Below are 72,089 nucleotides of genomic sequence, written 5' to 3'. Positions count from 1 at the left end.
TCCGTCCCAATTTAATAGCCTGTTTGGCCAAACTTATTTTTCCCCAAAAGTACTTATTTTTTTAATAAGTGCTTATTTTTAAAAAAAATGAGGTGTTTGACAGCTTTTGAGGAAAAATAAATGTTTTTGGGGGTATAAATGATTTTTTAGAATCTAAAAAAAAATAGCTTTTGCTCCAAAAGCACTTTTTTTTGAAAAATACTTTTGAAAAAATACACATAACATTTTTAAAGTTTTGGCCAAACACTAATTCTTCTTCAAAATCTTTTTTAAATTAATTGATCAAAATAACTTTTTAGCGAAAAGTATTTTTTCAGTAAAAATACTTTTTTGAAAAATACTTTTGAAAAAAAATTTTTTAAAATAAACTGTTTTGAAAATGTAGTAGAACAAAAATTTATAAATTAATAATTAGTTTGTGGAATGAGATTAGAGCTTCAGCAATAATTAAGTGATCTACGTCAAAACTCGATACTGTTGGTTGTTCAAAATCCAGAACACGTTCGTGTTCAGCTCTCCTCCATTCAACCACCCACCCCACGTCTCCCAAAAGAAGTACAAAGCAAGAACTGAAATCAGAAAAGTGTTGCTTATGAGGAAAGAACGCAGATGTAGCATAATAGTAAGAGAAATACAATTAAGACGTAAAAAATTGATGACTAACATGAGAGATTAACCAAAAAGAAAATGACTACAAACTTAAAGATTGTTCAGTAGAGGAAAATATTTTTTGATATTTCATGTTCTGTAGTTGAAAATTTTTTGAAAACATTCTCTCTAAAAAAAACAAGTTTCTTAAAAATGAGGAAAATAATTTCCCTAATAGAAGTAAGTAAAATAAGTTTCACAATGCGTAACTATTACTCAGCCAGTGAGACTCAATGCCTAACTATCCACAATCATCAAATGAAATATCATCATCATCATCAGATGCACTTAGCATTAGGTAACAAAAGTAGAACACTTGCATCATAGAGAAAGGATCTAAAACATAAAGCTGAATCTAAAACAAATGTTTCTTGTTAACAAAATATGGATCCTTAACTATTTCGCACTATGTAAGGTTGGATGAGGCTCTTAACGTAGGATTGGTCCCACTCCAATGTTTCCCACCATTTTTCTTCAACTTTGATTTGGAGGGCTGGGAGAGGATGCCCATTTGTAGTGGGAGTATAGAAAGGCAACCGCCTCAGCTCGCGGCAGCGATCTAAACTAATTGATTCAAGGAAATCACAGATCAGTTTTCCCTCACAGATTCTGTTCAATTTAGGCAGGGTGGACAGTGTGAGCTCTTTTAGCTTTGGAAGAATGAGAATGTCACTACTCACTGAAGAACCACTGGGATTGCTGCTTGTACCTAATTGGCTACTTCCCTCTTGGTCAGTTGCTTCCTCTGCTATTATCTCTTCCATCTCATCACAACAATATACATTGAGCTTCTGAAGGTTTTTGAGATCCTGCAAGATAGCCCGTGGAAACAACTTCTTCATCTTATGGCACTTGGTGATACTCAATTCTGTTAGACCCGAGAAGATGGGAGAGGCAATTTTTCCCTTACAAAGCCCAACAAGATTTGGCAAAGAATAAACGAGCAGACTATGGAAATGTATGCAGTGTGGGTCTGTAGTAGTATTCCTACCAGAGGGCACGTCTAAAATCCATTCTATGTCATCACAAGCAACGATGTCAGAGCTCAAGCCTGTTAAAGTAGTACGTGACAGAAAATTTTCCACCAAGCAGCTACTCAGTCCATGGCAGTTTGTAATCTCTAGAATGTCAATGCAATGTGGAAGAATTATTGATGTTGGCGCATCTCCTCCACCTGCTTCAATGGTGCAATCTTCTACAATCACTCTTCTTTGTTTCGATATACCATCTCCAAAGTCATCATTATGAGAAGGAAACATCTTTTGCCCTACAAATATGTCATACCTCCAATCTCTCTCATAGTAAGGGCGACTTCTCATGAACTAGTTGAAGTTATGCAAATCGCAGAACTGGCCTTTCAATTCTTCGAGCAGTGCTAAGCTGGCCAAGTCTCCACCTCGTGCATTCACAAATTGAGGAAGTTTGAGGTATTGAAGCTGGGAAAGTTTAGGTAATATCTCCTTTGGCAATTCATCAAGATATAATTCACCCATATCTAGAAATTTCAGCTTGACTAAGCTTCCCATGCCTTGAGGTAATTCCTCAATAAGAGTGCCAGATAGATCTAACACCCTCAAATTTTTGAGCTTTCCCAGTGGAGGTATAAATCTGATCTTATTACATCGTGGAAGCAAGAGTGCTCTAAGACTTCCCAAGTCAGATATGCAACTCGGCAAATTCTTAAGCTCTGGGTTGGAGCTCAAGTCGAGTACTTGGAGGTTGTTCATGTACTGAAAGAAAGGACCTGGGATCCTTCTCAAACTACAATTAGACAAAAGCAAGGTTGATAATGTGGGGCAATTGGGTGCCATGTCTTCAGGGATTCCCTTTATCTCGCTTATAAGAAAAGAGACTTTATCCAAATCGAATGACCAATCTTTCTCCTCCAGCACTTGTGATCCTATTCCAGCCCTTACCATGTACCTTGGTTTAACATTTGTGATCCGTAATGCCATTTCCCTGAGTAAATCATGCATCTTTACTAGTTCTCCTATAGGATTAGCTTCAAGTAAGCAGACCTTCACTAGTTTATTCAATATGGTATGGCCCTGGTTAAACTCTTCTAGCCTAGTATTTCCATTAACCAATCCCTCCATGATAAATCTACCAATGAGTTCATCTTTATCAATTTTACGGTCCTCAGGGCACAAAGCACAGTACAAGAAGCATTTTTGCATATTTGTATCTCTCAAGCAATCATAACTATACTGCAGTTCATCGGGGAATTCTTTCTAAGCGTTCCTCCACTCCCTTATATCAGTCACCCCTCTCATGCTACCCGCCAAAGTGATGAGCCCGAGTGGCAAGCCCTTGCACCTTCCTCCCATGGATTTGGCAACAGGCTCGATATCTAGGCTAAGCACATTCTCGCATCCTAGATTCTGCCTGAACAACTCCCAAGCATCATAACTATTGAGTTTCTCCACTTCGAGTAGTTTATTACAACCCATCTTTTGGCAGACTTCATATGAGCGAGTAGTTAGAATCAGTCTACAGCCTTCCACACCAAGAGGGTCACCCATCTTCTCCAAGCAAAGGCGATCCCAGCCATCATCCAATATGACAACAATGTTCTTCCTTTCTTTGAATGCCCGGTTTAATTTGTCTGCCCTTCTATGCTCATCAACCTCATCAGAAAGGTCCAGATTCACAATTTTGGCAAGATCATCCTGTAATCTTTTGATGCTAAACCCTTGAGAAACAGTAACCCAACAGACTTGATAACGAATCTCATTAACAAGACGATTATGTATATGCTTTGCCAAAGTCGTCTTGCCCACACCTCCCATACCATATATACCGATGCTTGAGACATTTTCAGCATGTAACCACATCCAAATCACTTCTAAATTTTGTTTTGATGTTTCCTCATGAACTTGAGGTGCCAGCAGTAGACACTCCTCGCTCTCATACATATCATGTACGAGTCTTCCAAAATGTTTACTTTGCTCAAGATGTTCTCCAGCCCTTCCATTCATCTTCTCCAAAGCACCTCCATTTTTCTTCCCTCTTGTTACTTCTTCTTTTAAAGCACATAATTCTTCTTTGATCTTTATAACCTCGTCAAACCAAGAACCAACTTCTCTTTTCCTCTTCTTCTTCCCAGATCGCTCTCGATTCTCCACCTCGGTCTTCCCATCGAATGCTTTATCTGATAATTGCTTTACGCTTCTTTCCAGACTCTTCAAATTATCAACGAATTCACTGATAGTACTTTTGAACTTATTTACTCCAAAGTCTACTACCTTCTCAATAAAAGTGTTCATGATCTTCCAAAAAGCACTAAAAAAAAAAAAAAAAAAAAAAAAAAAAAAACCATAATAATGTAGTTCAGTTGCAGTGGATAAACTTATAATCAACATACAATATTTTCTACTTTCCAACTTATAAGTAACTTTTTGAATATGTTTAGCAGAAATAAAAGGTGTAAATATACTCTTCAACTTTGCGATTTAGAGCAGATATACTCTTGCTAAAAAATGGTGCACATATATCCCTGCCGTTGCACAAATGGTTCAAATATACCTTTTTTCCTGATTTTTTTTTTCAATTAATTAAAGCCATTGTAGGGTATATTTGCAGCTTTTCGCAAAGTTTAGGGGTATAATTGCACCTTCCCACACATGATTTTTTTTTTTTTTGATTCAACGATTAATTTGGATTTTATCGCTTTGATGATTAGATTTCTTTTTGCACTCATCTCCTTATTAAATCTATCATAGATGCACCAAATTATTTTTATCTTGATGCAAAAAACAAATTGCAATTCGGTCACTTACGATTATTGGGAATAAATAAGAAATCTTGAGATTAATTTTTCTCAAAAGCTCAAGATTCCTTATTATTCCCAATAATCATAAGTGACCGAATTGCCATTTGTTCTTTGCATCTGCATAAAAATAATTCGGGGCATTTATGGTAGATTTAATAAGTAGATGTGCACAAAAAGAAATTTGATCACCAAAACAATAAATTCAAATTCATGGTTGAATTAAAGAAGGCAAAAGTGTTCATGTGTGAGAAGGTGCAAATATACCCCCTAAACTTTGAAAAAGGTGCAAATATACCCTTACAATGGGCTTTTATTTTAATTAAAAAAAATTCGTCAACGAAAAGGTTATATCTGCACCATTTGTGTAACGACATGTGTATATATGCACCACTGTTTTGATGAGGGGCATATCTGCTCTAAATTTCAAAGTTGAGGAGTATATTTGCACCTTTTCCCTAAAATAAATTTGCCCTCCGTATGAATTTGATTCAAAATATGTCTTAATTGTTAGTCAACTGGCTCTGAATTCCCCCTCAACTACGGGAAATAAGATACATTTGCCCTCCGTTTGAATTTTGTCCCAAAACTAACGAACCTCCAAATTCTTAGTTTTACCTATTTACAACATATTTTATTATTGAAGAAGATTCTAGAGAAGAAGAGTATTTTGTAACTTTTTCAACCTGTGTTATTACACAATTTTCTCCATCGCAAAGAATTGATAGAATTTAGTGAAAAGGCTCAAATATGCTATCGAACTATCAAAAAAGGTTCATTCATGTCACTCGTTAATAGTTGGGCTCAAAAATACCACTACTGTTACCATTTTGGGTCATATATGCCATTACTCACTAGCAGAACTCTACTACTACCGGATTTTGTCATGTGATATTATCTAAACCCTTCATTTTACGACTGGCGTGTATGAGCCATTTCATAGTTCAGTGGCGTATTTGAGCCTTTTCCCAATTCATACATAAATCTCCATATTTTTTAATTTTATGTAACAAGCTTATAAGGACAAGTTTATCCCTTATACTAACAACTTTTATATTTTACATGGAAAAACTATGCTCTCTTATTTAATTGGATTATGAATCTAATCTTATTCTACATCCTTCACAATTTTTACATACTTTAGGACTCTTTAAAAAGATTTAAAAAACACATAAAATTCATTTAAGAACAAAAAGAGATAGATTTAAAAGAGATTACACTAATGAGGTGTAGATGGATATAGACAATTACATATGAGTGAAATTTTGGATGTTAATAGTGGTCGGGAGAAGTCCCAAATTTGTCACACTCATATGTATTTTTCATACCCAACGAATTTATGTTTTTTAGATCTTTTTAAAGAATCATAAAGTACGTGAAAAGTGTGAATAATGTAGAATAAGATTAGATTCATATTATAACTAAATAACAGAGTATATAGTTTTTACTTGTAAAATAATAATGTTATTAGTATAAGGCACAAATTTGTCACTATAAGCTTGTTACATAAAATTAGAAAATATGGGGATTTATATAGGAATTAGGAAAAGGCTCAAAAATGTCACTGAACTACTAAATGACTCATATATGTCACTCATAAAATGAAGGGTTTGGATAATGTCGCATGGCAAAATCTGGTAATAGTAGAGTTTTGCCAGTGAGTAATGGCATATATGACCCAAAATGATAACACTGGTAGCATATTTGAGCCCAACTATTAACGAGTGGCATAAATAAGCCTTTTTTGATAATTCGATGGCATATTTGATCTTTTCCCCTAGAATTTATGAAGTATGAGAATTAACACAATTTTTGTTGTAATCATTTGGTATTCGGAATTTACTGGCCCGACTAACCCCTTATTCGCACCGCGAGCCCATGGGGAAATGCTCCCAACTAGTAATTTTTTTATTCTCAAAATTCGAACCCGAAACCTCTAATTAACGATGAAGAGCTAGGTAAGTAAAATATTTAACGTTAGCTTAGCTGGAAGATATATACGAATTTTGACTGGAAAAAATCGCATGTGACTCGCGTAATCATTACATAGGCTTGACAAAAGGATTAAATGTAATAATCCAAGAACAGATTTGACATTTATAAATCAAAGTTAGAATGACAAAACAATTTTCCCAGGAGCTAAATGTCATCACATAAGAGAGCACAAAAATGTTGTAAGGCCTTTTTTTTCTCTTCCGAGAAAGCAGATATTTTATAACGTAAAAATCAGAACACTGTAAATTAACTTAGTAAAAATCTCGTAGTAATACAAGTTTAGTGAACACATGAAGTTAAAAGTAATTACCTTTTCAGCTGGTCAGTGGTCAGATCTGGTGTCAAATACAATGAAAAAGAAGAACAATCAATAGCATTGAAATTTATATTTGAAGAAGATGAAATAAACTTTCTACTATTATTGCAAGTAAAAAAAATTGGAACTTTTCAGTCAGTCCGTTATCAAATAATTTCACTTTTACTTATCCACCGTACTTTTAAATAAATTTTCATTTTTACTTATCCACTTTAATATATAGCATATCAAGACAATTTTATTTTTCTATTTTACCTTTAACATTAATTACTCATTTTTCAAGTCCATTAAAACTATAGGCCATTTAATATGCTATATGGGTATGATTGTAAAATGTCCACTTCATTTATTTTTTCTGTGGACAAGGAAGCGTGAACTGAGGACAATAAAAACAAGAACAGGGCATACTTAAGGCTGAAAGAAATTCGATATTTACCTCTGATCTACAAGTTGAAGCAGAACGTAAGAAATCAAAAGCAGCAGAGAAGCGGTGCACTTTATAAATGGGGAAAAAATACTGATTGGTTTTGGTCAAGGTCTTTATTTAAGGAGAAAAACTCGATAAAAATAAGAAACAAAGATGGGGTCAAGAATTATCTTGGATATAACTCGTTTGAAAAGATATTTAGGTTTGTGGGTTGCCGCAGGGAGGGACAGGGCGGGGGGGCGGGGGTGGGGGACGAGGGAATTTAAAAAAAAAAAAAATAGGGAGAAGAGAATTTTGTTAGAATTAGGAGTATTCGTGGTTTGATTTGGGTCGGTTATTGATTAAAATTATAACCAAACCAATTGTTTTTTAAAGTAAAATCATAACCAAATAAAATAAAATAATAACCACTTTTTGGTTGTTGGTTTGTTCGTTTTAGATCGGTAAAATATTAAAAAATTGAAAAAGACATGCCGCTTTTTTTTTGGTTCAAATGATAACTTTTATTTATAGTTTAAGGTGGAACATACATCATAGAAATATTTTCACTACATTAAGTTACTCAAAGTCGCTAAACTATTCTGACTAAAAACTAACTTTTGGCCGCACCATTTTTGTTATCTTAATACACATACCTGGAAATAAAGTAAAGCATAGGAGCTTTTAGTTGTTATTACAAACATACATATTAATTAAACATAAAGACTACCTAAAATTAAAATTAAAATATATGAAATAAAAACCTTGTGTAATGATCCCAAACTTTGGAGCAAGATTTAGATTGCATTTTGCCCTCAATTCTCCCAATTTTATTAAAAAAAACTTGTGTAATGATTCCAAACTTCGATGTTTTTCCATCATTATCCCTGCTAGCCAGGTCTCGCGTTGTTGATTTTTCTTTTAGGAGGATTACCTACGAAAGAAGTAATAAGGCATTACCATACGTGCTTGAGTGCATAAAGAATGCTAATCGAAGATCTTCTATAGGAGCCTCCAAATCTACAATCTCTATCCTTTTCATATGAAAAATATTAGAAGTTTAGGACCCATTCAGACAAGAAAAAAGAAAGGTATAAATTTGGAAAAAAAGAAAAGAAAAAAGAAACAACCTACAATCAAACGACTGACAAAGAAAGGCTAAAATTTAAGTTAAAGACATTAGACTCTAACGTGACCATTTAGAGTTTACACTTAACACTTAAAGAAAGTTAAAAAGACTTAATAATAGACATATTCTTAAAAACATGGGCCTTAAACAATCATGTGAAATTAGTAGATCAAAAATCAAATTAATGATTAAAAGGTATAAAATATTTATAATTATCTATGAAAAACTAATATTATACATATAAATAATTATAAAATTTATGTGTATAATTTATCTATTGGTCTATGTTATTTATTCGGTTATTTTTTAATAAGCCATAACCAAACCAAATATTAGTTTTAAAATTTAAAACCAAATCAAACTAAACCAAACCAAATGTCGGTTTTTTTATTCGATTTGATTCGTTTTAGTTTTAAAGGGTACCTAGTTAGAATAACTATGTTTTAAGATAATTTGGTTTTAGATCATTTTAAAAAAAAATTAAATACGTCATGGAACTATTCTGACTTATTTATGACGCTCTTCTTCCATATCAATTTAGCTAGTTTGGCTCATTTATGTCATCGTTGTGACCAAAAGTGCACATTCGTGCCACTTTTCATTAACAGCTCAAATGATCGATTTTACAATAATAGGTTTTGCATGTGGCGTCCAATTAGAGATCCGTGTCACAAAATTAACCCACATTGATTTTCTTTATTGCTCTAATATTATAATAGAAATTTAGAAGATAGGAATTATGGAGAAATTTTTATGTGTATATTCATCTGTATAATACTCCTATTTGTACATCTCTATGTATACGAAAATAAAGAATAAATGAAATACAACATTTATATTTCAAATTTCCTTGTACTGAAAAGGATTCATACTTTTTTTGATATATTTTGTTCTTTCCATCCAATGTTCTCCAGTTTACTTGTCCCCACTTTTATTATCCTACGTGGCGCCTACATGAATATTTATTCCCACAAATTTAATTCAGCCAAGATAAAATTTCAACCCATTATTTTAACCCGACCCATTCAACAAAAAACCCACCCAACTTGCGACTTAACCCACCAGAAATATTCATTTCCATTCTCAAACCCAAAACCCACAATTCTTCATCTCTCACTTGAGAATGGAAATGAATATTTCTGGTGGGTTAAGTCTCAAGTTGGGTGGGTTTTTTGTTGAATGGGTCGGGTTAAAATAATGGGTTGGAATTTTATCTTGGCTGAATTAAATTTGTGAGAATAAATATCCATGTAGGCGCCACGTAGGATAATAAAGGTGGGGACAAGTAAACTAACGGTGGAGGGGCAAATATAGCCCTAAAGTTGGATGGAAAAGGTAAATATATCAAAAAAGTATAACGAAGGGTAAATATAGCCCTTTTCTGAGAGTACAGGGGCAAATCTGACCCTTTTCTGATTTCTTATTTGTCTACTGCTAGCAAAAATAACTAATTAGATTTTTCCTTGCGCTTATCATGTGCACTGCTACAGCTGGAATTGGGGTCAGTTGTAGCGAATGGTCAAAGGCTCTTGTTTTATCCACGTGTCTAGTCCTTTTGTGTCTTATGAAACAGCTCACAATTCCTAATTTGGGACAAGGACATCGACTACTCCGAAACCCCATCTGTTTCTCTTCTTCTTCTTCTTCTTCATATTATCATCTTCCTTCATACTATCTTCTTCATTCCTTTGCTTATTTTCTCGATTAGGAACTGGATTAGCATGTACTCCAATATTATGTTGGGAAATTAATGAAGTGAATAGTATTAGTTTTGATGGTCACTTTTAGACGCTTGTTAATACTTGTCACCGTTTGAAATGTAATTATGAAATAATCACTTTTTACCATATTCTATAATAGCACATTTCAGAAGGTATTGGTTATTTTCTATAACTAGTTTTTGGGGTTTGTCCCCTACCAGTATTATAATTATAAAATTTATATATATTTTAAAAGTTTTGAGTTATAAAATAGGAATATTACTAACGTGTAAAGTTTTAACGGCTAACTAAAAGTCTTTATTTTACAGAGCGTTATGTTCGCACTTAAGTTCAATTATATGTTTTCCTCTTTTAAGATTGTTATTCCCCTTTCATTTCAGGAAGGGGAATTTAATGTTGTTCATTTATGTTACTTTCAAGCATTTTATTTTTAGTGATCACGCAAATTTACTTTCAATTTGAAAAATATTCTTCAATTTTAGATGCATAAAGTATATATCTGCCATTGACCACTCAATTTAGTTAGTGTTCTAATGAAGCGCTACTTTTACATTGATACATTGTAAATTATCTCTTGATATATTTGTGGAGAAAACGACCCTGTAAGTCTCGGGGCACGCGCAACATTGCACGTGTATCCCATGCTAATTAGAACAAACGTTTTACAAAAATATAATAAGTGTGCTTAGACAAAAATCGAAGGGAAAAAAAATGCATATTCAAACTAGTAAATGTTGAACCTATTCAATTGATATTTATTGTCGTTGTGAAGCATAATTGAAGGTGTTCGGACAATATTTTGCATATTCAAACTAGTAAATGTTGAACCTATTCAATTGATATTTATTGTCGTTGTGAAGCATAATTATACTGGGAATTTTCTATCAAATGAATATGCAAAATATGTCCGAACACCTTCAATTATGCAATTCTTATTATATATAAATATATACTCAACTTGACAGTAATTCCCTTTTTTTATGTCAACAACACCTAATTTAAAAACTGAAGCTTCATTTTTATAATAGCATACGTATCAAGAACTTATTGTCGAATTACATTGATACTTATTGTAGATTATTATCTCTTGTACAACTCCATAGAAATTGTATTGATAGAAATAATAATGCCGAAAATGGAGACGTTAAACCGACAAACCGCACCAAACCGATAAACCGAGAAAAAACCTGATCAGCGGTTTGGTTTGACTTAGTTTGGTGTTGAAAAAAAAACCCGACCATAATTGGTTTGGTTTGATTTTAGCTAAAAAAGTCAAACCGAACCAAACCAACCCGACATTACATGTATTCAATTTTTAAAATATTTTAGCATAAAAATATATTTATTTGTAATGTAATTTATAAATATTTCTTAAATTTTTTCATAGTTTTTTATCTATTATCATTTTATTCAAGCTTGAATTTAGAATTTTGAATGTCAATAAGTTTATATCCTATGGATATTAGTAACTCATATAAAGTCCAAAACCAAACCAACTCAACACTAATACTAGCAAAAGAAATTCAATTTACCACTAGGAATGATAATAATGTTGATATCTATTCTTTAGTTTCTTTGCATAATTGGTTTAGAGAGTGAAAATATTTAAGTTTTTTTTTCTTGTCATGTAATTAATACTTATTAGTTGTATTTATTTTAGCATGACTTACTATTTTTAGATTATGATCATTTTCTAATAATTGTTTAACCGATTTTATTATCTTTTTATGAATATTTTAATACAATGTCATCACTTTTCTCACATTTTGTGTTATTTTCTTATGAAACACCTTTTAATTGTATATTACTAGGACTAAAGAAATATTTGAACTAAATGTTATATGTTTTGTATCAAGACTATTCCGAAAAAATCGAAAAATCCGAGAAAAAATAACCCCGTAAACCCGACGTTGAAAAATCCGACTTTATTGGTTTGGTTTGGTGTATAAATTAAAAACCCGACGCAATTGGTTTGGTTTGGTGTTTAAAAATCCAACTCAACCCGGTCCATGTACACCCCTACTTACGTGTATATATACCTTTGTGTGATATGGCATTATGAATTCTTTCATCTGTGAATTTAGTTAACAAAAGTAGTTAAATATAATATAAATAAAAGTGTCTTATAAAAAATAGAACATGCTGGTTATGGCCATGAGAGGATTCAATGGTGATACAGACAAGAGTTTAAAGAGAATCACAAAACATAAGATAAAATTGCCACAAAAACTAAAAAAAAAAAAAAAAAAAAAAAAAAAAAAAGGATTAACCCAAGTAAAGTTTCATAAACTGTAAATATACCTCTAACCAACTATGAACATAGAAAAGGAAGGCAAGTATATTTGCTTCATCTATGATAATCTGAATAATGGAGTTAAAACCACACAATTGCTTCATCCGACGTTAACAGATAATCCTTTATTGTGGCTCTGTGGTTCATGAAGCCTTATTAATACAACGAATTAGGGTGTGGAGATAAACAATATATTATATTAATTAGGGAGTAGGAAAGCCACCAAAGTGACTATTAGATTTCTTCTATATTAAATGTCAAAATGGCATATACTGTTTACAAGCTAACACATACATTATAGATTATTAATATAATAATAATAATAATAATAAATCAAAGCTCAAGAAAGGTTAATCAAAGGTCTGCAATTATAATAAAAACCAATGCCTAAATTTAATACATACTATGTGTTATACCCCATTTAGACTGGGCTAAATTAAGGTACAACATATTGGTGATTCCTATTAATTGATTTTAAATAGCAGTGCCACCTAATTGATTTTAAGGTGAATTAGGTACCTAATTATTAACTTAAGGTAAAACTAACCTCCGTTAATAAATCGCTTAACCAAAGGTGATTCTAGGTAAAGGGGTTCTATATTATCCCAAAGGGAAGGGATTAGGTATCCTTAGGATCCGTTAACTTACAAGTTATCCGGCCAAACTTAGGTTAATTAATTAAAGCTAAAAAATGACTTACAAATATTGCTAAAGTTTGAAGAAAAATGTAATAATGTTGTTAAAAATAGGATTTACAAAAAAATAATTGCATGAAAGATATCTTTAAATACTATTTTAAAATAAAATTTATAAAGGTTATTAAGATTTTGAAGGAAAATATAATGATGTCATATAAATAATACTTGTGGAAAATACAATAATTCTACTTATGCATAATAATTTTCAAAGAGAAGGTTTTAGCAAATGCGAACTAAAAATTATATTATATGAATAGAAAATCCTAGACTTATTTTAATATGATGAAAAAGGCATGGGTCTTCTTTCTTTTCCTTAACTCTATTTTAACTATATTTGGCTAAAAGAAATGTGTATAAACATGATTAATCTAAAATGTTTAAAATACATTTGAACTCATCTTTCGCATATTGATGACATTTTAATTTTTATGATAGTAATAACAAATCATGATTCCTTAGCTCAACATATGTAATAATGCTATTTTGAAAATTAACTATTCTAATGAAACAAATATTGTAAATACTATAAATAGTTTTAATCATAAGTAGAAGAAAATGAAACTGATGGTATTAATTATTAATTTCCCTTTAACTTGACTACCCGTTATTAAACTAAAACCCACTAATTCGCTAAGGTTCATCTAAATTAAGAAAATAAAATAAGATAAGGTTAGTCATACAAAGCCAAATCAAAATATACCCAACAATAAAATAAAGTAGAGGGGGAGAAAATTAAATGAATCTGGCCCATTTTCGTGCCCAACAAATGAATCCGAATACGTTATTGGGCTTAGGCCCACAAATTTCTTATATTGTCGTCGCGGGCTTTCCGTTTATTGGGCTTTGGCCTGCATTTTTTGTCTTCTATTTGTGGTCATGGGGTGGGTCGACTCGAGAAGAACATTTTGGCATGGCCCAACGCCGGGATCGCGGAGAGGATGACGAGTCCGAGCGACTCGTATGCGGTAGTCATGCATAAAACGAAAGAAAAATGATTAGTACATAGTCGATGAATAAGATTAAACACGTAAAATATTCACTCAAATAAATCAGTAGATTATGTATACATACTATGTATGTCTATGATGTGAAAGCATATGAAATTTCGAACAAGTATAGAAAACACGACGTGCTTTAGGATTGTAAAAGGGCTTAACATAACACTTAAAACAGCCACTGATTCGGTCAATTAGAAATTTATCTATATTTTATCTAAACTTAAGGCCAACGCATAATTAGAAGTGAAAGTGCAATGCACTCACTGATTTAAAAAGCAACAGAGGAGTAATTTTAGATCAGCTGTTCATTTAATCCCTTAGGAAGCTTAATTTCCATTATTCTCCAACATCTAAAACTCGTTTTTAACCGTAAACATATACTCATTTACGAATCGCTAAATTACTATCGAGAGTAAACACAAAGGAAAGGCATGCTTTACTTTCTTTATTCTATACTTGTGATCACATATAAAACAAAATCTTAACTTCCTATAAGAATAGGAGAAAACAGCCCCAAACACACATTAATACAAAATAGAGCATGTAGTTTTTGCAAGATTCATAATAATTCCTTACCAGACAAAAAAAGTGAAAACTCCAAATACAAAACCTACTATATTCTTTGCATAAAGACAAAATGAAGAATAAGTGCTTACATACTTATTTTTTGTTTACAAACGAGGAGTTAAAGGTTGAAAAACAAGCTGATGACCAAAATTTCAAACAAGACATGTTATGAAAACACAGAGGATTTTGCAATTTGAATGACCAAACGGAGACTTACTAGGTGACCTTAACTACATATTCTAGCAAAATAAGGAAGGCAATTGCCATATTTTAAGTAAGATTACCATGACATTTCCTTTTAATCTAGCTAACTAGTTATAGCTTCTATCAGGTTTTCATCCATCAAACAGTTTCAAAACTAGTTCTCAATGCCATTTTGCAAGATAAGGAGACTATCAAATACTTTGAACACATATTAAAAGTAAAGCCATATTTTCCCATGTTGAAATAAATTTCAGGAAATCACAGTCGTTTACAGCCTAGAATTGACTGAAACAGACTGGTTTGGACATATGCGATGGACAGTATACGCATGATATTCGGGGCATACATGATCACTCTTATATGAAGTCACTTACATCTTAATTTGACTCAAGGACCAAACTAGATAAATGCCAACAGCTTAAACAAGCATACATGGACAAAATTTCTTCACTTTCAAAATCAACAAAAAGTACAAGACAAGAAACAGTCGATACATTGAGACTTTCTTAAATAAATAACAAGAATCACAGGAGTATTCAATGCACTCATAAAGAACAACAAAAAATGGAACTCCCTTTACTACCAAAAGCATGATAATAAACCAATACCGAGTGCGTAAAATAGAACCATATCCCATAAAACGTTACACATAATCCAGCCGATCAAAAACTCATCAACCAAGAGATACAGAAACAGGACTCAAAACCAACCATCAATGACCATCCCTAGGTGCGCTCTATATTTCAGTGGTTTTGTAGACTTAAACGGGCTACGCAAAGGTGTTATACACTCATAATGCGAAATTGGACTTATGATTTATGTTTGAACACACCTTAATTGAGTACGGTTTAAGCGAGACCTCACTAACAACAATAGCTAGATGAAAGGTTTCTTGGAGATCATATAACATCACTAAGTGCGCATATATATCCACATCCAACTAGATTTATCTCTATAGACCTTAATCTCGAAAAAGCTAAGGCGTTGTGTAATCGTTAAACTTATATGAAACATTTCAAACGTCATGACGGTGTTGTGCGACCAACATAAACATGAATAGACAAAGAATCGGTAACTACGTATCCCTAACAAACCTATATGACTATGAACAATAACGTTTGAGCCAACTCCGGTCATTCAATCAACGTATTATGAAAAAACTAACATCTTATCAAATTCTTTGCTAATAGATAAATAAATCACGCATACCTTAATCGATCTACTAACAATGACGCCAAAAAGAAAATCATAATACCACCATTTAACTAAAGCGTGAACCAACCGCAAGTAGATCGCAAATCGTGTTATCGACCATTAAACTACAAACTAGCTAAACGCACAATATACGCGAATCCTATCAAGCTAACAACTAATTCGCATTATTCATCAACGTAATCCACACATAAACGAACCGAATCGGTCGAAACGACACGCGGGTGAAACAACAAAACACTACTAAATCATTAAACCGAAATTAAAACCGTTAAAGAGGTTGTTTACCTTTTTGTTGGTGCAATGGGGGTCGATGGCACTCGGATCTACTTACCGTGTTGACGCACTCGAACTCCACACAAATAACTCGGAAATCTCCGGGATCGCGGTTAAAGTCTAACAAGGCAGAGTGAAGAGTTTAAACGATGCAAAATCATAGAGGAAGAAACGCTAAGGCTTTTTCAGATGGTTTAGGTGGCGGTCCAAAACTCGTAAAAATCCCCTTTGAACGAAGTAAGAAGCGACCATTTATAGTAGATTTCTAGGGTTTTTCGGGTTCGAAAATGGGCGGGCTTTTTGAAATCTAAAATTCAAAATCGAGTCAAACAAACCCGCTAATAATCCGAACGTTGGGGGTTCTTGTCGTGGCACCGATCGGACCTGGGAAGGAGACAAAAACCCCATCATACTCGAAAAAAGAAAAAAACAGCAAAAGGGCTGATAAGGCCAGACTCGAATTTGCAACGGACAATAAGCCATTAAAGCTTCAGATCAAAGCAAAGAAACCGACAGAAAGGTGAATCCTTTTTCACCTTCACCCGTGACATATCATTAATTAGGCCTCCTGATTTAAGCATGTACTGTCTGTTTGAAAGAAAGAGGAAATGGATTTTTGCTAAAATGGGGTGAGAGAGAAAAGAAGGCCGCGGATAGCATGAAAGCGGGTACGATTTGATTCTGCCATGGCTAAAGGGGTTTGGATCTTGGTTCAAAAATGGAAGGGATGAGAGAAAGAGACGAGGGAGAGGAGAGAGAAGAGGCGGCTGAAGGTTGAAGGGAGAAAAGAAAGAGATTAGGGTAGGAAATAAGGGGATATGGGGTTGGGCCGGTCGGGTCGTGGTGTTGGGCCGGGTAAATGCGGGTAGGAATAGTGGTAATGGGCTGGTGGAATTAAACATATTGGTGGGTGAATTAATGTGGCTGGGTATTAAAATGTGGGTTGATTATTTGGCTGAAAATTGTGGATCCTTCCTCCTCTATTTAATTATTTTTTGGGCTTCTAATATATACTATGTGAAATTGGATAGTAATTAGTAAATGATTTAACAAAGTAAAAATTGATTTAACGAGTACAAATAATGAACGATGACGGACCATTTAAAATTTGTAACAAAGTAATGAAAGTAAATAGTAGTAGAAAAATAAAATAGTGGTGAAAACGAAATACTTAGCTCGTTAATAAATTTAGAAGCTCCAGAAAATAAATTGAAATAAAGGAGAGACAAAATTGGGTGTCAACACTATGATTCTATGAACGTGATGTAGCCATGTAATAGTAACTTTAAAGTGTATATTTAAAGCTAATGTTTAATCTTTGAAGTGTGTATTTACATTTTTGTACAAAATATTAAAGAAGTAGTTTTTGATTGAGGGATAAAAATGTCATTCATTTTTATGGGGATTTTTGTAATCTAAACTTTTCACTTAGGGCCTTCCCACTTTATGATTATATATGATACATTGAAAAGGTTTTACTACAATTACCTATTGTAAAAATTGCCGTGAGGTGAAAAGTAAGTCGTCGACGTGTAAAATGAATCAAGAGTACATGACACGTCATCCATTTAGATGCTGAAAATAATTGGATTTACTTACCTTCCAAATTTTTAAAAATGTTATATGGTTTATTTCATTTAAATTTAATAAGTAGTTGCCTGGCCGTTAGAATGACTTATGAAGTTAATAAAACATACATTTCGTCGCGATCTTAAGTAAGGAATAAATTGATCTATAAAATGAACAAGAGTTCAGTTCATTTCATTTAAATTCAATAAGTTGTCGCCTAGCCATTAATTAAAATGATATTAATTAGTTATTAAAACTTACATATTGTCGCATGTAATGATCCATTTGGTCGTTATTGCTTTTTTGATGCTTTTGACCCTTTCCCTAGCTTTGTTAGCTCACTTTTGACTAGAGGGGACCATTGACGCGCATCCCGAGGTCTTTGGATATGATTTGGGCGATTTTGTGGAAATTTGGGCTTAAACGGACCTTTATCGAAATTCCATCGATTCCGAGAGGTTCGAATGATCATTTGTGACTGATTGGTGGATTTGGTTCGGTTCCCAATGCACTCGGGTATGTTTTGGGACTAGTGTTGGAAAGTTGGTTTTGGGTTTTTGGGGGTTGACTTGGTCAACGAGACCCCCGTTGGGAAATCCGAGGCCACGGGTGAGTTTGTAGCGTGTTTATATATATATGCATATCTGGTTTGTGTGTATATCGCCTCGGTGATAATCGAATTTCGAAATGAGTTTGTGGAACATGAATTATTTCTGATTTCTGGTGTATCGCAATAGCTGTGGTCACGCCGCAAAAACGGCTAAGTGCATTTTTAAGTAACCGCTATAGCGGTGGGGTGAGCGCTGAAGCAGTGCCGTGATCGTAGAAGTGGTTGATAGGCAGTTTCTTCATTTAATGACTTAACAACCCTTATGTCAGTATTCTATTCTCATAACCTTAAGCTTTGGAGGCGATTCCAAATTTAAGGGTTTTGGGGCAAATTCTTCATCAAGACAATTCTCTTGGTCTTAGATTCCACAAGGTATTATTCCTTATCATTATCTAATGCTAGAAATCTATACAATCAAAAAGAGGGATTAAATGGGTTTTCATGAAAGTTTCTTAAAAGGGGGTTTAGACTTCCTAAGTTGATTATGTTGACGAAATTGGCTAAGATAATCATAGAATCTGATGTATTCAATGTTGTTAAGCATGTATCATCCATTACTAGAGGTTAATTCTTGAATTGAAAAGCTAGGGTTTATACCCAAATTTGGGGGGTTTGCCTAGAATCCGAATTTAAGTGATTTGTTAGTGCTCCTAGCTTTATAATTGATGGCAATTGATCACCTAGAACATTTTTTTTCATGTTGAGACCTACAGATTCCTTATTCCATCTTTCTAGTTCATAAACCTCATTCCATAGGTTGAGATTTGGGTTTTGAATACAAGTAAGGTTTGAATGATGTTCTTCTTGATTTTAATTTCATGATTCGGATATGATTAGACTTCCATTATCTCGAGGCTCAAAGGAAAGGAAAGACTAAGGTTTGACTATTGGAGACTTTGCTGCTCGACTCTCCAGGTAGGTTACAATTTACCTTATGGTGAGACTTCGATTAGCGAAGCGTATGTTTAGATGATATTATCATAGAATGCATGTAAACCTTCGGGTATGAAGTTGGGTTGGATATTGTCTTGGGTTGGATATTGTCTTAGGTTGGGCCTTGTTGTATGATTTAGGGGCTAGCCACCCCGTTGCGTCGTTGACTTATCTTGATCTATTTGCTTATTGGCTCGTTGCCACGTTGAGACATTGGGTATTTGTGACTAGTGATATATCATGACTATGCTATTGCGGTACTTTACTTAATTGATATTGAGATGAGATTTGTGATTCCATGGTGGCTTATTGTGTAGCCTTATTATTGATATCACTTGCGTGCCCTGTGTGGTACTATTTGGGATTGAATGGGTTGTTGATATTACATTGCATTGTGTTCATACTCATACATTGATATGGTATGGTTATAGTACTGATGATGATAAGTGAAAGAGTGTAGCCTCCGAGGTCTCTGGCGGAGAGCGTAAAAGAGAGATGACAGTCCGTGATTTGAGGTCATTTTTTGGAGCAGAATGAGTGCTCGATGCTCGAGGTCTCTTGTCGGGATTGAGAGAGTGCTCGTGATCCGAGGTTATTTTCTGGAGCGAGTGGTACATGGACTTCGCGGGTCCCCCATGGATTGTCTTTGCCAAGATGTGATGTTCCATTGTCCGAATACATGTGTACGGTGCATATGCATTGCATACATTATACATAAATTATTGCATTGCATTGTGCCTTTTGGTTTCCTGTGATATGTTGCGATACGATTGTGATATACTGGTTCAGAATGATTATACTGAGACTTGGCATAGTTTGGCTTAGATGCTATAACATAGGTGGTGACTTGTTGTGATATGATTGTGATGTACTGGTTCGGAATGATTATACTGAGACTTGGCACTGTTGGGCTTAGATGCTATAACATAGGTGATGACTTGTTGTGATGTACTGGTTCGGATTGATTATATTGAGACTTGGAACAATTGGGTTTAGATGTTATCACATAGGTGATGACTTGTACCGTGGATATGGATTCGTGTTGATTTGTACTTTGTTGGTTTACGTGTTTATCTTTACTTGTTGTCTTTATATACGTTAGCTAGTTTTAGTCGGCTTATGATACCTACCAGTACTTGTTGTTTGTACTGACCTACACTTGTTGTATTCTTTTATGAATGCAGAGTACCAGGTTGGATCCACTCCTATTCCTCATGGCTGATAATCGGATCGTTGATTCAAGTCTCTTCAGGGTGAGCATGAGGACATTTGTTGCCCGAAGACTCTTCCTATTATTCTGTCTTACTTTCCATTCTGAGACATGACGTCGAGACTATTATGTATTATTATTATTATTATTATTATTATTATTATTATTATTATTATTATTATTATTATTATTATTATTATTATTATTCATACTTGTAGTAATTAGTTTAGATGCTCTTGTATGACCAGACAGATACTGGGGTGGATTTCATTTACTTCCGCACTTATTTATATTATATTGTGAGACTTACGTTATTTTACTTTCATCCGCTATTTTATATTATTTGTGAATGTTGAGTTAAGGGTTCGCCTACCGAGTTGAGAAAAGTAGGTGCCCGCACGACTTAGTGAAATTGGGTCGTGACATTGCAATCTTAAGTGAGGAATAAATCAATCTGTTAAATGATGTCACGGTCCAAATCTCACTACATCGTGATGGAACATAACCATAACTTGTGAGGCGAATCATGCAACACGATATACCCAAAATGTGTAAGTCATGTGCATTTTTTAACCAAATGCATCGTTATGGTGAGGTCTTGCTTTTGCACAAAATTGTTTTACTTAGGATAATATGTGCATAATGATAGTACTAAATTCAGTTTAATGGATTTGAACAAATAAATAGGAGGAGAATTAAAGTCACTTAGATGGAGAAAATCAATATACTAGCTTTTGTGCGTGTGTGTGGGGGAGAGAGAGAGAACGATAGTTAATAAGTAATAAATAGTCTAAATGTACGTGCATCTTCTTTTAATCGTTACATTCATTATATGTAAAAATAATAATAATTTTGTCTCTGTGCGTATTTTAAAAACTAGTTGTGCAGTATAGACACATATAAATATCAATAAAATTTATTTACAAGAAAATGAATAAAAAAATAGAAACCACCGTGCAAAAAATGGGAAAGTATATGATGACGAGTCACTGGACAATCTAAGACTTTCCTTGTACCTTATTTTCCTTGGTATACCTTATCATGTAAAGTCAAGAGAATACACAATGTCTGCTAGGATTGCAGGATAACATTGATAGATATTAAAGGCAAGTTTATAGTGTATGATAATGGTGCGATCCTGCAACTTATCTAGGCCAAATGGTGAAGGATGCGGGTGGTGTCTCCATGATTCTTGCTAATTCAAAGGTCCTTAACGGTGCCACTTTTGAAGTTGCTCATGGCCTTCCAGCAACTAATTTGGGTTAATTATCTTTGAAAGAGAAAAGATTAAAGCCTACATGGACTCATCCTCCACGACTAGGGCGGGGATCCATTTCAAAGGAACAAAGATGGGTTTTAAGGATGCCCCATCCGTAGCATATTTTTCGTTCAGGAGCCCAAACTGGGTATGTTGTTGTTGTTGTTGGTCCCAAACTTTGCAGCCATAGATTGAATATCTTGCCGCATGACCGTTTCCTTAGAGAACATAAATTCGACATTTAACACAATCTCAGGTGCCTCAATGTCTTGCCCCCACCTAAGCGGCATTGCAGCTTTGCTCAAAATTTCACACCCCTGATTGGTCTCTAGGTGTAATTACATACATAATTATGACTACTGATCAATTCAACTACAAGCGTCAGCCCGTCCTCGATGAAAGATAACTTCCGGCTGATGTATTTGCCATTGGTGCTCACCACGTGAATCCATCAAAGCAATTAACCTGGGGGCTTATTTATGATATCCACCCCACAAACTATTGGAAACCTTACGGAAAATACTTGATCACGAACCTTGAAAGAAATTTTTAAAAGCTTGAGGCATGTCACTTAAGACACTATCCTTAAGGATATTTCACCCGGTATGGGTGTATCCCCCAGGATTCAACAAGCTCTTCTAATATAAAACTAGGAGCCAGAATCTAATAAAGATCTCACAAAGGTAGATAACCCATCAATATAACAAAGAGAAGAAAGTATTTTCTAGTATTGTTATGGTATATCTCTCACAAAGAATAGTTGAAGTCTTTTTCACAAAAGGAAAAGAGATCTATATATATAGGTGAGGAGATGGACAAATGATAACCTCTGATTCTTTGTTACCAAACGTCCAGCTATGATATTAGGTGTAAAGGCCATTCAATTCTATTAATGACTATTGAAGAATTAGATGGTCTATTATGATTTTGACCTTAACGTTATAATGTTATAAAGACTCATAAGTGGCTAATGAAGAAGATGTCAATGATCTGTTACATGTACAAAAAGTTAGAAAAATAGATTAAAGACCATTAACAAGACTTTAATAGTGTGAACCTGGACAAGAGCTTTGAGTGCTTCTTTTTGAGATATCAATATTTTTTCAACAATCCCCCACATATCTTGAAAAGAATATTAAGGAGTAGCATGAAATAAGAAGTTTTGCTGGGTTTCTACATATGAATACAATGCATCGAATCTGGTGTCACGTAGACTATGAACCAGACCTAGATAAAATAAGATTAAACTTACAGAACAATTGGTGATGTTTAGAACTTTTATGAACGAAGAATTCTATAGTAAATCTAGAGTCTTACTCTATCACATCATACTCACACGATTTTTGTCGTTATTGTTGTTTTGCGCTAAGAGAGCATGCGCGTATTCTGGTAATTATGAGTGCTCTAGAAATCTGTCACAATTTTGTAGAAGCGGCACCACTCCACACTCATATATTTCCAATCATCAAGTGTATTCTGCAGAGCAATACACCACCTATGAAGGATATGAATTGGATTAAGAGTTTAACTCAGCCTCATTTTGCCTTGCAGAACTGCACTATATTCACACACCATAGGAAGGGACATATTTTTATTTTTTTTTATTTTATTTTTTATAGTGCACACTTGATCAACTAATGACTTGTTATTACCCATATGAACCTAATTCATTGGATCTCCAATCACATATGTTGGGTTACCATCATTGTTGATTTTCTCAAATTGACTTAAAAATCCCATTCCTCTCGATGTTTCTTATAGTCTGTGAATTGATCAAGTTCACCTTCTGACTTCACATAATTAATGAAAATGATTTCAGCTCACAGCAACTGCTTTATCACATTATGTCTCATATGTATATGTCTATTTTTGCCAATAAAAGATTTATCTTTCACTACAGCTATTGCTGCATGGCAACCACAATGTATAGACACAAAAGATGTTGGTTTTATTTCCATTGGAATACTCACTAAGAGGTCTCTTTAACCACTCACCAACTCCAAATTAGCAAATTTTGTTTAGCTAACTTTCATGTTATGACAGCTCCACCAAGGATAAACACATAAGCACTAGTGAATTTTAAGATCCACTTAGCATCATCGTATCTCTCTGGTACAACAAAAAACTCACTATGTTTAGTACCACAATTGTGGTACCTCTCAAACGTATACATATTCTTCTTTTTAAAATTAGGTAGCATAACCTTAACAAGCCACCCCCACACTTTTAAATATTTTATGATAAGGAAAATAATTTTTTTCACAATTCATAAGGTTTCATATATTGCATAAATTTATACACCAAAACATGTTAAAGATATTACTCACATTTCAAAGTGGATACATAGTATTATATAGTAAAATCCCTTAATGGCTATTCAAATTTTCAGATACACATTTCCACAAATGAATTTAAAAATTAACATTAGAATGTTAATTAACCTGGTATCAAATGACAATTTCAATCATTAAAACCACCTAACAATTATTCAAGATATTGAATTCATTAAAAACACGTAATGATTACTACAGTTGACAAAATAGACGCAGGAAACATGTTTAAAAGATAACTATCATCATATATTATTAAAAGTGGGAAGGCCTTAAGTGTAAAGTTAGATTACCACATTGTCCATTAAAACAAAAGGACCATTTTATCTTTAATCATTAATATAAAAAATTTATATATCAGAGAGTTTATCTTGAAATTTTAAACTTCATTGTATAACGTTTAATTATAAAAAAATTATTGTAGTAAAACGTTTTCAGATGAATATCTTTCAATTCTCATGCACTCTTTTCATCTTCCAAAGCTAACATTTATACTTCATTACTCATCATTTTGTCTTTCACATTTGGCCTTCCATATTCCAAGGATCCTAGCTAACACATTTGATATAAATACATAATAGAACTTCCTACTTATAAATAGAGTTTTCTCTGAAGCTAAATTCCTTCAGCTTCATGGACTCGAGGGGTGAATTTGGTGGGACACTGTAAGAGAAAGGTATTACTTAGAATTCATTGTAGATACTTATAATTTGTTTTTTTTTTATTGTAAAAATTAAAAATCAATGTTATTTTATCACTTTTTGTAAGTGCCAAATGTAGCTTTTTTCACTTTTAGCTAATTTTATGTAATATAGAATATGAATCTGAGATTGTTATTCGTAATTGCTTATAAATTGAATTTATTACGAAAAAACTAACCATGACACTGTATAAACTTAAATGGTTATATAATTATATAAACTTAAATGGTTATATAATTATCTCTCTTTTTCTTTTTACCTTTTTTTATAAAGAAGTTAATGATTGGCAAAAGTCACAAATAATACTTTTATTCACAGATGCAAAGATTCGTAATTTTAAATCAGACAAAGAATACATGATGTACGCATAACTGTGATTTGTTTCCATCAATTATGTACATTTTTTAATATCAGTCTTTATCACAATTAACTAATATGTACTTCTTTGCAAATGTATATTATAAAATTCACAATGATTTACGGTCATCATAAGAAAGACATATGTTGATCAAATACAACATTTTGATATGTATGATTTGGATCTGCTTTCTAAATGAATTATTGTTCAACATTGCAGGTGTAGCTGCTATCTCATAAGTGAACATTCAAGAATCAAGTCATTCCAATAGGTTGATTATTCATCAATTTGAGCTTGTACTTTTCTCCTTCAAATTTTTCATTGCTCATTAAACGTATATTTCAATATTGTATATAGAACTTGCAAAGTTTGTGTTGATTCATACGGGATACTAAGTGGGAAGCTCCTCCGTTTAAAGTTATATTACAATTTTACCCCTGCAGTAAATCAAAATGTAATAAAGCATTTACTGGTAATTGTTTTTGCATTTAGGATTATCCTTCTCTCTTTTTTTCTTCATTATTGTTTTCTTTTTTAATTTATTGGCGGAGACATTAAAGTTGTTCTGATTTAAAGCATGAGTATATAATTTTTTCAAGTATGTGAGCTATTTGCTGGTATGATTTGTTAATTTTGTTCATTATTTCATCTTTTTGTTTACCTTATTTATGTATATTAGTAAATATTTTTTTTTCTTTGTTTCAAAATACAAAGTATATACTCTTCAAGAACCATTTCAATAAAAAAGTTTCAGAATTTGTTGTGAGGCAAGAGCCAAGAGGTTGCTCTTTCCTGGCTAATAATTCTTTTGTTGCTTATCATAATGTTTGTATTCTCATCTTCTAACGCACACTACTAATAACAATTTAAATGCTTTTATTTATGCAGTAGTTTTAGCATGAAACGTATATAATGTTAAACAATCAAAGCTGTTTGAATTAACCCAAAATTGTTCTTTATCAGAGAAAAGAAGTAGCCTCTGATCTCTTTTCTTTTCTTTTTCTTTGTTTGGCTAGAAAGGAAATGCTTGTATTAAAAACTTAATCCGGAATGTTACATAAAGGAACCTTTCGAGTAACCAACCGATCAATTCATAAGTATATTAATGTCTAACGAATGGATAATGCAAAATGCGAGCAAATTTTTTGTTAGATGTAAATTTTATTATTATTCACCATCATGATACTCTTTAACAAATTTTATTAACAACAAATTTTATAAATACTTATAAAAAACACTTCATAATTGTTTGTCATGTTCAAATAATCTAAGTTTAGAGAAGATGAAGAAGTTATTGTTACAATATATGAATATGAATAAACTATTTCCCAAAGTTCAGGGGTAATTTTGGCCCTTTTCCGTTTTATAAATACTTATAAAAAACACTTCATAATTGTTTGTCATGTTCAAATAATCTAAGTTTAGAGAAGATGAAGAAGTTATTGTTACAGGTTGTAACCTTATCATTTAATTTTTAATATCAAATAAATACTCCAAGTTAATCTTAAAAGAAAGAAGAATCAGGTGATTTCGAGAAAGGCATCGAGGACTTACGTGAGACAATATTTCTTCCTTTATTGAGCTAGCCAAATTTGATCAACATTCATCATTTGCCCTTTAATTATTTATACTCAAATATGTTATTTAATAATTAATGTTTACTCAATTGATCTGTGGTACACGCGCAACGCGCGTGCGGAGAACTAGTACTAAAATATTTTAACATAGTAACCACACACACATGCACCATAATTAGAGCATTCATCACCCACAAAAACACCATTTTGTTAACATCTTATCAAACTCAAATAAAATATTCACCCAACTTTTTCTAATAATTTCATAAAAGTCAAGTTGGTTCAGATATTATCAAACTAAATAAAACCTTCACCTAACCTCAGTTAATGTTAATATTTTTCAGATGTAAGTTTAAGAAGAACTTTTTCATTCCAAGAACTTGAGTAGTTCTAAAATCATCAACATAAATAAAATATTCTTCTTCTTCAACTTGGGTGGAAACAAAGTTATTTTATTAGCACAAATATGCTTCATAGCACCACAGTCTACCACCCAATCTCTCACATTAGGCACAAGATGCACTTGAGAAATGACCACAACAATTATATCATTCGCTTAGACAATTTGATTTTTGCTTCAGCGGGATTATCATTTCTCCAAACCTTATACTACATTGAGTGACATGATTACTTAGCTTGCCACACATAAAATAATAGTTATTATCATAAATTCATAATCTTTGGGCTTCTAATTACGATGTCTCCTTTTTTTTTTCTTTTTTTTTTAAATAATAAAATTGTTGAATATTTGCTTTAGAACTGCAAATCTTTTTACTGCAGTAATTTATTAAGTTTTAGCCCAACAACTGGTATCAATGCTTATGAACTGAAGTTGAAAGTTCGATATATTTTGACTGCTATCTAAGACTACAATTTATAATAGAAAATACTAACTTCAAAACCTAAAGATAAGCAGAAAATCTGATAAAAGTAAGAAAGTCCTAAAGACTAGGAAATACTATTTATTCAAAATGCAAATAGAAATCAACTCCTAAATACTAGGTCCGGTTTTAAATTCGCTAAAATTTCGTTGTCTACAAATGTCCCCTACTTCAAGGCTTGTCGGAGTGTAGACTTACCGAACTCAAAGATGAGACTTGAAGTACCCATATTATGGAGCTTCCACCTTGGTGGTTTTGTTACTCCAAATTTCGCAGATTTGATTTGTGAGAGAAGAGTTGAAGGGCATATTTGATCCCCTTTGGACGTGTATATCAAGTAAGGTATCAAAAAATTCTTGGTTGATTGATAGCGGTTGCACTAACCATATGACTTATGACAAGAGTTTGTTCAAAGAGTTAAAGTCCACTGAAATATCCAAAGTTAGGATAGGTAATGGTGACCAGATTCTTGTTAAAGGAAAAGGAACCGTCGTCATTAAAACAAGTTTTGGTAATAACACAATTTCAGATGTTCTTTATGTGTCAAATATTGATCAGAACTTGTTGACTATTTGTCAGTTGGTGAAAAAAGGATTCAAAGTATTCTTTGAGGATAAGCATTGTTTCATCAATGATGTTCTTTGGAAAAGAAATTTTAAAAATTAAGATGAGAGGTAAAAATTTCTCATTTGATCCAATGGAAGATGTAGCAAAAATTTCTCATTTGATCCAATGAAAGATGTTCCTGCAGAACAAGCAAAAGATCAAAGGCTGGAAAAATTGGAAGATGATACTCCAATTGAAAAGGTAGAAGCAAAAAGGGAACTTGCCGAGGCTTAAAAAAGCTTTCAATGTTCCAAAAAAATAAAATTGAAGCAATGGAGGAATTGTCAATGTTTCAGGAAAATAAAATTGATAAGCTTAAAGTCATGATGCAAACAGAGTAGGAAAACATGCCAAAAACTTTTAGCTGTCTAGAGTTGCAATCAAGTAGAAAAGTGAATTTAATTCACTACAAGTCCAAAGATGAATCTGCAGATTTATTCACAAGGTCACTTTCAGTTATCAAGTGTGAAGATTCCAAGACAGAAGACCAAAATTTTACAGTTCCTAAAGCAAGGAGGAGTGTTGAATATTTGCTTTAGAACTGCAAATCTTTTTACTGCAGTAATTTATTAAGTTTTAGCCCAACAAAAATATAGAGATTGCAGTATTAGTACATACCTCATTAACATATCTGAAAAGTTGCTACCTCATCAACCTTTGTATTCCATCCATATGTGCTACTATTGTTTGCTCATCTCGCCCCTTTGATTCACATTGTTATTCGTATTCTCCGTAAAATTATAGTGTAAATATCCTTAAGATTGTCGGAAACCTTACGGAAAATACTTGATCACGAACCTTGAAGGAAATTTTTAAAAGCTTGAGGCATGTCACTTATGACAATGTCCTTAAGGATATTTCACCCGGTATGGGTATATCCCCCAGAATTCAACAAGCTCTTCTAGTATAAAACTAGGAGCCAGAATCTAACAAAAATCTCACAAAGGTAGATAACCCATCAATATAACAAGGAGAAGAAAGTATTTTCTAGTACTGTTATGGAATATCTCTCACAAAGAATAGTTGAAGTCTTTTTCACAAAAAGAAAAGAGATCTATATATATATAGGTGAGGAGATGGACAAGTGATAACCTCTGATTCTTTGTTACCAAACGTCCAGCTATGATAATAGGTGTAAAGGCCATTCAATTCTATTAATGACTATTGAAGAATTAGATGGTCTATTATGATTTTGACCTTAACGTTATAATGTTATAAAGACTCATAAATGGCTAATGAAGAAGATGTCAATGATCAGTTACATGTACAAAAAGTTAGAAAAATAGATTAAAGACCATTAACAAGACTTTAATAGTATGAATCTGGACCAGAGTTCTGAGTGCTTCTTTTTGAGATATCAATATTTTTGCAACATAAACTACAGTCAGTACTTGTGTGGACTTGCAGAGAAAAGGAGATTGTGCGCGTTGCATCAAAGTGTCAATTGCTTGTTACAATCGATCATAGCTGAGGGGAAGCTGAACTATCTTTCTTTCTCCATTACATTGGGAGCGATGAATAAAAAATATACAAGGATAGTTACAAATGTTGGTGGGGCAAATTCCATTTATGTTTTTAGCATTACTCAAATTCTAAGGGTGTGTTCGGTATGGAGGAAAATGTTTTCTTGGAAAATGTTTTCCTACTTATTTTCTCATGTTCGTTTGGGTAGTGGAAAATAAGTGAATTTCTTACTTATTTTTTCATGTTTGTTTGGTTGATAGAAAACGTTTTCCGAAAAATACTCATCCAAGCCTCACCAACTCCAACCCAACCCCATACCCCTACCCCCACCCACACTCCCACCCACCCACCTACGCCCCCACCCCCCCTCCAAAAAAAAAATTCTTTTGATTTTTTGTTTTTGTTTTTTGCACCCCCACCCCCAACTCTCACAAACACTACAAGAAAGTATAGAAATGACAACAAAAAAATTAATATTTGGCAACAACTTAGTTTTATTGTTGGCAAAGAATTTTTTTGTTGCCAAGAATTTAATTTTGTTGCCATAGTATTGATTATTATTGCAAAAAAACTTTTGGCAACAAAAAAACAAAGTTGTTGCACGTTGTTTTTGGGAAAAGTCTATGCAAAAAAAAAAAAAAAAAAATTGTTCCCAAAAGTATTTTTTACAACAATAATCAATCTATGGCAACAAAAATAATTTTGTTGCCAAATATATTTTTTCTTGTAGTGCAACTCCAACCCAACCCCATACCCCCACCCCCACCCATACCCCTACTCCCACCCACCCACCCCCACCCCCTCTATTTTTTTTTTTTTTTTTTTGCACCCCCACCCCAACCACTCCCGTAAGCCATACACCACTCTCCCCCCCCGACACCCTACTCCCCACCCACCACCCCCACACAACATTTTTTTTGAAGTTTTTAATTTTTTTCTAAATTTTCTACACGACCACATCCCCCATCACCCCCCTCCCCCCTTGCGTGGAACCCATACCACACCAACACCCCCTCCCCAACCCCAACATTTTTTTTGAAGTTTTTTATTGTCTTTTGCGGGTTTCTACACCCCCAGACACCCCCTACCCCAAAAAAAAAATCTTTTCACCACCCACCCCCACGCCCTCAAATACCCCATCACCCCCTCCAAAAGTTTTAATTTTTAACCACGCAAACATTCAATTTTTATAATTGTCAACTTTTTATCAATTTTTTTTGGGGGGGGGGGGGGGGTGGGGTGCAAAAAAACAAAACAAATGTCAAAACTTTTTTTTTCAAAAAAAAAATTTTTGGGGGTGGGGGGGTAGGGGGGGGGGTGCGTTTGCAAAAACAAAAAAAAATGTCAAAACTTTTTTTTTCAAAAATATTAATTTTTTTTGCGGGGGGGGGGGGGGGGGGGGGGGGGGGGTTAGGGTGCGGGGGTGGGGGTGCAAAAAAAAATTCAAAATCTTTTTTTTTCAAAAAAAATTAATTTTTTTTGTGGTGGGGGGGGGGGGGTGGGTGGGGTAGGGTGCGGTGTTTTGGCGGGGGTGTGCAAAAAACCAAAAATAATGTCAAAACTTTTTTTTTCCAAAAAAAAATTTATTTTTGGGCGGGGGGGGGGGGGGAGAGGGATGGGGTGGGGTAGTGGCGTGGGTGGGGGGGTTGGGGGGTTGGGAGTTGGTTGGGTGGTGATAGGTGGTTGGTGGAATGAATTTGTGACTTGTTTTCCCTACTTTTATTAGGAAGTCATTTTCCCAATTTTGAGGAAAATGTTTTCAAAATTTTGACCAAACGAATACGAAAAAATTGGAAAATGTTTTCCTCCATACCGAACACACCCTTAGTGTTCATACGGTGGTTGAGCCTGTGAAGCTTGTCTTGTTTTTGCACAAAATTATCTTACTTAGGATAATATGTGCATAATGTAAGTACTAAATTCAGTTTAATGGATTTGAACAAATATAGGAGGAGAAATCAGAGTCGACATTGACGGCGATAATCCATTTACTAATGGGAGAGATTTATTATAATTAAGTATTACCTAGTCTAAATGCATTCGTGCAACGTTGCATCTTATTTTAATCATTACAGACTTTTATTGCTTCACATTTAATGGTTGAGTTTGTTAACTAATATGACTTTGTTAAGTAATCAGCGCAAATAATCAAACCAAAGTAAGCAAATTAATTACTTAGTTGTTTAAAATTAAGAAAGAATTCATGTGCCTTTAATTTCTTTGTAGCCTTGCTGAGACAAAACTGTCGCCCTACTTCTCTAGTTCTTTCACTTCCTCACGTGACAATATTGTTGCAAAGCCAGTAACCACGTGGTGGTAGAAATGAATAATACGCGCATTTCCTCCGAATCAACAATAGCCTTTGGTAGAAAAGACCGGGCGGACATGGTTTGAAATTATGTTTGGATATATAATTTAAATATTTTAAGTTGTTCACAGATGTAAAAAACTAAAAAGCTATCAAAGCGTTCAATTCTTATGCCAATCTTACCATAATGAAAATAATAGTTTATACGTGGTGAAGACTTTTTAAAAAATGCAACATCAATTAATCAAACTTTACTTCAATAAAATCGAAAATTTAACATGAATAGTAATGTAACTACTATTTAATATAATCTTCCACATAAATTAAAGATTGGTAGACATAAATAAAGGTTAGTGGAAGTTAATGAGATTGGTAAATGATTGATGGGGGTAATTGTGAAAAATATTTACCAACTTATGGGTTTTTTGTTTTTTTTTTTACAAAATATTTACCAACTTATGGGTTAAATTTTGTATTTAAAAAAGTTGAAACCATGCTTTTTTGGATGATTTGGGTTCAAACCATGGAGGTTTTAAACCACGACTAAAAATTGAGTTTAAATGGTTTCAAAATTGATGGCCAAACGCCTACTTAGTAAATTCAATGAATCAATAGCAAGTTCGGCAGTAGGCAAACTTACATGGATAATGTAAATTTGCAAATGGTTTGGTGTAGCAACAGTGAGGTGGAAACTAAGCCACGGAGCTATAGAAAATATAAAAGTGCGAGACATTTTTTAGTTATGCCTGAACATAATGAACTTAATTAAGGGATTAGGATAATTGAGAGAGAATGACTGACTGAAGGCCTAAGGGATTATTTATATGATGAAATTGAATTCGGGTCACCCATGTGGGTCAACCCGGATTCATATCCATATAAGTAAATATATAATAAGTTAATTATTGTTATCATATCATATTATACTAAAAGTGGGAAGCTCCAAAGTCAAGAAAGTTGGATTACCATTTTGCCCCCAAACTAAATCAAAATCTAATTGGGAAAAGGGTCAAATTTACCTTGCAAGTATGGTTTATAGTTTAAATTTGCCCTCCGTCAAAGTTTGGGATCAAATTTGCCCTCCCCGTTAGGATACTTGATAAATTTGCCCTTATATGGATGAAAATATGACTTGGACTCCACGACACAAAAAAATTAGCCACGTAGGATCTCATCCTCTGTTTCTTCGATTTCATCTTTTTGTTTTTCTTGATTTCCATTCTCTTTTTCTTCATCTAGTTTAGATTCTACATTTCCATTCTGCCCATAATGCTCTTTTTGTCCTTCTGCTTCATTAAATCTGTGTAATTTAGTCACATCAGAAACAACCTCTATTCCATTTCCTTCATCATTATTAGGACTGCTTAATCTTTTACGTCCATCCAATGCGAATACAATGCAATAAGTGGAAGAAGCATCAGAGATAACATAGTAGCTCTGTTTCATCCTTTGCTTCTTCTCCATTGTTGTGTTCTTGATTTCGAGTCTTTTTCTTCATCATCAATACTAAGACTGCATAGTCTTTTACGTTCATTATTCAAAGCGAAGACAGTGGAATTAGTGGATTGAGTTGGGTATGGGATCCTACATGGATCCGACGTGGAGCCTACGTGGTTAATTTTTTTGTGTTGTGGAGTCCAAGTCAAACTTCTATCCATATAAGGGCAAATTTATTAAGTATCCTAACGGGGAGGGTAAATTTGACCCCAAACTTTGATGGAGGCATATTTAAACTATAAAGCATACTTGGAGGGTAAATTTGACCCTTTTCCCAATCTAATTAAATAATAGTAATATTTTAATTACATAAATTAAAAAGTAGAAGTCCAGCAGTTGCAATTTAATTCTTTAGTAATGACATTGTAAATTTCCTTAGTTATTACTAACTAGTGAATTTGTCTACGCTTCGCGCAGTCACAAAAAACACCAATAATTTATTAAATATAAAAAAAAAAAAATTACATGTTAGAATATAAATAAATGAAGTGTATATATATATATATATATATATATATACATGCTAGAAGTTGACCATGAAAACGTACAAATAAGAGATGACCCGGCTTTTACAACTGTTCTATATTTGTAAAGTTCAATATGTATTTTTCAATCAATTATCTGTTTGATTTCTTAAAACGTTGAAGTTTGAAGAACATTTATTTCCTTTTCATTTAACTAATAATACTTAAATTTAATATATATTTAGTATATGTGCATCTAAGTCAGAGTTTTTAAATATTTTTCGAGTTTCTCCTTATATATGAGTTACACCACTTTGATCGTTTCTATATAAAAACTCAGGCGTACAATTGATTTCATAGAGTATAACGTTTGGTTAGTAGTTAGCCTACTTCCAGCAAAGTCATAAGTTACTAATTTGAACCAAAAGAAATTATAGACTTATGACAATTAGAAATTTATATAATTTTTTTTTTTTTGAAAAAAAGGAACCATATAGAGAACATACCGAAAAAAAGAGAGGAAATAATACAATATACACATCATTCTTAAGGCCTTAATCATTAAAAAAGGAGTCAATGCATAATTTTCCTAGCTCCTGTCGACGTCCACTCCCACGAGCTGATCTCCGTTCAAGAGCCTTCTTCTTCTTCAAGTCAAACTAAAGCATGAATGTAATATACTATAGTAAATATAACGACATTACTAATTCAAATATGGAATGAAAAGATAACCATGGGAAGGGTCTCTTGAAACAAATATATAAATCTAGCTACAATATCTGACGCTCAAGAAGGGTGACGTGCTTGAATAATGTGATCATTTCTTTTTGCAACAAAGTCTTACAATACCTCTATTTATATGATTATAATATGAAAAAACAGATAACGTCATGAACATCAGGGGGCGGACCCACGTTGAGAGAAGGGGTGTCACCCGACACCCCTTCGTCGGAAATTTTTACCCCACACACACACACACACAGATATATATATATATATATATATATATATATCAAACGAAATGGCACCTCTTGACAATGGATTTGTCTTGGTGAGATGGTTTAGCTTTCGGTTTTTGGTCTTCAAGGTTGGAGGTTCGAACCTTAACCTAAGGCATATTTTTAGAAAAATAACATTTTTTGCTTAAAATTGTGGCCAAGTAGTATTGAACCCAAGACCCCCTTCTAACTTAAAACTAAACTAAATCAATGGGTAAAAAATATGTCTTATATTATATATGTGATAATTAAATTTTTGGTCTTTCTTCTATGAATATCGACACCACTTATTGAAAATTCTTCGTACGCCACTGATGAACATGCCTATTAGTTATTCAGGGATTATGTAATAAAAAATTATGGGAGTAATGAAAATAAAGACCATTAAATTTTTACATTGAAGAATATGAATGAATGGTTACTTGACATATTTATTCTTGTACGTCAAGAAATAGATAGGTAGGGGAAATTGTAAAAAATGAGAAAATAAATAAATAGAATCCTTGAGCTGTCACCTTCTCTTGCTTATCCACTTTCTTTTCAGAGGTTTGTCCTCAGTGCAGTTCAATTTGTATCAAAACGTGATTCCTGAAAACAAATACCACATTACAATATAATCATTCTACATTCATTAGCATCTAGCCTAAAGAACAGTCACCTAAAATGATTTTTTCTCTTATTTTATACGTATACTTTTTTTTTTTGGGGTCTTTTTGGATTCCATGAGGCGGACCTTGGAAAGGTGGGAGGGGTGTGGTGGGGGTGCGGGGGGGGGGGGGAGAGGAGGACATGATCTTTTCTTATAACCACTGTATATATTAGGAAAATTCACACTCATTCTCATTTTAATCAGCTATTCATATATCTAAAGCTAGTTATCAATAATATGACTCTTTTATATCCATTTCTTTACGCCAAGACAATTTTTTTCCGTACCAAATATATATATCATCATTTAAGGCAAATTTGGCGTAGTCCAAATCAGAAAGAATCTAAAGTTACATGTTATATCACTTTATGTATAAACAACTCTGTCTACATGCTTAAGTAAAAATACACATTTGTTTTGAGTAAGAAGAATAAATGAACACGTCAAAGTGATGGGCAATACTGCGTCACATATAAAATGAATTTCACCACGCTAAATGTATATAGCAAGTTAAGGAAGAGACATGTATAAATAGTTGAGGGTAAGACAAATAGTTGAGGGTAAGACAATTTGATCCCAGGTGAAGACAGTTGAACTATATATAATCACAAAAAGAATCCCCTATATATCAACAATTCAAATGACTATTAAAATTGTCAGACACATACCTGTAAAAAATTGGATCCTTAAGTATTCTGATGATCGCATGCACATATTAAAAAGAGAGAATTATACGAGAGGAATGAGATTTGTTGCTAATGATACTATGATTTGTTGGGGAAATTAAAGTATCAAGCTAATATGAGAGAAAAATACTTCTATTACTTTCAAGAATAGAAATAAGAGACATACAAGCTCTAACAAAAACTCAAAAAAAAAACCTCACAAATCTCTCAAGGATATTACACAACTCTTCTTGGTTGTGCTGTGATGATCTAATATTTTCTTATAGAAAGCTTTACAAGCTTCTCTATTTATAGGACCAAAACTAGGTAGGAGGAAGCTAGGAGGAAGGTGTGAGGAAGCTTGGAGGAAGCTTGATGGTTGGTGAGAGGAAGGTGACTCCTAGGTGTGAGGAAGCGTCCGCTTGTCATTCATAGGTTTAGAGGAAGCTTCATAGAAATTGCTAGGAGTTGAATTCTTCAATTTGCTTGCTTGGATATGTCTGGAAATTGAATTCTTGATTCTCCCCTTCGAGCATATTCGGAACAAGCATCCGACTATGTCTGCATAGTTCTAGCTTATCTCGTGTCACCACCTTTGTCGGCATGTCGATGGATTCTCCTTTGTGTTGATCTTCACTAGTCTCGACGATTTGTTGATCAATCGTCTCGCGTATCCGGTGATGCGACACATCGATATGTTTTGTACGGGAATGATACATGGAGTTCTTGCTCGAGTCTAGAGCAACTCGGCGTCACACTGATGTATCTTGTACTCTTTCTTTGGATCCCCAGTTCTTGGAGATAGCGCTTTAGCCACTGACATTTCTTACGGCGGCGGCACAATGTATTCTGTACCTGTTGTAGATAAAGCGACAACTTCGCAATCTTGATTGCCGGGGAAATAACCCCCCACTGCAAAAGTGTAGATATATCAAAGTAGATTTTCTACTATCGTATCTCGGCCATATCGGCATACGTATAGCCTTCCAAGGATCGGATCGGCTCCCCCGTAGCAAAGACATAACTTCGTGGTACCAAGTATCCGAGAATCCATTTGACTGCCTCACCAATGCTCTTTCCGGGGTTAGAGAGAAACAAGCTCACTTTGTTGAACCGGCTGCGCGAAAAGCGATATCGGCCGTGTGCATACCATGGCATACATCGGACTTCCAAGCTTTGAAGAATAGGGCACGGCGACATCTCCCGATCTCTTCCTTGGATGTGGGACATGTTCTTTTGCTCAACTTGAAGTGATTCGCAAGTGGAACACTAACTGGTTTGGTATTATTCATGTTGAATCTCTCAAGTACCCGTTCAATGTACTTCTCTTGAGATAGCCATAACTTGCGATTCTTCCTGTCTCGAGTGATTTGCATCCCAAGAATTTGTTGAGCCGGTCCTAAGTCTTTCATATCAAAAGACTTAGAGAGTTCTTTCTTTAGTTGGTTTATCTTCGTTGGGTCTTTCCCGACGATCAACATGTCGTCTACATATAGTAGAAGAGCAATGAAGTACCGTACGGAAGTCTCTTGATGTATACACACTCATCCGATAGTCTTCTTGTAGCCTTGACTCTTCATGCATGAGTCAAACTTCTTATTCCTTTGCCTTGGTGCACTGCTTCCAAACCATACAAGCTTTTAGATAGCTTGCACACGAGATTATCACTTGAAACCTCAAAACCTTAACATTTCTTGCATATAGATTTCTTCTTTCAAATCTCAGTGAAGAAATCTTTGTCTTCACGTCCATCTTGTTCAAGCTCGAGTTCATACTTGCTGCCAAGCCAAGTATAACTCGGATTGAGGTCATCTTGACAAGCGGTGCAAAGATCTCATCAAAGTCAATTCCTTTCTTCTTGGAACCCTTTGACAACCAACCGAGCTTTGTGTTTCACCAACTTGTCGCTTGCATCCTTCTTTAACTTGAACACCCATTTGTTTCTCGGTGCCTTCTTCCCTTTCGGAAGTTCTACGATCTCATAAGTTTGATTTTTCTGCAAAAACAGAGATTCTAACTCATCTGCATTGCTATCGACCCCATTTTGCTTTATCCTTATGAGACATGCTTCTTGAAAACTCTCCGGTTCTCCGTCTTGATAAGCAAAAGGTATTCGGATGATGAGTACCTTTTTGATGGTATATGGCCTCGTTCGGATCTACGAGCGAGTTGGAGCCATCGAGAAGAACTACCATCATACGTAATGTCGTGTGATGGTTACGGTGAGGTGGGTTGTGGCTCCCACTTGCTCGGCACTCTCTCTTGTCTCCTCATTGTTTCACCGAGTTTTCTTCGGCACTTCGTCATTATTTCTCGAGAACAATTACGGTGCTTCATTTGAAACTTGAGCACCCTCGTTTGACACGAGACATCGTGGATTTTTCAATGTCTTCTATTGTCGATTTTCGTGAAACACAACGTCCACCTTCGATCACTTTTTTCTCCTTAGGATCCCATAACTTTGTATCCAAACTCTTCATTTCGTAGCCAATGAAAATGCATGGGATAGTTCTCGCATCAAGCACGCGAGCTCTTTGGATACATGTGCATATGATGAACACCCAAATACTCTAAGATGTGAGTATGTAGGATCCTTACACATCCATAGCCTTTCCGGAACTTCAAAGTTGAGTGGTGCGTGAAGGTGATCGGTTGATGAGATAACATGTGGTATTGACTGCTTCTCCCCAAAATGGCTTTGGAAGTTTAGCCATATTCAGCATGCTCCGGACACGCTCCATGATAGTCCGGTTCATTCTTTCAGCAACGCCATTGTCTTTGAGGGTGCGTGGTGCGACTTCTCGTGTCGAATGCCATATGCTGCGCAATATGCATTGAACGCCTTGAAGTATACTCGCCTCCATTATCGGATCGGAGACATTTCGGCTTCTTTCTGTTTCACGTTCCACCAAGACGTGAAATGACTTGAAAGCACTCGAACACTGGTCTTTCGTCTTCGGAAATACACCCACACTTTCCGAGAAGCATCATCGATAAAAGTCGAGAAAATATCTACTTCCACCGAGTGATTCAACCTCCCAGGACCACGGACATCGAGTGTACCAAACTTAACAACTCGATCTTTTTGTTGAAGTGAAATTAAATGATACTACGTGTGTTGCTTACCAAATAGACAATGATTGCAAGGAAATAGTGCGGCGTTCTTGTCAACATTGATAAGATTCTTCTTCATCAAGGTAGTCAACCCTTTCTCGCTCGTGGCCGAGTCTGCGGTGCCATAAATCACGAGAAGCCTCTCGCAATGTTGGAAAGAATGCGTACAAATTCTCAAATGCGTTTTGTACAATGTGCCACAAACATGTCCTCGAGCAATTGTCGAAAACGCCCTTTGACATTTTCCATGTGCCTCTGCTAAAATGGTTTTCATACCTTGTTTGTCGAGAGATACCACGACAGGAGATTGAGCCGAAGATGCGGCACGTGTCGACATCCTTCAAAGTGATTGTGCTCCGGTACCTATCTTTATTTGTATATCACCAATTCCGGCTATTCCGGAGGAGCTGAATTACCCATCTTCACCGCTCCAAAGTCTCCGACTTTGTATGTCGGGCAAGTAGTACGTGGGGAGTTACGTGGTAGGATCTTTGCGGTATCTACCACCCGTTCCGTGTCTTCTCTTGAGACGTGAAGGCATGTCTCATCATGGGTAGTGCGGTATGCTACATCACACGAGATTGTGATGAGCGCTTCACCACCCTTGTTCTTCGGTTGAAGCTGCTCTTGCCTTGCTCCTCTAGCCATTTGTAGCAATTCTTCTTCATGTGACCCTCATGCCGCAATGGTGGCGGGTATAAGAAGGTTTCGAAGCCATCGATGATCTCCCCGACTTTTGCCTCTACTTTGCCATTTTCCTCTCTTGTTTCTTTGTTGTTTTCCTTGTGATCTTCCTCGATTCTCCGTCACAAGGGCATGAGTACGATACGTGCTCGTATGTCTTTCCTTCTTGCCTCTTCGTTGAACAATGCATCCTTGACCACGAGACATGGTAAGTTTGCCGTACGGGGCGAGTTGATTCTTGAGTAACAACTAGTGTTTCCCAACTATCAGGAAGGGAACTAAGAAGTAGTAGAGATTGCATTTCGTCTCCAAGTGGCATTTCTACACAAGATAATTGATTTACCAGACTCTGGAACTCATTGGTATGTTCGGCAACAGAAGTTCCACTTTTGAGCTTCATATTGACAAGGCGTCTCATCGGAAGGGCCTTGTTCGGCGGTCTTGGCACGGTACATGTCTTCCAACTTCTTCCAAAGGGCATAAGCGTCGATTTCTTGTGCAACGTGGTGGAAGACACTATGGTCAATCCATTGTCGGATTTGACCAATAGTTTTTCTATTAATTTTCTTCCACTCTATTGACTTGGGCGGGTCAGGATTAATACCCTTGACTATTGGATCAAAAAGGTCTTTACAGGCGAGGAAATCTTCCATCCGAGGTTTCCACAGCGTGTAGTTGGTAGCCGTGAGCATAATCATAGCTCCAGAAGATGAAGTTGACTCGTCAATGGTCATTTTTCACCTTCTGAATAATTTTCAAAAAAAAATTGAGGGACCAAACTGCAATTTTTCAAAATTACAAAACTGACCGGTAACGTGGCAGCTGATGCAGGAGCACCAAGGTAATTCTTTTCTGATGTGGAAGTTCAGACTATCTTGCAACCACGAAGCATACTCGGACGAACCTTGGCTGCGATACCCTTGTTGGGGGAAATTAAAGTATCAAGCTAATATGAGAGAAAAATACTTCTATTACTTTCAAGAATAGAAATAAGAGACATACAAGCTCTAACAAAAACTCTAAAAAAAAAAAACACCTCACAAATCTCTCAAGGATATTACACAACTCTTCTTGGTTGTGCTGTGATGATCTAATATCTGCTTATAGAAAGCTTTACAAGCTTCTCTATTTATAGGACCAAAACTAGGTAGGAGGAAGCTAGGAGGAAGGTGTGAGGAAGCTTGGAGGAAGCTTGATGGTTGGTGAGAGGAAGGTGACTCCTAGGTGTGAGGAAGCATCCCTTGTCATTCATAGGTTTAGAGGAAAACTTCAAGAAATTCTTCAGGGGTTGAATTCTTCAATTTGCTTGTAACTGGATATGTCCTGGAAATTGAATTCTTCATGATTGGTACCCTCTCAAATGAGAAATATCTGTATATTATATTTATTTTGGCATCTGAAGAGTCTTTAGTGTAAATACTCATATTTATTCTTACAATATAATTAAGTCATTTAATATGGAATATAATATTCCTAATGAAAATTCCGTTACTAACTTCTCAAATGACCAACGTCTATATGTTATCTCTGCCATAGTATATTGGCATGTGAAGAGTCTTTGTTTTAAATGTTCTTCCAATAATTAAGTCATTTATTCATAATAATTAAGTAATTTACTTTATAATAATATAATTAATTAAAATAGAAAGAAATGTTAAAAAAAGGAGAAAAAAGATAAATAATATCCTTGGCCAAAGAGAGGTGCCACATCATCTCCTTATTGCCTAGCTTTATATTATATATAGATATAGATATAGATATAGATATAGTTTATTTCTAATGTTATTTACAACCTCTTGCATTTTTTATTTATGGCATTGTAAATTCCCATAGTTATTACTGATTATTTCTAAAAAGTTAACAAAAATTACTAAAAGAAAAAGTAATCAGAAGAAAGAAACGTGGGAGCTGCCGTTAATGTGAAATCTGTTCACATTATCAACTTTTATTAAGGCTATCTTGGCTTTTGATTTTCTTGCAAAGGAGTGTTAAAGCTCAAATAGACGTAGTGAATAGAGTATAGAATTCATTTCTTTAGACATTCTAAAGGATGAAAACGTAACAAATAGCAAACATTTATTTCATCTGTTGCAGAAACGAATTAGATAGCTAATTTAATTCTAATCAATGATCAACCTATATAAATGAATTTACGTCAATAGGTTCTGTGAGAGTTGCCATTACAAAAACTTACTTTCTTCGGGTTTTACTTTTTCTCACATTTGACATTCGGAATCGGTAACTGAAGAGTAGAAGAGTAGTATTGAAGTTGCAATTTTAATAGGTAAGTTCAGTTTCATGTCTTTTTACGAGTATTCACAAACCGTGTAATGAATTTGAGCAAGCTTTAATTAAGAAATACTCCCTATTATTTCTTGTGTATGAAATAATGTCTTTTTGATTTTGTTTCCGTTTTACTCTTATAGACTTTTGTAAAAATAATGGAAATCTTAATCACTGAAATTTTCTTACAGTTCTTAGATTGAAAAATAGAAATGAATAATATTGACGTTGAAATTCCAAAAATTACTATACCAGTTGCAGTCTTGTTTTATCATGATTGATTATCTTACTTAGTTGATTTATTTTTATTTCTAGAGTATTACAATTAATATTCTTCTGTCAGATGCACATATGAAGGGGTTTATTATTTTTAATCAGGCAAACGGTACATACGTGCAACTATGATTACGTACATTAATTAGATGTTTATATCAATAGGTATTAAATATTCTATCCCAAAATAACTAGTCCTCCTTTGCAGATCGGTGTAAATCATGAAGTTGACAATGATCCACTACCCATCATAAAGAAGATATGTGTTGATTGAATTTTTATACAATTTTAATATAATGTTACTTTCATTTGATAACAATTTCTTGATGTGTATGAAACATTAAATAAAAAAGGAGACTATAATTTCTTAAAGATGAGACAAAAACTTTTAGATATGTATTTATATAACCATTGTCGATGTTGCACATACTCAAATTTAAATTGTATGTTGCTACAATATCGAAACACAAGGAAAATGTCAAGTTAAATATTTGATATATTAGACGACTTGCACAGTTGAAGTCATTTAAAACATTACTTCGTTACATTGTTTCTTTTGTAGTATTGTCTTCTACTTTGATCACCAATATAATTTAGAAGTGTACACCCCTAAATGAAGGATATTCTTTCACATTCATAATTTGAGTGCTTTACATGGTGATAATAAATACCGGTCGAAATATGTTTACCATTTACCAATTTGAACTTGTGTTTGCCCCATCAATTTTTGTGTAATACATTGCACACATATTCTAATATTGTTTAGATTATTTTAAAATATTTATACTGATTAGCATGGGATACACATGCAATGCACGTGTCCATAAACTAGTTAAATAAATAAAGGGAAAAGGCATATCTGTTAAGAATTTTCTTAAACAGTTGTATCCTTTCAGGATTGAAGGAATATAAGAACGTTTCTGTTGAAGAAACACAAACTTCTTTTCCTCTAATGCCTAAAAGAAAAAACACTTTTCTTTTTGGCGAAGAACTTCTGTAAAAAATTCATGCGTTGTTCATGGACCAATCTTCTTCTATGTAACTTAGGTATGACTTAGACTGTGACTTTATACGGTGTAGTTCGTCTTTGTATGTGATTACGTCGTCGACTAGTGAAACAAATTAAACGGATCTTGAGAGAATAGTGTGTTCTAGATTAATTATTTTTCCTTCATTGGTATCAAAGTTCGAAAATGTGATAGAGGATGCATGGATTGCAAGCTTATCCCAAGCAAGAATCTCACGACCCAACACAGTCTCTTGGTTATGGACATAAAGATTAAGAGGAAGAGCAGAAAGAGAGATGTATATGATCAATATAAGATTAAGTGGGGGAGCATTGACTGAGGACAAAGCTCATGAGTTGGGTGAGAAGTGCGGGCAATGGGGGCTTGGAGGAGTTACGGGGATGAGAGTAGCGTGTGGACCATGACGGCGTTTAACATTAGGGAAGCAGCTAGAGAGGTGTTAGGGATTTCAAAGGTTACTCTAGCGGATACAAAGGGGACTGGTGGTGGAACGATAAGGTCCAAAGTAAAGTGGAAGCCAAGAAAGCGATGTATGTGAAGCTTGTGGAGAGCAAAGACGAGGAGGAGAAGGACGAATAGGGAACTATATAAAAAGGCAAGGAAGGAGGTGAACGTAGCGATTACAGCGGCTAAGACTGCAGCTTTTGGACTTTTGTATGAAGAACTTGGGGAAAAAGGCGGGGACAAGCTGTGCAGGCTAGCCAAGGTGAGGGAGATAAAAGAAGTGTATCAAAGATGAGCACGACAAGGTATTAGTGGAAGATGCTCATATTAGACGAAGACGGCAGATGTACTTTCATAAGCTCTGGAACAAAGACGGGGACATGAGGATCATCTCAATGGGGGATTTGGAGCACTCCGAGAGTCGCCGTGATTAAGGTTGAGGAGGTGAAGGGGTTTACGCGTAAGATGAGCAGGGGTAGAGCGATTGGGCCCGACGAAATCCCAGTGGAATTTTGGAAGAATGCGCGCAAGGCAGGCTTGGAGTGGCTTATTCAGTTGTTTAATGTTAGGACGTTGAAGATGCCTGAAGAATAAAGGTGGAGTACGATCATCCTGTTGTACAAGAACAAGGGAGATATCCAAGATTGCAACAGCTATAGGGGTATCCAGCTACTGAGCCATACGATGAAAGTTTGGGAGAGAATGGTGGAAGTGAGGATGAGAAGGAATGTGTCAATTTCCTAGAACCAGTTCGGATTCATGCCGGGTAGATCGAGTTTCCGCGTTGATGATCCCTGTAAATGTGACAGCATTTCCTTATTAGTCAGCAATATCAACAATTTTTAGCACAATCTGAGATTGAACATATTCCAGAGTTAACAAAGTGCGACAGTATCTATTCTGACCAGAGGGCAAGTTACCACGATGACATATATGTACATGTGTTATCTTGACAGCAGACAAGTCATAAACAGAAAAGGCAACAATAAAGCCCCAGGAGAGGATTATTTCAGAAGATGGTACGGCAAAAGCTTAATCTACATAATTTAAATATACCACATAAAAGCATTGTCTACGTACTTTGATTAAATTATTAAAAGAAAAGGTATAGAAAACGAGTACTTGAACATTATAAAAAGATAAATTGATTATAACTATGTCGTGTTATGCGATCATGGGTAAGCTGAAGTGTGTAAAATGGTTAATTAATTAACCTCGTTTAAGGGGAAGAAAATAGAGCATGTAAGTTCCCTCTGAGTTGATCTGCTACCAATCAATTAATCCTTGGATAAGAAACGGGCAAAAAAAAGGTCACTGCATAAATATCTAGCTGACAAGTCTGTTTCAAGCACTACTAAAAAATTACTATTTTCTCACTGAATTTTCCACTGAAAAATGTTCAGTGGCTATTTCCACTGATTGTCCGTGGTTCGGTGGGAATGAGGTGGAAAATCATGCTTTATAATACAAATTTTTCACTGGACACTAGTGGAAAAAACCTCTATTTCTAGTAGTGAAGAACGGAGGGAGTAATATTCTTTAATTAATTTTAATTTGGCTTTGGATTTGGATTTGGTCAAATGATTGATTGATTAATCTTTTTGGACCAAATTTAATTAATTTTAATTGTGTAATTATTAATTAAAAATCCGAATTATGGCTCGGTTTTCCGGATCCATTTCTGACTCGTTGACCATTTTTCCTTTCCTGATTAATTCAAATATTCCCGCCCATCTGAAAGGGTGCAACCTTTGAGTTGCACCTTTCTGAACTAAAGCTTCCATGGCTATATGTCTCCTTATGATCTTGAGAATATTACTTACGAATTTTCTGATCTTCTTTTCTCTGCTTCTTCTTGCACGCATAAAATTTTCATGTGATTAACAACCGTTGAGTGAGTTCGCTGTCACCGGAGTTTACTGTACCTCTACAACGGTGAGTAAATCGTTCTATCCTAAGAGGATATATTCCAACACCTCGGGTACATTGAGGGGAATAATTTTCTTAAGGACACACTGTGAATTCAGTTGACTCGATTTAATTTTTACATATTTTTTTGATACTGTTTCCAGATACTGGTTTATGTTCATTTTTTAATACAGGTTACTAACAGTTAATTGATTATTTTGTGTACAAAAATGCAAAGCTACAAGTGATTACCTTGTAAACAGGTCCATAACAGCCCTCTCCAGTTTTGCTCACCACTGATTAATCGTAGTTCTTAGATTTAGCTATTGTAGATAAGTCAAACAATGGTAACTCAAATTCTTCACTGTGGTTTGATTTCCATTGTGGTAATCCATCTTATACTTGCCATTGCACCCCCAGCATCCTGCCAAAAGAGCAATGTATCGAATTCAGTTAGGCAAAAACTTGTTTTGATGTTCGATTGAATCTGAATTCCTCTACTACTAATAATTCTGTACAAATGACTTGTGGAGGTTATCTTCCTTTTTCTCTGAAGCTCGCTTCCTTCTTCAAATGCAGATCACCAGACTTAAGAGTGCCAAAATCACACCAGCTGATAATGGGATAATCAACGAAAGTAGTTTGCCTTTGTGTCCATTTGATTTATCCTGACTAGCTGCTACTATTCAATCCAAATATAGGTGATGAATTCGACTTCTCCATCAGCTGGTTACACATGGCTACATTAGATCTTTTTGAATTTTTCTAGACATCATGGTTACAAGTTTGGCATAACTATACTCTTAACTCATTCTTTTCTTAAACTAAATACATAGCCGTGCTAATTCATAGTAGCTTGTTCTGTTAAAACTGTGAGTTTTTAATTTGTCGTTAAAGTACAGCATATCTGATATCATTGGTACTGTGACTGTCTACAAGTAAATTCATATTTTCTTTATCCAGTAAATCAATCACAAACTAATAATTTTCTTTATCAGCAAAAAAGCCTTACCTAATTCAGAAGCAACCATTCTACTGTAGATATCTTGACCTTCGTTGGGTAGCTGTCTAGTATCAAGCGTATCTTCAAACCACAGTAAGCAGTTTACTTCTAACCTCAAGTCAAACCATACCCGTCATTTTAGCAGCATCAAGCTGCACTTTCTAATGCAACTCCAAAATTTTCACTTCTGCAATTCGAATACATGTTTCAATTTAGTAAACTTCCCCTCCGATCCCCATGTTGAACCAGTTAATAAAAGAGCTCTATCGCAATCAAAGAATTCTTGATTTCTAATTACAAATAGGACATTCTTAATCAAATTAAAACTAACTCTAGAAGACAAGCTTATGACTTTCCAGCAGCAAAGAAGACAAGCTTAACATGTATCAATTAGTATGCTAAAATACACACTTTTCTCATAAAAAACAGGAAGCGAGACTGGTAATCACAAATATTCACAATATGGTACTTACTGGAATAAATTTATGCATTTCCTCACAATTTTGTTCCCCTAGAGCCAAACTAATTTTGATATGAGGAACCTAGCGACTTCAATTTTTTGCAAAATTGACTGATAAAGTAATTTGTTTAAAAAATAATAACCATTTTCAGTCTAAATTAGCTTCTAAATAGTTAAGTCAAGGATCAATAAGAGAGAATGAAATAATAATAAAATAAAAGAAGGTAGCATTAAGGAAGGGGAAAATAGTAGCATACCTGATACCGTGAAAGGTGCTGGGATTTCAAATCTTCAGTCTGCTATTTTGATATAAAAATCAAGAACATACTTTTTCAATCTTGCATAGTTTTTTCAGCAGAATTGTACATAAACAGATATTATAGAAAAAACACGATGAACTTTTCGAAAATAAGAAATAAAACAGATAGGAGTATTTTAAAAATTCGGAATCTGGAAAGTAAATCTAATTACCTTAGGAGGAATACATCAAAATGTGAGGTGGTTATGATGTCAAGCTTAGTGGTTTTGATGCCTTCTATCTAGCAAAGATTGATACCGCCTTAGTAAACCCTCACAATCTGATATAGTTTTGCAGAGGTTATAGTAACCTCACAAATAAACCTCCGCAAATATAGTGTTTTTTTGTAGTGTTTGGGCCATCTGGCCAACTTTCCACAAGATATTAGGAAAAGAAGCATTAAAGGGAAGGGAAGGAAATTGGGTGGAGAGTACCATGTACATTAAGAGGTTTGATCAACCACCACCTGATAATAATAGATCTAGCACTACCAGCAGGAACCACAGGGATATCACAGGCATTAGAAAAGAATTAAGTTCCAAGTTTTACCAGCAATACGTCCTTCACCATTTGTCTTAAAAATGACACAGTACTGAGTATTTTTGAATTAATGAAATAATCCCAAAGAGAGCAAAATGAATATAGAGGATTCGTGCAGCCGTCCCTAATCGATTCGGAATTAAGACACAATTTGTAGAAGAAACAACAGGTAAAACTATTGACAACGTAACTTACTTTAAGGACTAGAGGAGGAGATACGTACACGCTTAACACAATATCTCAAAAGCAAATTAAAGTACAAAAAGAGCATATCAACATTAGCTACACAGGCAAAAGAAAGGAGACTGGGAAAGTAACATTATATGCAAGCCAAACAACAATTCAAGAATTTCAAGTCCTTTTACCTTTGACTTCTAACTCTTGCATAGATTGGTTAATGGAAGGCAGCAAAGTTAAAGAAGTGTTACAGATTCACAATAGCAATTGGAAGAGGATTGCAGTGTACAATAGGGATATTAGAATATTGTAAAGATCAAATATATCTCTAGTAAACTAATTAATAATAAGTTCCTTTATGTATATCCTTCCCCTTTGTTTTGTGGAACCAAATTACCCTGGTTCTCTTTATTTTGTGACAAGTTAATAAAGTTGAAGCCTATTCCTAGAAACACCATTAATGTCTGCTGGACATATTCGGAGCCATGATCATTTAAGCTCAACACAGATGGCTGATCACTTAGCAGTCGGGAAAGCTTTTTTTTTTTTTAAAAAAAAAAGAAAAAAAAAAGCTATTTTCAGCAGCTACCAATTGGAGCAAAGGGTCCTTTTCATCTGGACAAAAGCCAAATGCCATCTTTAAACTCAAATATGATAAGGCAAATTTCTTTGTTAGTTAGTCGGATATTACATTCTTATTTTGCTGAGGGAAGGCATCTAGAGTAACTCCTTCCCATGATAAAGACTTCATCCTTGTTTCCTAATCTGAGGTATGGCCAAGCCCTCCTCTTGTATACTATTTTAAGATATATAACATCCCCATCCAATCTGGGAAAACATGACAAAAAGAAAATATAAGCATATCATCAGATCCTTTGAATTAATAACATGAATTGAAGCTTATCAACTTGAGTTTCTGCATCTTAGCTCGATTATATTTTATTAGAATCACATTGAGGTAAGGTTTCAACATTGAATCTGAATGTTTTTATAACATGTTAACTTTCTTGTGCAATTATACAGATACCTTGATATACTTTACTTCTCTGACAACTTGCCATCTGTAAAATTGAAGTTCCTGATCACTTGATTTGCTAAGTTAATTGCATAGAACAACCTTTCTGGGAATACCCCCTTAAAAATTGGCTCATTGATAGGAATCAGTGTTCTTAGAGCAATCCAGTGGTAAAGCCTATAGAAATATCAATCCTATTCAAGTAAGGCCGTCCACACAAAAATGTTTTTAGGACCTGCAACTATCTTAATTCTATTGGATCTAATGCTATCAATCAGGAGACTATTGATAGACTCTTATACTGATTCAATGCTAATCAAACTAAAACCAATGAGTCATTCAATTAATTACCTCTTTCTTCACAATACTTTCAACTTTAATCTTTGGCAATTAAAAACCAACAACTACACATCAAAAATTGGGCGGGTACCCTAAAGGAAGTCTTCATTAAACAGGATAATAAGACTTGAGAGCATAACAACAACAAAAACATACCTCGTGTATTCCCACAAGTGGGGTTTGGGGGAATTGAGAGCATCGACATAAGGAAAAACACCAGTTTCTAACTGTCGAAGTAACAATTTAGATTGCATCTACGAACATCTTACCAAAACAATGGAATCATCAAGCGCAGTGGTTTAAGCCAACAAACTATTCCATAGGAAGCGCTTGTGATCATCTCAAAAGAAATATACATGCTACAACTACAAGTAATAACTTTAAGCACAATTGTACCAGTATGAACCAGCAGATTAAGTATCAAATCACTACTCTTAAGAAAAATTCAATGGGACTATGGGAGAACTTAAGTTCAAAGTTCTCAATTATCAAGAATCTATCCCTAAAATTATAGTAAACTTTATAAATGAATAAATGCATTCAATTTGAACTAGAATAAACTACATTACCAATCTAATAGAAAATAAATTGCCTCCCTCTCCGTAAGGGTCGCCAGTTCACCACTTCTGAGTTCCACAGCCGAGCCAAATTTGTAGGCTCTTACTTCGTATAATTGAGTGTGCCAAGGCTTTCTTCCATGAGAAGTAGAATGACTCGAATTCTTCATATACGTTAAACGGTCCATGAAGCATGTAATCACTTCAATAGTACTAGAGAAAAAGTTGAGTCTCCTAGGATGACAACTCCATATCAAAGCATCCACAAAACTTGGGCACTCCACAGGTGAACTTTTAAGCCATACAGTTAAAACGTCCACTTGAGAGGTAGCAACACTATAGTGCACTTGCAAATCTTTCATGTTGATCTCATTGCATTTGTCAAAATAAAGGGAAAGATGAGACCAAGAGGTCAAGTTTGATAGGAATTTCCTCAACTTACAAAACCATGCAGCATTTAAATCATTGTGCCCATAGCAACTAAGATTTGTTCGCAAGTTCTTCAATTGACCAGACTCTTTTGCAATTTTAAGCTCAGGAATTGTACTACCCATATACTCAAGTGATACCAAATTTGAAGCATCAATCTCCCCTATGTCCTTACAAAACTGAATCCCCAAGACCTTTAGCGATTGACTCCCGCAAATGTTAAACCTTTCCAACTCTCCACAAACGTTATCTATTAACAAACTCTCAAGGAATTGGGATGTAGAAATAAGGTGCTCTAGAAATCCTTCAGATATCGTCATATGTGATAGCTTTAAAGATTTTAGATTCTGACATTCAACAATATCCAATACTATGAATTCTTTCCAAGACCCAGAATAAGACAGGTGTTCTAGAGTTGGTGCTTGAATTTTAACACTCTTGTTATGACTGCCGCTTGATAAAATAGAAACTGACTTGATATTTTGAAGATTCCGCAGCTCAATATTTGTCAATAAACGACAATACATAATGATGACATCGACAATCAAGGGACAATAATTAAGCAGAGTCTGAAGCACGTTATTGTCTAAACGAACATCAGTTAGAGAAATCTTTCTCAAAGACTGGCAGTTCGCCACTTGACTAGTAGATAACGAAAGATTCATCAAATCACAACCCGTTAGAACCAATTCTCTTAAAGATTCTGACACCAAGAATGTGGAAATAGGGAAGGGGTATGAGGGGACAGAAACCGCACATACCAGATATTTTACACCATTCTGAAGAGCAATGTCAAGGCACTTATCTATCCAAGGGAAAGCAAGAGGATGATGATAAGCAGAGGTTGAAACTGATAGCTCAAACTTTTCTATAGGGATTTTTCTTTCCCTATATCTCTCCATGATTTTGTCCACTATTTTTCTATTATTATTGCCTTTGCCATACCCAACTTTGACTTTCAGGTTGGGATTGGTGAACCAGGCTTGTAACCATTTTTTGGACAGTATGCTCGTCTGGGCTGCTGCTTCAAAACTAAGGTACGACAATATTTTGTGAATGTTGCATTCAGGCAATTTGTCCATGGTCGTGGCTTGTGAGTTGTGATACACATCCTGTGTGAATAGATTTATAGAATGCAAATTTAATTTGTAACAAGTCACAATCCAACAAGGAGAGAACTGGCTAGACGAAACCTTTTCCTAGGCAGAAACAGCTCACCTCTGATAAAAGAGATATAATCCTAGTCGATATATGTATTTTGTACGTTACACTTTTCTTGTTTTTTTCCAGGTCAATTTATTGAATATCTTAATTAAGAAAATTGTGGATTTTAAAATTACTTTTTAGTTTTATATTTGGAGAAATATTATTTTTTATGCATTTATTCCGTATTAGGATAAAGAATTTATTAACTTATAACTAACTTAAACTAAAGAAGAAGCTTAAACTATCTCTTCTTTTTTTTTCATCTAAAGAAAAAAAGTTATATTGGTTGGTTTACATGTTTTTACGTCACTTACTAGTCTCTACGAACGTGTTGTTGCACTTTATTTCGTGTCAACCATGAGAAAATGTTAGATTAAGTTATTTGTAATCAGAATCATTTTCTTATGAAGTAGGTAAATATTATTAGTTCATACTAATAATCCTTTAAAATGATTTTTTTGAGTCTGGTGTAGTCTTTTGAAGTACTACTTTTCATCTATTTTTTGTGCAATTTTTTATGTTATGATTTTTTGTCTGCTTTTGTAGTATGGTGTAGTTATTTTAAGATGCAATTTATGCTACTTTTTATCTATTCTTAGTTTGTGATACAATTTTTTGGCATTGCAAATTTAAAAAAAAAAAAAAAAAACTTTTTTCAATTATTTTTTTCAACATAATAAATATATATTCAACCTTTGTTAAAAATAACTAGAAAAAGAAAAAGAAAAACTTTATTGTTTAGTGTTATTGTGTATAGGTGAGATTTTTATGGTATTAGAACTTTGAATTCCATTATAACAAAACTATATTATTAGTTGACTTTAAAGACTTTAAATACTATAATCTATCTGTCTATCTATATCTATACTACATTAAAAGCATGAACTCCTTAACCTGAATGTTAAATTATGAAAGTACCCTTTTTTATTAACTTAATTACCTATTTAATAAAAAAACTAACGAGAAGACAACGATTGGTAAAATAAAATAAAAAAACCTAACACAGAAGCCAACCGTTGATACTGTTAAAAAACGCCCATGACAACTGCGAAGTATGGGGATTAAAAAGGCGCCTTTCTTTTGCACTTTCTCGCATAATCGTTGTTATACTGAATGTTCACAGCGTGATGAATTATTTGTTATACTGAATGTTCACAGCGTGATGAATTATTGGGATTCATTGTAATGAGAAGCCAATTACAAATTTCTTTTCGGATTGATGCTTATTGACATTACTGGTTTGTTAGTATGTTAAGATGCCATCATGATTAAAAGTTTATCCATACAAGAATTGGTTTGTCCTTCAATTCATCACAAGCCTAATAAGTGTAACGAATGGAGATATAGGCTAAGTTTTATTATTTATAGTTTGACCCCGTAGTTTTACTGCTACAGTTATGGGGTAATTGAGAACTTTTCTTATTTACATATTAGTCCTAGCGTAATAACATTTTTATTGTAGTCCTTAGCTTTCCTTTATATCATGTATTAAGGCTTTGTTCTTGAATGAAAATCTGAACTTTATATTTTATTCCTTCTTCTCTTTCTTTGTTTTCTTACTTTTTCTCCTTTCATGACGATTCCAACGTGGGAATCGTTACAAATGGTATCAGTGCTGACGATTCTCGGTCCCAATTCTGTGACCATGTTCAACCAAGGTTACTATCAACCACCGCAAGTCTTGGCTACCGCAGCCATGGCTGATTTCCCTTTCTATGGTTCATCAAATTCATATGTTTACGAGTATTACCATGAGCATTCACATCCTTACTCGTATCAGGTTCCATGTGTTTATCAGGTTGACAACACCAATCCGGGTTTTTATTTGGTTCAATTTGGTGATGGTTCAGTGGTTTCGATGAGTGCCTCGGCATTAGACAACTTGTTAAAGTCTAGCAATGGCAATTTTGAGACCCACGAAGCAATTCCACGGAAGGTGATTTCAGTTCGTTTTCATTCTGTGATGGATTCATTTGGTTCTGTTTCTTTTGAAATCCTAGCCCCCAAATCAGAGAACTCTGACCTCACAACATTTTCTCTATCCTCTCGTTACTCTAAGCACAAAAGAGGTGCCACTGGTGGCAAGAAAAAATCTTGGAGGAAGAAGCACAACTATGAGCTTGGTCGAAAACTTGCTACTGCCAAGCTTTCAAGAAAACATAGGGCCTGGCGAGTTCATAGACAAGTTAGCAATGGTGAATGGGAGACTAAGTTTTCTCTTGGCAGGGAAATACTGAAAGAGGACCAGCATTTGGTTGTGGGAGGAAATAGCGAAATCGACGTTCAGTTGTTCTATAAAATATGTCAGAGGGAGAAAATCTGTGTGACGGATGAACAAGGGGATGATAGTTCTGGGAATGAATCGATGAAGATCGAAGAATATTTTGAAATCAAAGGAGATGAGCCTCTAAAGGACTGGGACAATGTGGTACCAGTTGAGACCGAAAATGAAGCTAACGAATACCAAGTGCTTGACTAAATTCTCCAAATGTATGGAATTAATGTGACGGGTTTGAAATGGGATGATAGTGGAGGAGATGAGCCTCTAAAAATTGAAGATAGCCATGAGGATAAGTCTGAAATTAATGAGGTCCAAATGTTCGACAAAAATCTAAGAAGCACAAAGCTAAAATGGAAAATGACAAACAGTCATTGTTGGATGCAGAAGCATCATCCAAAGTTGAAGATGAAGATGCGAAAATTCCACAAAACAGTGGACGCCTGGCGCTCGATAAATGTCTTCCAAGTTATGAAACTATTTTTCCAGTTACATCGGTACTGGTTGCTGAAAATTTTGAGGAATACCAATGCAAACTCAAGGAGAAGATCTCTGTGGTAACTAAACCTGGAGTATTTGAGCAGTCAGGAAAAAATAGTATCAAAGTTTTTACTCACTCCCTGGATGAGAATTTTGCAGCTGAAGAGCCAAAGCCTGTGGATATCATTGTTGGTGAGGGAAGTGATGGAAAACTAGATGTTGGTGTTTGGTACAACTTTGCCCACACGTATGTAAAGAGTGTGATGGGTGGATCTAGGAAGGATTTGAGAAAGGTTTTTGATATGATTTGGTATTTGGTGCATCAATCTTTGTTCACCAGTAGCTTCATTAATGGTTCCTATGCTCTTGGCATTCAATCGACTTCTGAATCTCTAACAGTGTTTCTTATCTTGGATCTTTTGTGTCCATTAGCTACTTCAAAACCTCTAGTATCCACCGGCGGACTTGCTCCATACAATGAATGGAAAACTATTGTGGGGAGCAATATAAGGTTAGGTTGACTGATATGAGGGGTGTTGACGAGGTGCAAAGTGAACTGGAACTTTCTTTCCGTGATCTACGAGACCCCAAGTGTTACACTCGAGTTAGTGACCAGGTTCCAAGTGGAGTTTTATTTTCTGATTTTCTTAAAATTAGAGCTCGAAGAGTGATAATCTATTTTGAAGGGATGAGAAAAAGAAATGTAATTTCAGGTGTTGATCACTGTGTTATGTGGTTTCATCATAATCTTGGCTTAGATGCTTGGATTTTACTTGATATTGGACTGGGAGAAAACATGAGTCATTTGCCAAGAGTTTCTGGAAACAAAGAAAAATTTCGACTAGAAATGATCTTGATGTATCTCTGTGGTGCTTCCAAATCATTTTCTCATTTCAAGTTGGAGTACTCATATATTTCATTCCTTCTACCTAGCACTCTCCGGCAAGATCAATCTGGTAACTTCTTCTACCTTCCTCATATCCCTATGCAAAGAAAAGCTAGTCCCATTGAGTTTCCCATGCTTGCAAATGAGCTAGTTCCGATGATCCATCACGTTTATTTGGTCTTCTACATTAACAATGTGATTATGTTGCTCCTGTCATTTCCTTCCCCTCAGAATATGATTGGTTTTGAAATTCATATTGGTGTGAATTTTCCATTTAATTTGTATGAAGAAAGAGTAGAAACAGCAGGGAAGACTAGCAAGATAACATTTCTTGGTTTATTTATGACTGGTAGTCAGGCAAAAAGGATAGAACATGGCAAACACTTGCTTGAAGTAATGCAGAAACACGATGTTATACTGGCTGAAACCAAACAGGTGTCTTCATTTGTGCTTTGGACAGTAACTTTGTTTCTTTATTTGAAGTGTATCTTCATGGGGCTTGTAAATATCGATTGTGAAAATAGAGGCACATTTACCTTGTATTTCCTGATTCATAGTCATGCCAATGTTATTTCCTTGATCAATGACCAGTTAGCGGAAAGGAAACCATCATGCCGCAAGCATGATATGACTAGCTTTGGGAGGGCAAGTTATGATGCTATTCAAAATGACAGGGGTGCACCGACCAGTAGTTTTTCTATTAGAAATATTGCTTCAGGAAATATGGAACTAGATGTTGTTTGGAACATTTACAATGAGAGAAAATACGTTAAGAAAGTGCTACCAGCTCACTTCTTAAATGCAGGGTTCACAAGCTTGTTGTGGAGCTCCTCTGTGAAGTCATTAGAATTCTTTTAGAACCATGATCAATACATTTTTCGTGGCTACAGGTACGGTATGAGGGAAGCGTCATATTTTGATGTTAGTTGGGACGAAGTACAACCTGCAGATGTGTTGGTTTGTTCTGGTTTTAAAACAGGAGGGCAGCAGCATGTGCAAAGGGAGACAGCATTGGGAAGTCTTGGTGAGATGAACAAAAGCCTCTCTAGACTTAAGAGAAAACATATTGGAGTACTGCATTGTATAAAAACTCAATTAGATGGCGAAGGGAATCATCATTGCGTTCAATGGCTTATCAAGGAGTTGACTGTTTGGATTTGGATGCTAGTTACGAAAGTTAAGGATTATTTCTTTTTGAAGATTGATACATCAGCAAATAAGTGGAAGTATCTCTTGACTCTGACTGGTGGCTCGGACTCCTCTAGTTTCAAATAATATCCCAACCTTGAGGACAAGGTTATTTATAAAGGGTATGGAAGGTAACGAATGGAGATATTGGCTAAGTTTTATTATTTATAGTTTGACCCTTCTTATCATGTACTAAGGCTTTGTAAGAACTATCTTGAATGAAAATCTGAACTTTATATTTTATTCCTTCTTCTCTTTCTATGTTTTCTTACTTTTTCTCCTTTCATGATGGTTCCAACGTGGGAATCGTTACAATAAGGCACTGGTTTTGATTACTAAGGGAGGGGAAGAAATCATGGACAAGTATGATGAATTTTGATTAATTAATGGTCAAAGCAATGTGCGCAGCCAGATTGTTAGTTCTTGCCATGGAAGAAAAATATTTACAAAAGGTATTACTTCGACAATCTTCATAGTTTATGGATTGAAATTATACTAATTGCCCGTTTGGCGATGAGTAATATTCACTTTTTTCTGGAATATTATTCCGTAAAATCGTTTGGACATAAAATTGTCACAATTTTTTAAAATTCGAAAAACTTCAAAAAGTTATTTTCACAATTTTCGCTCCAAAACACACATAAAAATTTAAAAACAACTCCAATTTTTATTCATGTCCAATCACAACTCCAATTTCAAAATACCATTTTGAACTTGAAAACAGATAGTACTACTTTTCCAAATTTCACAATTCTTGTGTCCCAACGCCCACTAATTTTCTTCTCTGATCTGGCCTCTCGCTCGGTCTTTTGATTACCAAATTTATTCTTTATTTTTAATCTTTAATTTGTTGGTTTTATCTGATTTCACAAATCGGATAGTGTCAATAGTTTGCATGTTCTTGGGGATTTCCTGTACAGATTAAATACTTCATTTATCCCGTGCAATTGTGCTTTCCTATATAAATTTTTACATGTCACTTCTGCCAAGTCATACGCCATTACCTACCGAGACATATTTTCCTTCTATCTAAACATATTTACAATTATTCTGTTTTCTAGCTAGACCATCTTTGAGGACAGCTTACTGCAGCATCATGTTGCTCTTCGTCAATCTTGATGCTGTGACAAATATTGTTTCTATTACTTCGGCTGGTCAATACTCTTTGAAGGCCTGTCGTGGCAACATCTAGCTTGAAACATTTGTTCACATTTGATTTTATTTGCTCCTAATCGATCATTAAGCAAAGGTTTACATTCTGAAATTATCATTTCTTCTTTTATATTGTGTAGTGCTTCGAAGTTTTTATTTATGGAGCACTACACTCATCTTGGGACAAGCGAGGAAGCTGGAAGCGTCTCTATTGGTGTTGGGAACTTTGACATGTATTGTTGATATTGTTATGTATTATTATTTTTAACAGAAGAAAAAGAGGTCAGTCCTTTACTTTCTATCAGAATTAAGTCCAAAAATGTCAAAGTAATGCTCATTTGTTGTATGCTATCCTTATTCCATAATTTTAGTCTATTGGGAGGTGGGATATCTTATTATACTTTTTGTAGTATAGTCATAAAGTTAGTTATTTATACATCTGTTAAATGAACTGACAATCATAGGGAAAAAAGTGGTAAGATCGGTGTTGGTCATGGATAGGCAGTATGAAACTTTTTTATTTATCTTGGATCTTTTTATTTATCGAAGTAGGTAAACTAAGGATGAAGTAAGACAGTGCATACTATACATTGACCAAAGATGGTGCGTAGGATTTTTTCTTGAGCTTGAGTTTCAAAGTGTCAAAAATAAAATCACCATGCTTCAGGTATTCCACACTTTAGTTATAAAGAAGTCATGATATTCCTCTTGCAAAATTACTACAAGAGAATAGACGTCATAAATAATAGTAGAGCTGGCTTTTATATTGTAACATGGAAGATGTTGATTACAAAGGGAGGTGAATCACATGTATCTAATTAAATTTGACTGTTCACTTTGTAGGTTTAGACGATATCCAATTATCTTGATCTCGACAAACAAGTCACCATACCACTAGTGGCGGATTCAGGATTTTCATTCAGGGTGTTCGGAAAAAAAAAAAAAAAAAGAAGCTAAATATAATTTATTCAGGGTGTTCAAAAGTTAATATATGCACATAAACACAGAAAATTTATCCTATATATACACTGTAATTTTTTGCCGAGGGTGTTCGGACACCCTCGACAACATGTAGATCCGCCCCTGCATACGATGGTCCACATTGATCATCTTGGCCTCGACAAACAAATCACCCTACAATTGATCACATTTACAGATCTTATACTTTATTTATTCATGTATAATTATATACTCAAACTTATAATTAAACTTTACAAAATCATGTATTATATGACGCGATATACACGTGCGCTTATACACGTGCAGCGCACGTGTTGAGAAACTAGTTATTATAAAAGCATGAATATAAATATTGGTTGACCAAAATAGCCTTTAAATATTGAACGACCTTTATACTTATGTTATTATTTGAATTGATAATTCCTTTTCGTATAAAATTGTAATATTAACAACTTTGACTTCAAGTAAAATTGCACCTCCAATGATGGAAGAGTCCATGTCCTTCACGGAAACTTTTTGCTAAATGAGTCTCAATTTAAATAGGGTAGTTTCTAGCTACTTTTGATTAAAAGAACTTCCGCAACATTGCGTATGTAGAAGAAGCAAAACAGAGAATTGGGTTAGCATTATTTTGTGTATCATTCCATTTACTTGAACTTTTGCAATAATATTAAGAGAGAACTAAGAATAGAGTAATTGATATTTGATTCTTTTTATTTTGTTGATTCAATACAAATCCTTTTTGCAGTAGCTAGCTATACAGTTTGATGCTCTTCAAAAACTGTGGATGATCGATTGGTGGATTAAATTATCTGTCATTGTATTTATTTGATTTGCAAACTACATCAATGAATTGTTTCATTACAATTACTAAGTATCTTTAATTTGTTCTGTCTTTGCAATTTAATATTTTATTTGAAAAAGGGAAAATGCATAAAAACACCTTCAAACTTGTCCCAAATTACCAGTAACACACTTATACTTTTCGGTGGTCCTATGACCCCCCTGAACTATTTTAAACTGAAATATTGACACCATTAAAACGTCATCCCCAAATATTTGTTGCAATGTACTAAACGGTCCTATTTTCTCTAGTAGTACCTTTTTATTTTTCTTTGTTTCCCTATCTTTCATAATTTATTTATTTTTCGTCCTTTTCTAGTTATCATTTCATTACGAACAACAGGGTTATTATCAAGAAGATTTCCATTACAATTTTGAGGATCTTTCAAAAATTGAACCATGAAAATCGGAAGTTATTTAATTTCATGTAACTTTCTTTGAATATTGAATTTTGCTCTGAATCTTTACCTGTAGGTAGATCAAGAGGTGGAGAATCAGTTCCAAGTGTTGAATCAACACGAATTAGCCCAAAATTGGAGAGGGAAATAATTCTTTGTGCCAAACGCAGCTGCCCAGGCGATTCCTACAATGATCGCAGATTGCTTTTTTAAATTCATGGCTGCTTGGACTGAATTTGTGGATTGTGATTCCTGGAGTTTGTGCACAATTCTATTGCGCTTCAAATGGTTGTGGCCCGGTGGTTCAATTCCACCAGACGGTGGCATGGTGGTCAGATCGCCACTGGTGGGCTGCTTGTTGCCCTTTGGTGGGAGAAGATGAATTTTTTTTTAAAAAAAAAAATTAACTAGTGGGACCATGACTAAGTTGCAGAGATGTAAGAGAGGGAAGGGGCTACATAGAGAGAGAGAGAGAGAGAGAGAGAGAGAGAGAGAGAGAGAGAGAGAGAGCATGATTAAAGCTAATCAAATTTAATTAATTGTATAGTTTCCAAATAAGAAATGACACTTGTCAAATTAGTTTTTTTCTTATTTATCTTTTTGCCTGTCACTTGCTCACAAGAGAGTGAGCACACTTGTTGTGCCACATCATCATTTATGGTGTCAATATTTCAGTTTAAAATAGTTCAGGGGGTCATAGGACCCCCACAAAGTATAGGTGTGTTAGTGGTAATTCGAGACAAGTTTGAGGGTGTTTTTATGCATTTTCCCTTTGAAAAACTATATCTATGTATCCGGTGTAATTGTTTTCTCGGTATGAAGCCATAACTTGCTCATAGGAATAGCTTGACATAGAGTGAACTCGTGGACATGTAAGGACATGCATTCAAGTCTAACGTCCAAAAGAACCGAAAAATGTTAAAAGCGAAAAAATATCACATAAATTGAAACAAGAAAGTAACATTTTGAAGTCGAGTAATAATATAATTTTGTTAATTTGTGATGGAGTGTGAGGTTTAAATGCCACAACCTATTACAATGAAATTACGTCATGGAGAATTCACCTTAGACCATAAACTAAGGCTACAATGATAGAATATGTATCAAACTCCACAATTCAAAGCCGGTTTGGCTAAACTTTCAAAATCAGCTTATTTTGAAAAGTGTTTTACAAAAAACGAATTTTGGTGAGAAACAGTTTGTTTTTGCCGCCAATTGAAAAACTTTTTGAGTTTTGAGAAACAATGTTGGGCCAAACCTCTAAAAGTGCTTCTAAGTGTATATTAAATTCATATTTTCATTAAAAGGAGTGACATTTCTAATCGTAAAGGACAATAATTGAGGTCCAGTAAATGGAAGGAGGGCCATTTTTAACCAAGGCAAAAACTAACGTTAAAGACAATAGACGTCCAATAGGTGGAAATAGGCGCACATTTAAACCATTATCAATACATTAGGGGAATTTTTGATCCTTTTCCATTTCATGTTTAAAGGCAAATGTACATAGGTTAAGAGCGTGTGAAATGTTGATTCAATAATATTGATCGATTTTTATTCACTTCAAAATTATATTATTTTTGTAAGAAAATTGTTTTGTCTTTTGGATAAAATTGCAATACTTGATAATTATTTTCAGAATATATATATAGAGAGAAATATTGCACGTGTTGGCTTTATGGTCACTTAATCCCTACTATTGCATTATCTTAGTCGTAACATGTTTTCGATATGGAAAAAGAAAAAAAGATAAATACCGAGAACATAATTCAAAGAAGTATTAAGTAGATACAATCCTATAACTCTAGTAATATTTGTAACTCATACAATAAATACATATAATTACAAAATTATTAGCTAAAAATTATGCTATGATTGAGATTGGTGGAATAACGTGCAATCACTACTGGAAATTAGGGCTATGGCAACGCCTTCCTCTGCAACGGTTATACAACCGTTCTTTTTGCCGTAACCGAGGTAAATCGCAGTTATACCCGTTGCACAAGACAAGAATGCTATAGCTACACTTTAGCGTCTAAACCGTTGCAATTGTATCTAAACCGTCACCATACATGTCCCTAATGGGACGATTTTCTTTAACCGTTGCAATAGTTGTAATATGGCAACGATTTTGTTTCTATTGCACCCCGCTTTTAAATTCCCTCCCAAATTTTCCTTATTTTCACCGTAGCCCGCCTAATAGAGAGACCACATTATTTTTCCTTTTTAGCCAAAAATCGTAAAATCGTATTGAACCAAATTAAACACTCTCTCTCTCTCTCTACTAAATTCATCACCCACCTCACTCTATCTCTCTCTACAAATTTCTACTTCACTTTGCACCCTAATTATCAATGCTCTCTTGAATCTCGTAGCAGGGTTACTAATTCCAAGTTATCTTCTCTATTCTCTCATCTCTTTTTTTTGGATTTATTTTGCATGTTCTTCCAATTCTAAAATAAAATCATTTGTGGTATGGGTTTTGATTTTTTTTTTTTTTTGAATAAGTATGGGCTCTGATTTCTTGATATTCCTTTTTTTTTTGTCTCAATATTTTTACAATATCTGCTTGCTTATTTTGTTGTTGTAAGAATTGGGTGGAATTACTTCGATTTAGTAAATATCTAGCGGAAAGGTTTGGGCTTTCCGTTTTCAAAGTTAATGCCGTGTCTAATGTTGGATTGTTCGATTTTGTTGTATAAAATGAGCTTGTGAGACACGATTATTTCTCTCAAGAATCTAACGAAATTAGGTTTTCTTTGCTCTTGGAATTTCCTTTCTTTTGCTTCTCATTTGTGTTTGTTTATTCTTGTTCTAAACTCGTTGTCCATGGTGAAAGCTTGAAGCATTGTCAACTCTCAAACGCCTCAATTCGTTGCTCGTCGAAAGGTAATTTCAATAATATTTTGTAGCTCTTACAATTCGTTTGATATTGAATTTTATATTGGTTTCGTTGGTAATTGAATTTTATCTTTTGGTTGTTATTTAAAGTCCCATTTTCATCTTCTTAGTTTTCGGTTGGCAAGTTCGTTTTCCAATAACCTTCGACTTTTAGCTAGTTCTCATTTATGGGATGAGGAAATATAGATGGAGGCCCTATATGGCTAGACATGCTTGAATTATGAGGAATTAATTTTGTGAATTTGAGAGAGGTGTGGATCACTAGAATGCACTCGACTTTTGACTAAAAAAGCATTTTCGATTATAATGAAAAGCTTGTTTATAAATACTCTAAAATCGATTAAAATTGGAATTTAAGGATGGTAGCCCTAAGTTTTGATTAATCTGCAGCTTCCTTCCTTTGTTTGGTAAATGATAAAAATTTTGCCCCATAGGCAAAACTAAATTATGCCTTGAGGAAAAGTTATGCCCTCCCAGATAACTTTTTTAGTTTTTCCTTAAGGAAGTTATCTTAGGAGGGCGGACTTTGCCTTGAGACTTTTTTTTTTTTTTTTTTTTTTAACTTTTCAAGGCACACTTTTAGTTAAGGCATACTTTTGGTTATACCTTAATTAAAGTACGCATAAGGCATAATTCCTTAAGGAAAAGTTTTGCCCAATAAGGCAAAACTAAATTATGCCTTGAGGAAAAAGTTATGCCCTCCCAAGATAACTTTAGTTTTTCCTTAAGGAAGTTATGCCGGAGGGGCGGACTTTGCCTTGAGATGAAAGCTAGTCAAATTTAACTCAAGTAAATTGATATCGGGATTTTGAAGTTTGATGGAATTTGGACACACTATGTCGATTAATGTCTTCCAAATGCAACCTTGGAAGTAGCCATGGAGTCGAATACGGAAAACACAAGTTCATTTCAGTTGCTTGTTTTCCATGGTTGGTAGACAAGGAAGCATGCCTCGTACAAGACAAACTTCGAGGAGAAGGGGCCTTGCTATTTGTAGCGATTGCTATTTCTATTGAAATGAAATAGAAGGTAAAAATCATCTATTTTTCTACTCATGTGATGTATTTGGCCAATCCCAAATAGTTTTTCCATTAACGTAATAGCCCTTGAATAATTGGAATGCCGTAGTAGTAGCTTAATTATATAAAAGTAGATCACGTGTTATTTGCTTGTGCTTTCACTCTATGTGGAACATATAGTCGGCTATCCTTGGCTTGTATAGTGAACTCCTTTTTATTTCCTTTTGCGAGATGTCCGAATCGATTCTTTGAATACTGCATTTTTGTTCTTGAAATAAACATTTGACTTCCTTGATGATACTTAATATAATTATAGATCTTAAAGGGTAAGTGCAATATTATTCAAGTAGATTTGGAGTTCCTTCCAAATTTAAGTGGACAAAGATGCGATTGACCACCGATTATTACTAGGGTGGAGGAAAAGTTATGCCTCCGCATAACTTTAGTTTTCCTTAAGGAAGTTATCGAGAGGGGCAGACTTTGCCTTGTGACTTTTTTTTTTTTTTTTTTAACTTTTCAAGGCACACACTTTTAGTTAAGGCATACTTTTGGTTATACCCAATTAAAAGTCGCCCCATAAGGCATAATTCTTGGAAAAGTTTTGCCAATAAGGCAAAACTAAATTATGCCTTGAGAAAAAGTTATGCCCCCCGCATAACTTTAGTTTTCCTTAAGGAAGTTATGGGAGGTGGGGTACTTTGCCTTGAGATGAAAGCTAGTCAAATTTAACTCAAGTAAATTGATATCGGGATTTTGAAGTTTGATGGAATTTGGACACACTACACGCCGATTAATGTCTTCCAAATGCAACCTTGGGAAGTAGCCATGGAGTCGAATACGTAAAACACAAGTTCATTTTCGATTGCTTGTTTTCCATGGTTGGTAGACAAGGAAGCATGCCTCGTACAAGACAAACTTGAGAGAAGAGGCCTTGCTTATTTGTAGCGTTGTTATTTCTATTGAAATGAAATAGAAGGTAACAATCATCTATTTTTCTACCGTGATGTGGTGCCAATCCCAAATAGTTTTTCCATTAACGTAATAGCCCTTGAATAATTGGAATGCCGTAGTAGTAGCTTAATTATATAAAAGTAGATCACGTGTTATTTGCTTGTGCTTTCACTCTATGTGGAACATATAGTCAGCTATCCTTGGCTTGTATAGTGAACTCCTTTTTATTTCCTTTGCGGTATATCCTAATAGCCATTGAATACGCATTTTTGTTCTTGAAATAAACATTTGACTTCCTTGATGATACTTAATATAATTATAGATCTTAAAGGGTAAGTGCAATATTCAAGTAGATTTGGAGTTCCTTCCAAATTTAAGGGACAAAGATGCGGATTCGATCCGATTATTACTAGGGTGGAGGAAAAGTTATGCCCCCTCGGCATAACTTTAGTTTTTCCTTAAGGAAGTTATGCGGAGGGGGCGACTTTGCCTTGAGACTTTTTTTTTTTTAACTTTTCAAGGCACACTTTTAGTTAAGGCATACTTTTGGTTATACCTTAATTAAAAGTCTGCCCCATAAGGCATAATTCCTTAAGGAAAAGTTTTGCCCAATAAGGCAAAACTAAATTATGCCTTGAGGAAAAGTTATGCCCCCTCCGGCATAACTTTAGTTTTTCCTTAAGGAAGTTATGCCGGAGAGGGCAGACTTTGCCTTGAGACAAAGTCTTTTATTTTTGAGGCCGTATCATTTATTTTTGATGCACTTTGCTATTGTTTGTGACCGAATTTCACTGGAGAATTAACTTGAATTCTGTGCATTGCCGGCTTTCATCAACCAAACCTTGCACCTTAGCACAGCATTGAGCCGCATTGTGTTCTACAACCAAGCCTTATTCATAGTGGCCTCTCGCACCTTGGACTTGAAAAAGAGGCTTCAACCCACCGCTAGTCTTACCAATATTATCACCGCTCGCATTCTTTTGAGCTCTCCCCGCTCGCTCGCACTCGATTGCTTATCGAAATTCTCATTCGGTGGTTTTGCCACTACAGCAATATTGAGCCATCACTGCCACCTTTTGTGCAACCGAATGAACTGGTGCATTAACCAACGATTCTTGAGTATTTCAGCGTATTTGTACCAATCGTACTTTATGAATTTCACTTTGTTGTTTCCCCGACACCTCTACCTTTTACATACGAGCATCGGAATCTTCTACAACATTTTGCCTACCGGTAGCATCATCGGCAATTTCTACTGCGATGCCTCATCCTCACCCCTCCTTTAATCCGCAAACTTTTTTTTAGTTTGCACAACATCAAAATTACTGCAAAGCAACATTTTTGCTGCATCTTTCCCTCTAGTTTTACATTGTTTTGTAAAGCCATCTTGTTTTTGCCTTTTGCTATTAGCAAAGATTAATTGCTTTTCCAACAATTGTTCTACACGGTCGTCATATTTTCCTGACCTTTGTCCGCTATACCATTTGCACCATGAGCCTTCCGAGGTTTGTTAGCACAACCATCAACATCTTTATTCTTTTTTATATTCAAAAATTGACGTAAATCACCTTCAAATTTGTCCCCATGCAATCGCTCAATATCACCTTGTTGAAAACCTCTCTTTTTCAACATCAATCACGACTATTTTCTTCATGCCCTTGGTGATGACAAAACTTACAATATGAGGCGTTGACATTATTTATTCTTTGTATTATGTGCGCGTGCATTTGAAGGGCAGTGACATTATTTATTCTCTTTTGTAGGTGTCGAAAATGAAGAAAGGGACGGAGACGATTGAAGACATTGATCTTACTTGAGAAGATCTTTTATGAAGATTTCTACATGTTCTAAGAATCTTTTTGCTATCGAACATTTTGAAACTTATCCTAAATCTTGAAATGTAAAACTTAATTATGCATTTTGGGTTGAACATTTTGCTTTTACGGGTATATATGTTGGATTAGGAATGTTGGATATTTTGGATTATGAAAAATTGTGTTTTACGGTTTATGTAATTTGTAATGTATTTTATTTATTTATATATAAATATATATATATATATATATCAATTTATAACTGGGCTACTATTTCGGACAAAAACCATGGCAATAATTTCGTTCCAAATAACAAATAAAAAAGACCGTTGCATTAGACAAAAACCGTTGCAATAAAGTAAAAGGCTGGTGCAATAACCTCTACGAAACCGTTGCAATAGCCTCAAAAGTCGTTGCTTAAAGGTCTATGGGGACGGTTAGAAACCGTTCCATACACACACAAAAACTCGTTGCATCGAAAAAGGAACAACTTGGTTGCTGCTGTAGATAATGATATAGCAACGGGTTTAACTAACCGTTGCACAAACCGTTGCCATAGATATATGGGCACGCGAGCGGATGGACGCATGATAAACCGTTGCTATAGATATATAGCAACGGTGCTCCTGTCTATAGCAACGGTTTTCTCGGCGTTGCCATAAGCCTATTTTCCAGTAGTGAATTGCACGTTCATAGAGACTAGTACTATATTAAAAGCACGATGGGCCTTAGAAATATTGATTGAACTTTTTGCCCTACATTAAAAGACTTTACAATAGAAAAAATTGTCATTTATTATTTTTCCCAAATTATTAATTATTATTTTAATTAAATAATGAGTAAACCAATTTGAAATTGGTTTAACGTCTAAGTCCACATGGACTACGGAACAGTTCTCATTATAAAATGAATTGGATTCTATTCTTTTCAATAAAATATTATGGAAAGATATACTATTTTCCTAACAAACATTAAATTGGCATCACAATTAGTACTTCTTACCAATTCTGCTTCATCTAAAATTCTTCACCGGCTATATTTATTAATAAACTATAAAGGTTACGGTGCCTACATGCTCGATAAAGCCGTAAAAGACCTAAGATCTAAGAGAAGATGACAACTACTTGCTTTTCCTTTCCCAGGTAATGTTAATCCATCTTTCTAATTTTGTCTGATGTTCTTGCTTCAGTTCACACTTCTGTTGCTACTTTTCTATTGTCCATCTTTGTTTTATTTTGATTGTATGTAATACCCTTCGTATCATCAGTTGCTTTACTTGGATAGTTCTCCCAAGGAAAATTATGAAGCCAGATCTTTTCTGTATTGCTTTGTCTTGCAAGTCAAGTCTCCTTTAACTTGCTTAATTTGTTTTGTCCTGTTTTAATTAATTCAGTTATAAAGATATATTCTAAAATCTTGACGTGAATTAAGATTAGTGAGACTCTAAAGCGAGTACGGAACATAGAAGCTGGAAAATAATAATTAACATGCATATCTATGAAAGATACATTCTAACATCGTGATTGTACGTTGCACATACCACTTATGTACTAATAAAATCCATCCACGATTTCAGATATTTTGTATGAGTTAAATTGTTCTTTTTATCTTTTAATACATTATATGTTTTCTCCATCTACCTTGGGTTTATTCTAATTTTTTTAGGCGCACATTAATCTGCATATGCTGTTAGTTTTGTCTTTTTTCCTCTCTTTTTAATGAACTATTTATTGTTCTTCCAAGCCAACTGTATACGGTAAAAATCGGATTAATGCTAGACCGGTGAGACCAGGGATCAAGGGAAGGAAGAAACAAGCACGAGCGTAAAGGCTTTCTTTTGGACCGGGGGTATTGCACCGGAAGTAGTTGATCAGAAGAAAGCGGAGGAAAATCGTTTAGTCCGATTTATCCGGAGCAAACTCCTCATCACAGCCAGTCCGGTTTCTCCATGGCCGAGTTGATCATAGCCGTTAGTCCGGTTTCTCCATGGTCGAGTTGATTGTGGCCGTTAGTCTTGTTTGGTTAGTTACGAAATGCCACGCGTCAAGACCGTTCTGCCACACTGTGCTGCCAACCGTACGGGTGTCAGACCGTACGGCCCAATCTTATCCTTTTAGGGTTTTCTTTATTCTAAAAGGGCTTTGTGTTGTAGGCAAGGCCCATAAGGCAAAACTATAAATAGGGGGCATTTCCCTACTTTTAAGGGTTAGCTTCTTGGAATCTAGCATTGTAATAACGAATCAAAAATATTATTTCTCTGTTTAGTCCGAATACGGAGTTATTGTTTGAGCTTACTTTTCTAGTATTACTATACTTATTCGTCCATAGCAACCTACATAACATTTATATCCAAGTTATTAACGCATATATTTATATCCTCGAACCATAGTGCACGAATCCATCTATATATATATATATATATATATATATATATATATATATATATATATATATATATATATATATATATATATATATATTCATCAAAAACCAAAATAGATTAAAGTTTTCCCACATATCTTATACCTCATACTACAAATTCAATTGATTACCCAAATTCGGGGTAAACGAGTTTGGAGCCCCGTCAGGGCTAGGATAATAATGGTCTTTTAATCTTTCTTCTCTCTCTCTCTTACCTGTTAAGTCTTAAAAATCGTTTGTTCATCTCCGTGACAACGGACCAAATGGCAAACGGTGGACAATGGTCATATCAACAACAATGAGATTGTGGCCGAAAATGAGAACTTGTGGGCTACGGGGGCTTACCCAGTCCATCCCATCGACCCCAAATTCCGTTGATTCGAGGGAGGGCCCCGTCGGCGAACACCGTGAACCAGGAGAATGCCGCTTTTTGCCGACGACCGATCCCTTAAATACTCACAATTCGTTACTTTATCCGGGCACAAGGCCGGAAAGTGCCGGACACCCCGGATGATATTAACTTATGTTTAATTTTTTGAAATGTTGCGGGGACGGGCGGCTATTGCCGGGCAAGGAGTCGCAATAGCCTCGGCTAAGCAAAAATGATGAAACGACCTCGGAGAGGACGAAAGGTGTTGCCGAGCCCAGAAGGGACGAAACACGGATGATTGAGAGTAATGGGTCCGGAGCTGGTTCATCGACCGAAGTTCTGAGAATGCTCGAAATATTGGCGAAGCGGGTAGACTCAATTGAGAAGAGGGTGGAAACATATAACTCTCGAGTGGACTAGATCCCGGGGGCTCCGCCTATTCTGAAAGGACCAGATTTGAAGAGGTACATTCAAAGGCCTTTTCCTCCGAGTGCGGCTCCGAAATTAATCCCGAAAAGGTTCAAAATGTCGGATATCCAGAAGTATAATGGCACAACGGATCCGCAAGAACACGTGACTTCATACACCTCGTGCCATAAAAGGCAATGACGTCGAAGAGGATGAAATCGAATCCGTGTTGTTAAAAAAATTTAGTAAACTTCCGAAGGGAGCAACGACTTGGTACGACCATGCAGGGAGCATTCAATTACTTCTTTCGAAATGCTTGCGAGATGCGTTCATAAAAACTCATGCCGTGCTAAGAAGGTGCGAGGCCGTGCGAGATATTTTCCGTATAGCCCAAAGAGATGATGAGTTATTACGTGAGTTTGTCAACCGTTCAAAGGGAACGGATGGAGCTCCCTCCGGTTCGGAGGAATGAGCTCTTGCGCAAGCTTTTACGAAAAGGCAATCCTCGAAGTTCGACGGCCCGTTCAAGCTAAAAGAAAACTTCGGGGAATACGGGTACGTGACACAGGCCGATGTTCATAACATGTATGAATCAAAGATCCGGGTAGAGGATGACCAACTTGAGCTCCCGGGACTTTGTAAATATGAGCAAAGGCTGCGACGCATCGAGAAAAAAATTACGAGCCAGAGTCAAGACCGTCGAGGGAAAGGTACAGGCCATACTCTCATTTAGAAAAGTCAAGCTTCAGGTCGGAAAAATCGAGGGTTGGACCCAGCCAATTCCCCAGCCGGGGTGATAAACGGACCGAGCGGCCATCGAACAGCCGCGGCGTGTTATTTAGGAGCGATGCAGGGAGCACGGCTACTAACAGAGACCCGCCGAGGGTATTGGAGTACAACTTCGGCATCAATACCTCGGGCTTCGTCTCGCCATAGACGAATCGCGAAGTAAGATGGCCGGGCCCCGGTTGAGATCAGATCCCGATCAACGGGACACGAACGTCATATGTGAGTACCACGGAACCCCCATGGGCACAAAACTGGGGGCGCCGCCAATTGAGAGAAGAGGTGGCTCGGTTGTTGAAAAATGGTCACCTTCGCGAATTACGAGCGAGCGAGCTAAAGATCATTACAAAGAAAGGGATTCAAACAAACGGGCTGAACCGGTGAAACCTCAGCATATAATCAACATGATAATCGGGGGTATGGATGCGCCTCCGGGCCTGGTGATGAAACGGACAAAGGTTTCCATTGTATGAGAGAAGCGCAGCCGGGATTATATGCCCAAAGGTTCCATCTCCTTCAGCAACGAGGATGCAGAAGGCATCATTCAACCGCATAATGATGCTTTGGTAATTTTTATTCTTATTTTTAAATCACAAGTCAAGCGTATTTTGATTGACCCAGGTCGCTCAGCCAATATCATCCGGTGGAGAGTGATCGAACAAATGAGGCTACTCGATCAAATTGTACCTGTGGCTCGAGTCTTTCAGTGGGTTTAATATGGCGAGTGAAACCATGAAGGGGGAGATCTTTTTGCCGGTCAACATTGACGACACCATTCAGCAGATGGTGTTCTATGTAATTGAAGGAGACATGAAGTATAATGCTTTGCTCGGCAGGCCGTGGATATATTGCATGAGGGCTGTTCCGTCGACATTACATCAGCTGCTAAAATTCCCAACGCCGGAGGGGCTAAAAACCATTCGAGGAGAACAACCCGCTGCAAGGAAGATGTTCGCGATCAAGGAAGCGTCGCTCATTCCCAAAAAACTGGATCTGAAAGAGGACGAGTCAATCGGTGGCAAGGACTCTAAATAGCAACTAAAGGGTACGGGTCCGACAGTGGAGCAGCAGGGGTCGGACCCGGGGTATGACGAGGATGATTTTGGTGTACGTAGATCTTTCGTCTTACCAGATGACTCGGATGCAACCAAGTCTACGGTGGAGGAACC

The 72,089-nt window shown here is 35.1% G+C and overlaps 1 protein-coding gene and 1 pseudogene across 1 annotated transcript; both read right to left on the bottom strand.

Moving 5' to 3' along the window:
• Window positions 1–872: 872 nt before the first annotated feature.
• Window positions 873–4,524, bottom strand: LOC132039473 (probable disease resistance protein At4g27220; annotated as a pseudogene).
• A 41,881-nt stretch (window positions 4,525–46,405) lies between these two features.
• Window positions 46,406–51,944, bottom strand: LOC132039472 (putative F-box/LRR-repeat protein At5g02700). The gene is made up of 2 exons (XM_059429949.1): window positions 50,469–51,944; window positions 46,406–46,468 (listed from the first exon to the last, which is right to left on the bottom strand). The coding sequence occupies exons 1-2, from the start codon at window positions 51,942–51,944 to the stop codon at window positions 46,406–46,408; spliced, it is 1,539 nt and encodes a 512-aa protein (XP_059285932.1).
• Window positions 51,945–72,089: the final 20,145 nt, after the last annotated feature.

Source organism: Lycium ferocissimum, chromosome 12 (assembly GCF_029784015.1).
Source record: "Lycium ferocissimum isolate CSIRO_LF1 chromosome 12, AGI_CSIRO_Lferr_CH_V1, whole genome shotgun sequence".
Lineage (NCBI taxonomy): Eukaryota > Viridiplantae > Streptophyta > Magnoliopsida > Solanales > Solanaceae > Lycium > Lycium ferocissimum.
Note: the sequence above shows the minus strand (reverse complement) of the source record. Positions and strands in the feature narration are given on the sequence as shown.

Excerpts from the sequence above, each read along its gene's own strand:
- LOC132039472 (XM_059429949.1), bottom strand. The coding sequence starts at position 51,944 with ATGGACAAATTGCCTGAATGCAACATTCACAAAATATTGTCGTACCTT. Across the intron at positions 46,469-50,468 it reads CGACCCTTACGGAGAGGGAG|GATGCTGGGGGTGCAATGGC; the intron begins GCAATTTATTTT and ends CTCTTTTGGCAG.